The 71,632-nt window shown below is 37.9% G+C and overlaps 6 protein-coding genes and 1 long non-coding RNA gene across 9 annotated transcripts in view; 5 read left to right on the top strand and 2 right to left on the bottom strand.

Moving 5' to 3' along the window:
* Positions 1-1,356, bottom strand: part of LOC133746273 (putative transferase At1g60990, chloroplastic) — a 4,603-nt gene extending 3,247 nt beyond the window's left edge. The window contains exons 1-5 of the mRNA XM_062174449.1: positions 994-1,356; positions 815-848; positions 515-588; positions 359-424; positions 174-235 (exon numbers count right to left, since the gene is read on the bottom strand). Coding sequence (XP_062030433.1) covers positions 174-235; positions 359-424; positions 515-588; positions 815-848; positions 994-1,302 — 545 coding nt within the window. The 5' untranslated portion in view covers positions 1,303-1,356. The remainder of the gene's footprint in view (positions 1-173; positions 236-358; positions 425-514; positions 589-814; positions 849-993) is intronic.
* A 1,347-nt stretch (positions 1,357-2,703) lies between these two features.
* Positions 2,704-7,568, top strand: LOC133707379 (putative pentatricopeptide repeat-containing protein At1g77010, mitochondrial). 3 transcript variants are annotated; one of them, XM_062132944.1, is made up of 3 exons: positions 2,704-5,337; positions 6,176-6,382; positions 6,501-7,568. In XM_062132944.1, exon 1 carries the CDS (start codon positions 2,890-2,892, stop codon positions 4,942-4,944), a length of 2,055 nt encoding a protein of 684 aa, XP_061988928.1. In that variant the 5' UTR covers positions 2,704-2,889; the 3' UTR covers positions 4,945-5,337; positions 6,176-6,382; positions 6,501-7,568. The 3 variants fall into 3 exon arrangements, with proteins under 3 accessions (XP_061988928.1, XP_061988929.1, XP_061988930.1); XM_062132945.1 differs by having other exon boundaries at positions 6,176-6,388; XM_062132946.1 differs by lacking the exon at positions 6,176-6,382.
* An 865-nt stretch (positions 7,569-8,433) lies between these two features.
* LOC133743438 (uncharacterized) lies at positions 8,434-10,252 on the top strand. Its single transcript, XM_062171379.1, has one exon. The coding sequence runs from the start codon at positions 8,701-8,703 to the stop codon at positions 9,790-9,792; it is 1,092 nt and encodes a 363-aa protein (XP_062027363.1). The 5' UTR covers positions 8,434-8,700; the 3' UTR covers positions 9,793-10,252.
* A 27,033-nt stretch (positions 10,253-37,285) lies between these two features.
* On the bottom strand, positions 37,286-37,812 carry LOC133742219 (uncharacterized). Its single transcript, XR_009862432.1, has 2 exons — positions 37,722-37,812; positions 37,286-37,641 (listed from the first exon to the last, which is right to left on the bottom strand). It is a non-coding gene; the product is annotated as an uncharacterized LOC133742219 (long non-coding RNA).
* An 8,128-nt stretch (positions 37,813-45,940) lies between these two features.
* Positions 45,941-46,754, top strand: LOC133744521 (L10-interacting MYB domain-containing protein-like). The gene is made up of 2 exons (XM_062172617.1): positions 45,941-46,102; positions 46,194-46,754. The coding sequence occupies exons 1-2, from the start codon at positions 45,941-45,943 to the stop codon at positions 46,752-46,754; spliced, it is 723 nt and encodes a 240-aa protein (XP_062028601.1).
* Positions 46,755-53,091: 6,337 nt separating this feature from the next.
* LOC133744520 (uncharacterized mitochondrial protein AtMg00310-like) lies at positions 53,092-53,445 on the top strand. The gene has a single exon (XM_062172616.1). The coding sequence runs from the start codon at positions 53,092-53,094 to the stop codon at positions 53,443-53,445; it is 354 nt and encodes a 117-aa protein (XP_062028600.1).
* Positions 53,446-55,060: 1,615 nt separating this feature from the next.
* Positions 55,061-63,677, top strand: LOC133744008 (uncharacterized). The gene is made up of 21 exons (XM_062172106.1): positions 55,061-55,436; positions 55,604-55,736; positions 56,376-56,512; positions 56,626-56,671; positions 57,330-57,542; positions 57,717-58,220; positions 58,543-58,677; positions 58,783-58,998; positions 59,075-59,164; positions 59,249-59,493; positions 59,600-59,688; positions 60,407-60,447; positions 60,727-60,757; positions 60,839-60,961; positions 61,061-61,278; positions 61,376-61,471; positions 61,575-61,687; positions 61,890-62,025; positions 62,121-62,225; positions 62,552-62,944; positions 63,244-63,677. Exons 1-20 carry the CDS (start codon positions 55,162-55,164, stop codon positions 62,750-62,752), a joined length of 3,147 nt encoding a protein of 1,048 aa, XP_062028090.1. The 5' UTR covers positions 55,061-55,161; the 3' UTR covers positions 62,753-62,944; positions 63,244-63,677.
* The last annotated feature ends 7,955 nt before the right edge of the window (positions 63,678-71,632 follow it).

The following is a 71,632-nucleotide window of genomic DNA, read 5'->3' as shown; positions in this document are numbered from 1 at the left end:
ATCCTCAAAGCTTTTCCTTTTCTGTTTTTCTCTTTATGCGGTTTGTGTCCTTCTTTGATCCTTTTTCCAAATCTCAGTTACATTAGACTCAGATGGTGCTGTGGTACACCACAAGATACAATCATTCAAGATTACCTAAAATAAAACTAACCATGTATATAAGATGCACCTACTTTTTCAGCATTTCAGAGATACTTCTGGAAACAGGTGAAACCATTAACATTACTGCATTTTTCTGCAGAACAATAAAAAATAAAAAAAGTAAAATAAATAAACTGCTTTGACAACAAAAATATGAAGATCTTTATAATGCAGGGAAACCAACAATTAGATAATAATTATCAAAAAGATAGATTACCATGACCCATGCATGTGCGATATCTATTGTCCGAGCTGTTGGTGTAACAAAAACGGTGTCACATCCCTATGGATTTCAATCAGAAATAATTAAAGAAGAAACTTGTGTTATGCTCACTTATGCAACCAACTGCTGATTACATCCCACCAAATATACCTGTCCTTCATCAAGGCATTCAAAATTGGCCGTGCTTTGGTTGTGAAGAAACTGGATGCGGTCTTCTCCGCTAACTTCCATGTTTAACCACCATATTGATATGCACAAGAGAGAAACACATTAAAAACATCCATCAATACCACCAAATGCTACATACCAGACATCAATTTGATCACATTACCTCAAATAAGTAAATAATAAACATAAAGTCACCAACACTTAGCAAACAATTACGAGCTGAATACAGAAGATAACGAGGTGAAAGCTAAATAAATAAGCAGGCTTCCATAAAATAAATACCTCTTATCCGGCAAAAATGTGAAAGGTCCACAACCTGAACCATGAGATAAGGACCAGTATGGTGTTAAACTCATTGTCATAGATTTGTTACAATTCAATCATATTCAAATACAAATTATTTGATTGAGGAAGTTATAGAGTAGAGCAGTATCCAATGGAAGAAGTAAGAGAATACGCACCGCAACACCATTATCGACAGCATCTAAAGCTTGGTCGTCGTTATCAAAGGTTTCGATAATCCCATCATCTGAGACTTTTGCTCCTGCAGTTGCTGCCACAGTGTCCAAGAGGTCGTGGTCAATCGGAGGAGGGGAGAGGTCGAATGGCAAAGCCCTGGTCCTCGTTTTGGAAGATGAGAAGAGTGTGAGCTTCTGCTGCTTCTTCGTCTGGGTGAGAGTGAGCAAGGGAACCGCAAAGCTTTGGTGGGGATGATAAGAGAATAAACGCCATGGATTAACAAGGAGACAATCACATGTTACTCTTGCCATTTCTTCTCCAATTCCTTCTCTTCTGGTTTTGGCCCCTCCCAACACACATTTTATAATTTTCTTTTTCTATTATTATGTTAAAATTACACTATATGATGTCACCACTGGTTCTGGATTTTTTAATGAGATAAAAACGTCAGATGATATTTAAATTATTGTAAAATGTATTTTTTTTTTTATACTTATAAATCTTTTTTACCTTAAATAGTAGATTAAGTATTACACCGTTATTAAATATAATATTATTTGAACCTATATTTGGCAAGGCGCACGTGACAGATAGGGTAAGCCTTACCCACAAGGCGTAATGAATGACCGCGGCTAATCATCAAAGAGCTTGACTGTCAAGATAAACGTTACCAAAGCTTGGATTAATTAACTTGATGAGCATTAAGGGGTTTTACTGCCAATCATCAGTGACAAGACCTGATTGATTGCTCATGAAAGCATCGATCATTGATAACGTCAAAAATATCAGAAACGTGAATACTGTTTTATTTGTAATTAATGCGGTCTTAGCTGTAAAGGCTGAGATTGCTTCTTTTCCTTCATTTAGTAGTTTAGCTTCACTATAAAAAAAGACCATAGGATTCATTGTTAGTGGTCCTTGACCAAACGCTCTACGCGATTACTCAAATTGTATCTCAATACATTTCAACATTTCAGCAACACTTATCAATCTTTACGTGTTTATCTTATCGCTTTCTTTACCGGTATTTATCTTTCATGCAATTTATCTTTTTGTTGTTTACTTTGTCTGCACTTTATTTCCCGTGGTTTACGTTTTTGTTGTTTATCTTTATTTGCTGCACTGTTACTTTCTTGTTGTTTACTTTGCATTATTTACATTCCTGCACTCATTAAGAAAATCACCAAAAAAAGACATCACCAGAACGTTTGGATCTAGTAAACAAGTTTCATCAACTGATTAGAAATCAGATCGGCGCAAGATCTACAATCTATAACAAAACCTCGCTTGGCTTACTGGCCGCGAGTTGGCACGCCCGCTCACACGTCACCACTCCAGAAGGACACGTGTAAGCCAAAGAAGCCCTCGGCCCAGTGACACGTGGCTGAGACGATTTTTGAGCGAACAAATACTTCCTTTAGTTTTCTTGTTAAAGTCACCAACGTAAAAAGTAAAAACTAATGTTTCTTGTAGGTATTGTGTTGCATCATTACTACTTCCGTTAATTTTCTAATTAAAGTCACAAAACCCTACTAGCAGGCTATTACGGAAGTGATGCAAAAATGTTATTTTTTGTACCTACAAGAAACGGTATCTTAAGTATGTATTTTACTGTTACCAAATATAGTATTTCTGTTATTTTATCGCTAAAGTTTTCACGTAGGCGACTTTAGCCAGAAAACTACCGTTTAAAGTTTTTACCCTCTTAAATGACAATATTTGTCTTCTGAGGAGTTCCGACTCTTCTCAGAAACTTGGTTCACAGAGTGGCCTTGGTTCAGAACCCTTTTTCCTCCCCTTGCAAAAGAAGAGAAAGATAACTCTCTCTTTGTTCTTGTTTCAACTTTCAAGAAGGGATAAAAAATAAAGTGCTGAAGAACAGAGGAGAGTTGAAAGGAATGAATCTTGAACTGCATTCTTTAGTTAGCATACTTCATTCCTGCAACACCCACCTTTCTCTATCCTTAGGAAAACAGCTCCACCTTGTTTTTCTCAAGAAGGGTCTCATCAACTCCACTGTTACATTCGGAAACCGGCTTCTGCAGATGTATGTTAAATGTGGCAGCATGAATGATGCACTCAACTTGTTTGATGAAATGCCCCACAGAAATGGCTTCTCTTGGAACACATTGATCCAAGGTTGTATGAACTCCGGGGACCATGAGAAGTCTTTGAAGTTGTTCGATTCCATGGCTCATAAGGATGATTTCACCTGGAGCTTTCTTGTTTCTGGGTTTGCAAAAGCCGGTAAGCTAGAGCTTGCTCGTGCTTTGTTTGATGACATGCCTAGGAGAAACTGGGTTGCTTGGAATTCTATGATCAATGGCTATGCCAAAAATGGGCGCTCTACAGATGCTTTGAGGCTTTTTAAGGATTTGAGTTTGGACCCATTGGAGGTATCACTATTACATGAAAAGAAATTTATATTCGCTACGGTTGTTGGAGCTTGTGCTGATTTGGTTGCTCTTGGTTGTGGCAAGCAAATTCATGCGCGTATTGTGACTGATCAAGTGGAATTTGACTCCGTTTTGGCTTGTTCGTTGGTTAATTTTTATGCCAAGTGTGGTGATTTGGATAGTGCAAGTCAAGTTTTGAAGTTGATCAAGGAGCCAGATGACTACTCTCTCTCAGCAATGATTTCAGGTTTTGCAAACTGTGGTAGAATGGACGATGCAAGAAGAGTTTTTGATACTAAAAGCAATCCAGATGTTGTGTTATGGAATTCATTGATATCTGGATATGTCGTCAGTAATGAAACCATTGGAGGAGCATTACTTCTTTTCAAGGAAATGCTGACTAATGGTGTTCGTGGGAATTCTTTTACGCTGGCAAGTGTTTTGGGTGCCATTAGTGTCTCAGGCATCCTTAAACATGCTCAACAAATGCACACATTTGCCTGCAAACTTGGGCTGCTTGGTAATGTTATTGCTGCTAGTGCTATGCTTGATGCATACTCCAAGTGTGGAAGCCCTGATGATGCTTGCAGATTGTTTAGTGAACTCAAAGTCTTTGACACTATATTGCTTAATTCGATGATCACTGTGTATTCCAATTGTGGAAGAGTTGAAGATGCAAAACAGATTTTTATGGCCATGCCAAGTAAAAGCATAATATCATGGAATTCGATGATGGTTGGCCTTAGTCAAAACGGTTGTCCAATTGAAGCATTAGATCTTTTCAGACAAATCAATGTGCTGGACTTGAGAATGGACAAGTTTAGCCTGGCTAGTGTGCTAAGTTCATGTGCTAGTATTTCCTCACTTGAATATGGTGAACAGGTTTTTGCCAGAGCTACCATCATTGGGCTTGATGACGATGAAATTGTCTCCAACTCACTTGTTGATTTCTATTGCAAGTGTGGTCTTGTTAAAAATGCACGAAAGCTGTTTGACAGGATGGTGAAGTCTAATGAAGTGGCTTGGAATTCTATGCTAATTGGATATGCAACAAACGGTCATGGAAGTGAAGCACTGGCTCTTTTCGATGAAATGAGGCTTGCTGATGTGAAACCCAATGAAATTACATTTACAGGGGTTTTGTCTGCCTGTGATCATTGTGGGTTGGTCGAAGAGGGAAGAAAATGGTTTTCTAAGATGAAACAGGACTATGGTATTGATCCACGTATTGAACACTATGCTTGCACGATTGATCTTTTTTCCCGAGCTGGTTGCCTTGAGGAAGCAATTAGTCTAGTCGAAGCAATGCCCTTTAAATTAGATGCCAGCATATTGTCATCAGTCTTGAGGGGTTGTGTGTCTCATGGACACAAGGATCTTGCGAAGAAAATGGCGGAGCGAATCATTGAGCTTGATCCTGAGAATTCAGGTGCTTATGTACAGCTTTCTAATGCACTTGCAGGTGTCAATGAGTGGGAAGGATCTGCACAGATTAGACAAATTATGAGAGATAAGAGCATACCAAAAAATCCTGCTTTCAGCTGGTTTGATCGTTGAACAATACTCTTATGGAGACAAAGTTCTATATGCACCTGATAGAGGTGGACATGAAAAGCAAATCAACAGTTGTGGGTTGGAATGGGAGATCTGATTTGAGTGCCAGTGATTGCACGCGCACTGGATTTGTTAAGATGTACATTGGACAGAATTTTTTTGTTTCTAATATATGCTTTCTAATATCAAACATACCGGCAAGAGCTCAAACCATCAATGGGACCGTTCATTACACATGATTAGGGGCTGAACAAATATAGAATTAGACTAGTGTCCTCCTCAGAAATCGCTCTTCTATACCGTGCTGAGTCAAGGGGAAACATAACATCCTCTTACTTTAGCACTTGCAAGCCACTTTCCTATTCCCCGTTTTACTTGCTTCAACTCTTCTTTCAGGTTAGTTCTCTCTCCTCTCTTGTGATCCCTCTTTTTGTCTAACCATTGTTATATTTTGTGTGGAATAACTATCAGTTTTATTCAAGTTTATGGGTTAATTATGGCTCTTTTGTTCTTGTTTGATAGCTTCATCTGCTAAGAGTAATGATCTTCAATGCTGATATGAAACTATTTTTGGTAAATTTCTGTGGAATACTGCCTTTTCAGATCTTTTTCTTTCTTCTTGGAATAGGTTGTATATGTTATTTTGATAGCTTGGTCAGCTGTTGTAGTCATTTGAGGCTCTTGCCATTGATCAAATCTAGGAATTTAATTGGGGCAATCAATGAAGTTTAGCAAACATTTTTTTTCTTAAAAAAAAAAAGATTTCTAGAATTTCTTGTATTGATCTTTGTTGTTAATCCTCATTTGTTTAAGTTGCATTGCTAATCGTCATTTGTTTAGCAAACTTGCATCATCTGTTCTCAGATTATACAAGTTATAAGCTTCCCAGTTTGTTTTGAGCGGTTTACTAGATGTAAAAAGAAAGACAATACAGAAGTACGACCACTGCTATGTTAGATTATGGATGGTTTGCATATTGGTATGTATCTGTTCCGGTGGTTGTTATATTACTGAATGGAGAAAGGAATACAAGTGGATAGACACTTGGTGAGTTTTGATTTGCAACATGATGTTCTGGATTGATTTTGGATGGTTTCATATGTTTAGCAAACAAGTAGCCATTGGATGGTATCATGATTTTTGGCTTTTGGCGAAAATGGTCTCATGACTCTCATTAACATGCTTTCCAGTTGGTCGTGACTTGTTTGAGAATCATGTGTGATTTTAACTGCAGAGTACAGACGGTTCATCAAGCAGATTTTTCTTTCTCATGCTTTAGAAAGGAAGGCAGATGAATGTATTAAGTAGCAGAAGTAAGGCTACACCCTACAGAGGCATGGCAGGTTGTAACATCTAACCTATTAACGACCATAACAAAATAGTAGCAGAGTGAGATGCCAGCATGACAGAAGTTTGCCGGCCGCAACGTTTTGCAGTCAGTGTAAGAGTAATTTATCATATTTGTTGTGATCTTGTAACACATTTCTCCTTATAAATAAAACAATGTAAATTCCAGTCAATAATCAATATGCAGCTAATCAGCTTGTTTTTTTGGTCAGGAAAATACATTAGATAAGTCAGAAGCAAGAAGGAAACAAAATACCGAGGAGAAACCAAAGCAAAAGGAAATCAACAGGGAAAGAAAAATGACAAAGGAAACAAGGCCACCAAGGGCTATTACAATAAATTGATTCCAGACAGGGACCCTGTCCATCATTTATCACAACTGATAAGATCGAGAGATGTTGGATTGAAGATTTACCCACTCTTTTGACTATAACCTCTAGTTTGCAAGCTTGGCTGCAGTAGCGGTTAGCTTCAGGAGAGATCCAAGACTTCTATTTTGCAATCACGTACACTTAAATCTAAACATGGGGCATATTAAGTTTGGATTTGATTCCAGAATTGAAGTTGTTGTAAAGGCTTGCCCCTCCCCTTGCCCCTGCCCGGGAAGCACCAGTGCCATCTTTAGCGAATTGTTTCTTCGTTGAATCTTCTGTTATAATATTGATGTTAAACCAATACACTGGTATCTCATAATTGTGAATACAATGCCTTATTCATACTTCGAAGCAGCAGCTAGTGTTTAGGACACGATTTGAAAAAAGAATATAGGCAGGCTTTTGACCCTTCCTAGAATGTCAACTGGGGAAAGGACGAAAGGTACATTGGCTTTGCAACAAATGGAATTACAAAGCCAACAATAGTTTTATTGGGTTGCTTTTGACGTTTTCATTGTATCAGGAAGAGGCATATGATACAGGCAGGCGCACTTGTGTGCCAACTGTGGAATGCCTCGACCTGCTCTTCTGGTTGGCATCTCCATTTTGTGAGGACTAAGGACAACAATAGTTCAGCACTGCTCTCTGAATTCTCTTCAGCAAGGCATTGTCGATTATCATACAGGCGGAGAAACATTATCCTAGACATATAAACAGGAAGATAAAGAAGGCAGGCATGAAACATCCTCCTAGCTTTATGTGTAGCACGGTCTTGATAAAATGAAAATGCTCACTGCCGGCAGCCGCCTCAATCAGTTCTTACTTCTTAGTGCTCTAAAAATCACCAATTTATGCATCCATGTTCATAGTTGTCATTTTATTTTAGATTCCTATTGATTAATTTCTGATATTGGCAGAAAGACAGGCACAATTTAGTACTTCATTTATATCTGATGTAATCAGATTTGTTTGACAGGCAACTATTACTATATAGAGCATTTTTGGGACATTGAGCACTGCTTGTTATGAACAGATTTAAGTCCTATATAGGAAACCAGAGGCTATGAAACAATACCAGACTCGCTGGTGTCACTAGGGCTAAAGTAAGAGCTTAATGGCCCTATAAAGAGGGGTGTTAGATCAAACTTGATTCAGATTAACTGGTATAGTATGGTATTAGATTGACAAATGCAACTATGTACGAAGAGTAATTATTGATTTGCTTACCAAATCGGCAACTACTAATTTATTATTCACAAACACAGTTGGTAATCGCCTCTGGTTATACAAATCAGCAATCTCTTGAGATCTAAACCACCTAGTTGTTTAAGTTGGCAAACAAGATCCCAATTTACCCTAGATTTGGGATCTTGTAGTCCCAATAAGCATCTTTAAGCTCACCATCCAAGCATATCTAGAAACTTTTATATGTAGTCTAATGCATAATAATTTAATCTAAGAAACTCCGAAATTAAATTTTAATTAATTATTATTTTCTATCATTTCAAAATAAAGAAATCTCATAGTGCGTCATAACTCATAAGTGGAATGCGTTACTTGGCTTATGTGGTCATTTGTCAAATCTCAAATCTATCATCAATCGGCACTAAGTATGTCCAATCATATCGACATAGAGACATTAACTTAAATTTTTTCTTCCCTAAAATGCTCTCTCTCCATCAAGTCCAAAACGTCACCGTCTCATAACGTCAGGTAGTAAAGCTGTCAGGTCCAGATGAGCCACATATAAAATGGTCTGCAAGTTAAACACACACACACAAACAGAGGCAGACCTCCAAAACGCCGTCGTCTCCCTCCGAACAGCAGCAGCTCCGCCCTCTGAATTGTGGGTCCCAGCTTTCCAGGTACACTCGCCCGGATCTGATTCTCTTGGCATTTGTAATTGTACACTAGCGCGGTTCATGTAGCTAGCTAGCTCTATCAGATCAGATCAGATCAGATCCTTTTCATTCGTTTATGGATATTAGGGTCATACTTGCTTGATTAGATTAAGCAAGCAAAGAAAGAAAGAAAGAAAATGGAAGCGTATAGTGAAAGTTCCCCAAAATTGAGAATAGATCATGCCGCTAAACAAGGATCCGAACAAGAACAAACCCATTTGCCAGGATTGGAGTTAGAACCTGGGCCATCTGGTCACAATCACCATAGGTTCCACTCAATGAATGCCCTAGAAATCTTGAGGGAAACGGTACGGATTCTCCGCTTCAATTCGTGGGGTTTTTTGGCTATTGCTACCTTATTAATCTGCCCGGTGTCTGCCGCCGTGCTTTTGTCGAATATGCTAGTTGATCACTCACTTGTAAAGAGACTAACTGTTAGGATGTTACTAATTGCTAAGTCCAGTGGACTCCCCTTGAGGCCTTTCATCAGCCACTCGTGCCAGAAGTTTGCTGAGACGGCTATCTCCTCCGCTATGTGCTTTCCTTTGTACATCACATTGTCCTTGTTGTCGAAAGCCGCGCTTGTTTACTCTGTGTATTGGAGTTATTCCCTCAAGAAGTTTGATGCGTCCAAGTTTTACTTGATAATGTGCAAAATATGGGGGCGGCTTGTTTCTACGTATGTGTGGATGTGTATGGTGGTTATTGGTTGCCTCGCCTTGTTTTTGATTGTTCTTCTTGCAGTGTGCAACACATGTTCTATATTTGGGCTGTCGCCTCAGCTTCTCATATATGCCGCAATGGTGGTTGGGCTTATCTTCTCGGTTGTTTTTGCTAATGCTATTATTATTTGCAACATTGCAATTGTGATATGTGTTTTGGAGGATGTCTCGGGACCAGAGGCATTGGTTCAGTCTGGGGCTTTGATCAGGGGCCAGACTCAGGTGGGTCTACTCATATTTCTTGGATCCACATTTGGAATGGCTTTTGTTGAGGGCTTGTTTGAGCATAGAGTGAAGACGTTGAGCTATGGCGATGGGTCTTCTCGCATATGGGAAGGGCCTCTTTTGGTGGTTATGTATTCATTTGTAGTGCTTATCGACTCTATGATGAGTGCTGTTTTCTACTTCAGTTGCAGATCTTTTAGGATGGAAACATCTTTAGAAGGTGAATCTCATTCAATTTTGGAAACGATAACCTTTTCTGCTGAATCAGTCGGTATTCAATGACACTGGATGTGCCATTAGCATACTTCTTTGATTCAATAATGATGAAGACGGTAGCTGCTGGTTGTGGTTACCACGGATTAAGCAGTGCAAACTTGTGCATTGGTACACCTTCCATACAGGGGTTCGGGGGAGGCTGTAACCTCAAGTCCTTCCATCTCGACATATGCTTCATTTGAGTGCAAAAGTTGCATACCGGAGAGATATAGATGGGAGCTTGAAGAATGGACGGTATTTGAAGGTTGAACTGTTGAAGGTTGCACGTTGCAAAAGTTAATGAGATAGTGTCACTTCCTTCAAGAATAAAGTTAATATTCATAGTTAAATAGATAGATATATTTTTTCTGGTATACTCTGCAAGTCTAGCGTCATTGATACACCGATTACTTCAAAATTATCGATCTTTATTTGTAAACTTCTATATAATTTTCCTTAATATTGAGAAATCAGATATGGATGTTCAGGCCAAAGAGATAAGGATAATGATTGATATTCTGCAAGTCGAGTGTCATTGATACACCAATTAGTGCAAACTAAACAATCTTTCTTTATAAAAAAGGTATGTCTGCTTATGCGAGTTGGGTGCAGAGATTGATAAGAAAATGATCTTGGGTGCAGAGATTGATAAGAAAATGATCTTGGGTTTAACTTGATACATCAATAGACAAATGAGTTCATATCTAATGCTCTCCATATAAACATCTTATAAAAGAACCCACGGGAGGGGGGAATCCCTAAACGCCGATGACAATTAAAGCTTAAAATTGAGAGAAATTGATGTCTCCATAGCTAGGGTCAAGGCCAAAACAAAGAGAACGTGTTGATAACACAATTCGACCAGAGCAGAACATGAAGTCAAAGACCCGAGAGCAATGCCTGGGAATGATTGGGGGAAGAAGTAAATAACCTTAGGAGCCACAACTGTGAGGGAACCAAACAAAATCGAAAACCCTAGTTCAATGGTCGGTGTATCAGACTAACAAGTAACAACAAAGAAAAAACAAATGAGAAAAAAGGATTGATTAGGTAATTATGGACCTAACAACGTGCGGCTGTTCCTGGCCTTCTAATTTGACTAGTTAGATGGAGCTTAGCATTTGGAATGTGTGGATATGAATTTGGTAGATTTTGGTGAAAATTTGATATCAATCGGAGATTTCCGAAGTTTAGAGTTTCAGGTGCTGATTTATGGAAATCCGACCGTTGGATTTCCTTCGTTTATGTTGTAGAACACTAGAAATCAATTAAACGATGGTGTTGGTGAAGTTTGGATTGATTCTGAAAAGAATTAGAACTTTTAGGTTTTGGAGGGTTTACGATATCGAGTTTACAGTTTAACTATCGTAAAGTTATTTCGGATCCTCTGTACGGTTTTTTTATGATATACTGCTATGTACAAGACAATAAACTGGGCCACTGCTCGATAAGGAGATCTTGATGCGTGACTACATAAGTCTGTATACTGTGAAAGGACATTTGTTTTTTGTTGATACCTGAAAATGTAAACCTATTCTTTATGGAGAGTTCTAAGGTCGAAGATTGGCCTAGACTCGATCTAAGGCTCATTGTATCGATATTGGGTCAATGAGTGAAGCCTAGAGTAATAGGCATGATTACACCTACTAAACCATGTTGTTCATGCCTAACACGCTGGGCTTCTCGCAAGATTTGTATTTAGAACCTAAGGGAGGCAAGCCATGTCATGCCATGCCTAATAATAAGCAAGGGATGTCACAAATGCCAAGCCCCTCCCTAGGACAAAGTCACACAAAGCCCATTTGAGAGTCAGGCCAAGCCACGCTCAAACATGCCCAAGCTCATGGACACTTCTCCATGACCAGGCACACTCTCTTTTATGGGCACACTGTCTCTCATGAACATCCCTCGGCAACCACATGCTCACTCAAGCCAAGCACATGCTAACACATGTCATGCAAAGTTGCACACACGAATTCTCGGTGACATGCCTTGACTCGCCTATTACAACATGCCACACGGCCGACTAGCATCATGGACCCAAGCCACTAGGCCAAAATGAGCCTTATTAGTGGGTTGTGGTGTGTAAGGTTACATAATTTTGCAAGGCCTATGGAGGCCAAATGTCAAGTGTCTAAGCGTCTTGGGAGCTAAGGACCAAACTTGAATTTGAGTTTCCCGCGCACAAGCTAGTAACGAATATCTCATCTCATCACCCTATTGGCTTAGAAAGCATCTTGAATCACGACCCACCTTAAGCCAAAACCTATGCTTCCCCAGTTTTCTCCTTAGAAGCTTAAGGCAAACCCAAGACCAAAATCGGTTTCAAAACCTTAACTAGGAATAGCTTGATAAGGAGTCGAGATTAGTATTCCCAAGAGAGTCATGACAAAGGGTAAAGGAAATCCTGAATCGTTGCTTGATCTTTATACCCTTTCAGCTTAGCGCTTAAGAGATAGCAGTGACAAAAAGAATGACAAAGGGTAAAGGAAATCCTGAATCGTTGCTTGATCTTTATACCCTTTCAGCTTAGCGCTTAAGAGATAGCAGTGACAAAAAGAAGTCTTGCCTTTACTGAAATAGGGAGTCACGGACTGTTTTGAAACCCTTAACCCTTTACTAAGAACCTTATATAAAGAGGACTACATTGGGCAAGAAGGGACATCAAGCATAACCCCTACATGCAAACCATTACCACTCCCTTCATGCATAACCCATTTTAAGCTTACCACACCTTACTCATTCTTCCCTAAGTACTCATCATGTACTACCAATTGATAACCCCATATCCACCTTAAATCCCTAGTGGAGTCTCCAATTTATGTTAGGGTCAAAACTGAGGATTCAGAGGCTTAATGTTGTTGGGCTTGATGATCCAATCTCCCTCTTGAGTTACGAGACCAGTTTCCATTGGCCAATATGGATATTTTGATAAATTCAACATATGGGCAGGGATTATTGTCTTTCATGGATGGCTTCAGCGACTACAATCAGATTAATTGGCCACGAGAGATGCGGAGAAAACTGTCTTCCGTAATCCTTACAGGAATTTTCATTACACAGTGATGTCATTTAGGTTTAAAAAAAAACGCAAGAGCCACTTACCAAAGGGCGATGACAGTTGTCTTTCATGACATGATGGGAAAAGAAGTTGAGAACTATGTAGATGATTTGATTGTGAAGTTTAAGACCAAGGAGGCACATTGAGAGACCCTTAGGAAGGTGTTGAGAAGATGCAGGCTCCATAATTTGAAAATGAATCCAGATAAATGTGTTTTTGGGGTGACCTTAGGAAAATTCTTGGGCTTTATAGTACACCATAGGAGAATAGATGTGGATCCAGCCAAGACTAGGGCTATAATCTCATCCCCACCACCATCAAGCAAAAAGGAGCTCAAGAATTTCTTGTAAAGCTCTAATGCATTAGATGCTTTGTCCCTGGCCTAGCTACTCTTATTAGAGTCTTCACCCCTCTGTTGAAGCAAAAGGCAAAGTTTGTATGGAGCAATGAATGCAGGGAGGCATATGACAAGGTCAACCAATTAATCACGAGACTCCCAACTATGAGGACACCTACACCAGTCGTTTCTTTGAAGATCTATCTTGCCTCGGTAGGAGAGCTTTGCTTGCTCAAGATGGTAGCTCTGGAGAAGAATAATCGGTGAGCTATGTGAGCCGTCAACTTCAAGGAGCAGAGACTCGATACCCCAGAACAGAAAGAATATGTCTAGCGCTTTTCTATGCAGCTCAAAGGCTCCGGTCACCGATTGGCTTGCATGAGATATGGAAATTCATCTCCTCGTCATGCTCTACACCCCAGCATATTTAGTTTTTCAATTCGATCAAGTTTTGACATTTTTCGTTTTCGGGCTCATCTCGGTTCCGTCGCTGTCTCCGACGCCGGCGACTCTTTCCGGCACTTCTGGGCTTTCTTGCTACATGGAAGACGATCCATTCTTCGTACTCTACACGCTGGTGTACCTAATCCTTGAGCTCGACCAAGTTTTGGAGAAGCAGTGTTTGGGTACACTCGGCCTCCACCGAGGTTTTGTTTCCGTGACCTTTTCTGGTTTGTCTCTCGACTCAGTTTTAGTACTGGAATGTGGATTGAGGCTTAGTTGTATTGAACACAGATTTGGCAAGATTGGGAAATAGTACGTCGAGAGAAGTGGGAAGCTCTAGTTTGCTGTGTTCTTCGTCAGTAGCTTTGCTCCTGCAAATTGTACCACCGAAGGTAAAAATCGAAGTTGCGCTTTGGTACTTTTCGACAGTTTGGATGAGTTGACAATCTGATATTGTGATCTTGAAGTGGATATTTGGTTGGTTGGATGTTGTTATACTTGTTGCGTGTTAAACATTATCGAGACTGTTTTTGTTGTAAGTTTGTTGCTCTGCCCATGTTGGCTGAGGTAGTAGTTGATAAGTGGCAAGGAATAATACCCTGATGAAAGTTATTGGTTGTGCAAATGATTGTGAAAGATTTGAAACAGATCTAGTTATAAATGTGGGTGTCCTTAGTAGTTTGGGCATACCTCATTTGAAAATAAAAAGGTGTTGGGTGTCCATAGTAATTCCGTCGAATTATTATGCTACGATATGTGAGATGGAAGTAAAGTTGAGTGTTGAAGTGATAATAAGTAAAGAAAAGAAGTTGTCTATATATATGTTGGATGGTCTTAGTAATCGGGTGCACTCAATATATGTTCGGTCAATATTGGTCAAACGTGGTCAAAATAGTCAATCCTGGTCAAACCAGTAAAAGTTGGTTTGGACGATATATTAATCGTCGAGATTTCGTATAACTATTCAAAAGATAATAACTATCGAAATGTCGGAATCTAGGACTCCAGTTACCCGAGGAACAGAAGGTTCGCAACTCTCGGAGTTCGTGAGAGAAAGCATCGGAATCCAAGTAGGGATTCAGGACTCTCCCCGGTTGGTGATTTTCTTATATATTTTATTAATATGATGCATGTTATGTGGTATGGTTTGGTTATGTTAAAATGCAATGCATACTAACCAATCCGTGAGAAAATGTGTGATGGCTTGAGAGCGAAGGGTGGCTCTGACTTCCTTGGGTTCGATCCCCAAAACCTCCGGAGGGTTAGTTACGCCGGTCGTCCGGGTGTTCCGATCGTAATGACTAGCCCGGTACATGTGTGTAGCTAGGTAGTGGACGCTCTCGCTACGCTTACCTAGTGATAAAGTAAATTGAGGTAAGGTCGTGTAGTGGGTCTATGGGACCGGCCATCTGGTAAGATTCAGCGCGCGTATTCAATTTAGTATCATGCATCGATTTTCGAGTCAAAAAGCATTCTTATAAAGTTTGTCGTTCTTTTAAATATTTGGTTTAAGCAAGTTTTCATACTGGAGCGCTCCAAATACTTATCTGTTGATTTTCAAACCTAGTCGAGTTAGAGTTCCTGTTGAGCAGCGAGGACGAAAGCTCACCCCTACTATAGTATGGATGCAGGTATTATGCACTGGTGAGGGGACAGTAGTGGACGAAGCTGGGTGTGTAGAACAAGTTCGGTAAACCCTTGTCTGGTGTTTGTTCTAAATTTTCTTTATCGAACTTCGTGTTCGGAGCTTATTGTTATCTAGCCTCGTGTCAAATTTAATTGAATTCTTTTTCATTGAAATTACTACCTTGTGTGAGCCTTTACCCGAGTCCTGAACGAATGAAATAAATTTTAGCAACTCAAGGATTTTCACCTCAAAAATATTTGTAGCTTCCGCTGTGTTTATACGAAAAGTTTTCAAACAAAATGCCTAGCGGTTCTCTAGAATGTAAATCGAGCGTTCGGTTTATGTTTTATAGGCTCGCGGCACTGTGACGTACTTAAGCTGGTGAGGTGCAGCTTGGGGCGTTACAGTGGAGAGCACTAAGGTAGGAGAAAGTTGTACCGGCTACTACTTAACATGGGTTACTTTTGGCCAACCATGCAAGAGGATGAAAAAGCTACAATCAAAAGGTGTCACACATGCCAAGTTCATGGAAATCTCAATCACAAGCCACACACTTTGCTCCAAGACATGCTCACACCATGGCCTTTCCACACTTGGGGGCTAGACCTGATTGGCATGATTCACCCAGGATCCTATGGCTATGTGTAGATTCTTACTGATACAGAATTGTTCACAAAATGGGTAGAGGCAGTCCCTCTCCGAAAAGCCACAGGAGTCGTTGTTGCAAACTCCATCAAATAGCATATCATCTGCAAATTTGAAATTGCATATAAGATAGCCACAGATAACGGAACCCCATTCATCAACAAGCAAGTGTGCAAGGCTCTCAATGGTCATGGAATCAAACACCGTGGCTCAACCTTTTACTACCCTCAAGGGAATGGTCAGGCTGAGGCAACAAATAAGATATTTTTGAGAATTTTGAGTAAGATGGTATATGAATACTCCGGGGGCTAGAGTGATCATCTCTCTAACATCCTTTGGGCCTACCAAATGTCACCCAGAAGTGCTACTAGATTCTCTCCATACTCGCTCATGTATGGGTTTGAGGCCATCTCTCCCATAGAGGTGGCAGTTCCCACTGCTAGAGTTGCTGCTATTAATGACATAGATTAGGATGCTAGCTCATGTGTAGACTGTAGGTGGACAGATTTAGAAGGCGTTGAGGAAAAAAGATAAGAAGCTGAAAAGAAGATTGCACTATACCACAAGAGAGTCACTAAAGCATATAACAAGAAAGTTAAGCCACGACAGTTTGAAAAAGACGACCTTGTCCTCAAGTTGTCGACCATGTGAGGAGGCAAATTTCTGGACCCTCCAAGTTTGCCCCACAATAGGAATGTCCTTTCATTGTGAAAGAAGTTTATCAAAGTGGATACTGCACGCTCGCCTCGCACGATGGTACAACGGTGTGTCCTATAAATGGCAAATGGCTCAAGCTTTATTATTAAGTTATCTACCTTTTATAAAAATTAAAAATATGACTCTTTCTGTACTTTTGTTCAAGCTCCCATACTTTTGTATGCTGGCCGCTATGGTATAGTCAACCAAGAAAGCATATCACTCGAAATGTGTTATGAATTATTTTTCAAAATAAAAGAGTATCCCTTTTGAATCCCATCTTTTCCTCAGTACACAATCTTTAATTCCTTCATAAAAAAATTTTAAAAAATGTGTATATACTCATACACACATATACACTCATATATTGATTATGTAACCCAGTTTTGGTTCACATATTCAAGGGGGCTAATAAAGATAACAGTGATAAAAGCCATAATGATGGGATCCTAAGAAAATTTCATTAAGCAAAATACATGCAACATGTTCCCCCTAATTTTTTTTTTTTAAAAAAGGTGCACATATTCCTATGAAGATCCATTAGGGCCAAAAGAAAGTTACAAATCAAGCAACAAAATAAAGTTACAAGTCTACTATGGGCTACAAGTTTCTTCTCGCAAAATGGAGACATATACATCATTCACAATGCCTACAATCAAGCAACCCAAGTAAAGCAGTTCGTCCCTTACAAGTGAAGCAACAAAGTTAACAAAATAAAGTTGTAAGTCCACCATGAGTTACAAGCTTCTTCTCGCAGAATGGGGTCATGTACATCATTCATCATAAGCGTACCTATCTCTACATATGATACTCAAGGCCTACAATCAAGTAACCCAAGTAAAGTAGTTCGCTCTATGCCAGATGATGACTCAACTATGAACTCAAAATATCTGAAAGGGAATCTGAGTTACGAGACAAATGGTATGTGTAGCCACATAAACCCTTCCCTCAAAAAAAAAAAAATCATTCCCCTTCAAAATGACAAATTTTCCTTCCAAATTCTCACAACTTCCTACCAAATTGCACAAGGTTATCGATTGGGGATAAATAGAAAAAATTTGTGAATTATTTTTCTTATAAAAATAATTCTGATTGTAATAATATAATAAACCTCCAAACAAAAGATATAGTAAACCTCCAGTGCATACAAAATCAATGTCTAATGGCCATAACTTGGACCAATTTAACAAAAAACATAATCAATTTCATTTCATAGCTTGCGTTCAGCCAATGACCATAAAAAAAAATTAAAAAAAAAAAAGCAAACAGATTTTGATATTAAAAATACTAGTGATCTGCATCACTTCCTCAATGGCCTGATAGTAAGCTGTTGTGATTTCTTTCCTGTGTTTGGTTGCTTTGATTTTTGGGACCAGGTTGTGAAGATGATGTTGGGGCAACTGAAGTTCTTAAAATTAGTTTTGCTAGTTCTGAAGATGAATAACCAATTGCTTTAGATGAAGCACCAGCCGTAGATGTTGATATTGGAGATCTCTTGACCTAAAAACACCAATAATTTTCAATATATGTCTTGAATATTACATTAAATCAAGCATGTGAACATCATTGCTATATATCATGTGTTTCATGAAGGCAATGCAGACTTGTAGTAAACCACAGACATAACACAAAAATATATGAAACTAACCTGTTATTTTGGTGCATGCTTTGATGCTTTTGCATTGACATTGACATTCACTTGGTCTGGCCTTTATTTTTCATTACTTTGTCCCTACATATAGAATAAAATAACAAATTTTTATCTTAATGGAAAATATAATTAGCCAAAATATATAATTGAACAATGGTTTAAATAATCTCAGATGCATTCATTGCCTTCTTGACACGCTCAATAAGGCAAGTCCTCTTGTTATGGTCCTCTGAACCACATGTTGTGCATGACGTAGTCACGTATGATCTCCTGGCCATCTTAGTTATGCCAGCCTCAGTAGCCCCAACATTAGGAGCTGGTGGTTGCTCATCTTTCTCCCTCCTTCTAGGCATTTTTGGTCTTCCAGCTTGCCTCGTAAATGGTGGAGGATGAATAGGAGCATGAATCTCAGGCAATAGTTCAACTCCAGGAACATGATTTATAGGATGTGCATATGCATTGAGGTAGACTTCCTTACTATAACAGTCATCCACATAGTCAATGGGTTCATGTCCTTTAAGAAAGATGCAACAAATGGCATGAGGACAAGGAATTCCAGACATCATCCACCCTCTACATGCGCAAATCCTCTTAGCCAAATCAATGGTATGTTTTGATGAAAGAACACTACCACTTCTACCAACAATTTTGAAGGTATAATCCGTTGATCTATATCCATAGTATTCTCTAGCCGTCTTTACAATTAGTGTTTGGATCCTTGGTCCAACATTAACTTTCCACTTCATGCCAGTAAGGCAACAACCCTTCTATTTACTATCCTTATCATCAGATCTCGTCTCAATTTCTCAAGCATCACTAACATATGCTTGTCCCTACATGGAACTATTGCAGCATTATAGGACTCGCAAAGGTTATTAAGCAGCATATCACACTTGTATTCTGTTTTAAAATGTGTCATACTCTAATGATTTAGAGTATCATAATCTCTTAACCAGTCATATGCCTTACTAGATATATAAGCCATTTCTTTAGTATGCATGTTGAACCAAACTATAGTGGAGTCTCTTGGTGCCACCCACAGTAGATTTTTCAAAACTGGTCCAAGGTTTTTCTTTTTGAAGTTGTTGTGTAGATAACGCGCACAATGCCTGTGTTCAGCTCCTAGTACCATATTAGCTATTGCCTCTAGTAATCCTTTTTGCTTATCAGACATGAACATAACATCATTTCCATTCTCGATCTTCAATCAAATCATCCGTTAAAAACTCCAAAAACCAGGTCCATGTCTCTTTATTTTCGAACTCCGCAATTGCATAAGCAATGGGATACATGCCATTGTTTGCATCTATCCCAATAGCTTCGTGATAGTAGCATTTTAATGCGACGTTTTAAATGTTATTTCCTCATATTTACTTAGTTATTTCCTTAAACTAAGACAAATGGAGCTGAAATGAGCCTAAAGGAGAAAGAAAAGCTAGAGAACGTTGGAGATAGCTGAGACAAGGCACAAGGGCTGCAAAAATGAGCTGAAAAAAAAAAAAATGAAGTTTTTCTGGTCTAGCCAGGAAATCCTGATTTAACCAGGAAATCCTGTTCAAAATAGGAAACTCTGTCAAAGCAAGACTCCTGAGTCAACTAGGAAGCATTATCGAAAAAATGAAGAAAAATGGCGAAAAGTGAGGAGTCCTGATGATAATAGGATACCTGGGTGGACTAGGAGAGCCCAAGAACAAGCTCAAAACGTCCTCTACAAAGGTGATGTGGATTGAGAGTCATTTTTGACAAGAAAAGATGGTTAAAAATCAAATTTGGAGTCCGAATTAGACATATACTGATTTTGGCCGAATTTCAAGAATATATTTAGATAATGACATCTCAATTAAATCCTAAATGCATCTAGACATGATTGTGACCAAAGGGAGACTTCTACAGATAATGAAGGAGAATTTCAAGGGAGTGCAACAAGAAAACGTCCAAAACAAGTCCAGATTCATTGTCCAGGTTCATTCCTATTTCCTTGGCCGTTCCCTATATATAGCACCACTCCCTTGGACATTTTTCACACCATCTCTCCCTCAGAAAAACTCCAACTGTAACGTCCCGTATCTAAATTTACCCGTTTACTAGTCATTTGGACAGTAAACGATAATTTGTTTTACTTTTACTCTTTTTCGACAACTTTAGTGGCCCTAAAAGTTGACTTTTTGTTCGGGTCAAAATTTGGGAAAATGTTCTTCATGGAAGTTGTAGAGGACGTTAAACCGAGCGCGTGCATATGTGGTTCGTAAAAATCGGAGCTCGTATGCGATAGTTATAAGCGAAATAGTAAAGTTACTGTTTACGGTTACTGTTCATGGTAAGTTCTATAAATAGCCAAGTTACTGTGGTAAGTTTCCATTTTTGGAAACTTACCCGGCCTTTTCTCTCTCTTCTCCCCCGACATTTTCTTCCTCTTCGGCCCGATTTCTTCTCCCTCCGGTTTCTTCCTTCTCCGGCCGACCCACGACGGAATCCGGGCACCGGCAGGTTCGCCTCCTCCTCCTTGTCACGCCTGGGGTGGTGTTTGGCGGTGGCTCGACCGGTGGAGCTCGGAATTGAGCTGTGAAGGTTACTGTAGCCGATCGGAACTTTCATCGATTTCCGGCGATTCCGGCCGTTTCCGGCCACGAAATTGGCATCGAAGGTTCGGTTTTCATCACTGATCATTTCCCCTATGGCCTTGTGTCACGATTTGTTGTGTAGAAGTCGAATTGATGAATTGAAATTTTAGGGTTCTTGAGAAATTTCTGGGCTTGTGTTCATCGGCCGAATTGGAGCTCTTTCAGGTAAAATTGGAACTTGTTGTAGTTGAATGAATGGTTGGGTGTGTTGAGTAGATGCTACTGTCCAAAGTTGGTGGCCATCGGAGGTGGTGGCTGCCGGCGCATGGGGCCCACGCGCCGCCACTGTTGGTGGCGCGTGGAGGCGTGTAGGGCAGTGTTTTAATTCCAGTTTTTAGCCCATTAAATTCTATAAATGTTGTAGAGCTTGTATGTGAAGTTTGGTGATTTTTGGAGAAGCTTGGAATTAATTATGAATTTTTGAAGTTTAGGGTTTCGATTATCGAATTACGAGAATCCGACCGTCGGATATCTCTCGGTTCTGCTTTGGAACCTTTAAATTAACGAATTGGTATTAGTGGTATAATTTGGGCTGAATCCGAGGAGAATGGGAGATGTAATTTATGAGGAATTGAGTTTAGGAATTATATTAAATTGTTGAATAATTATTCACGGAATATAATCGTGTACAGGATGTCGTACCGAGCCCTGGCTCGATGAAGGAACTCGTATACGTGATCGTCGGAATAGTACTGTGAGTGGACTTTTGTTTTAAATAATGATGCATGCGTTTATTTTCTTGAATTAATGCTTTATTTAATTAACATATTACTTTTCGAGCATATGAATTGATTTCGGAATTTAATTTTGATTTATCTCGTGGAATTACTTTTATTGACGATTTTCATGAAGTGATTATAAATTATTCCGGTTGTGATTTTCGGATATTAATTTTGTTATGCTCGGATTTGAAATTATGATTTATGTTGTTTTTCAATAAAGTATTTTCCAGGGTATTTTCCAAAATGGAATATTAGTTCATTATTGAACTTCCTTGCTTATTCATTATTGACCCGAGAATATTTTGGCGTGTGGGACACGCCGTTGATTTATTGATCTTTCCTATTTATTTATCGACTTTCGATTTTGGCATTGGGAATGCCTTGATGATGATTTTAGAATTTGTTTTGTTTCGGTTTACGGGGATTACGATTTATTACTATTTCTCGCCTTTTTGCTATTGATTTGGAGATACTTTTGGCGTGTGGGACACGTCGTTGGAAATTCTTTTACGAGAGATGGGGGAAGCCTTATGTATTTTGGATTTACTGGATTTTCGGTTATGTTTCCCTGTGCCATACTGAGGGGTGATTTTATCATGCTAGCATTGATTTTCCGCCTTTGTGGCGCGGTGATGGGATCACCGTAGCCCTTCCGCCTTTGTGGCGCAGGTTACTGTCTCTGTGATAGTAATTCTGTAGCCCAGTATCCTATCGCTACACTTAGTGGCGTAAGGGTATATTACGAGAGTTATGGGAGTTCTTTAGCCTGGGAGGCTATCACCCAACCAAGCCTGCGTGGCTTATTCGTATGGCTATCATCTTCCCCTACTTGTACTATTTTTGACTAGCGGGGACTAGTCTGAGTTTTCTTAACCAGCGGGGCTGGACTTTTATTTTCGAGTATTGAAATTTCAATCTTTTACTCTGTCGTTGTGACTAGCGAGGCTAGTCGGTTTTCTGGAGTTCAACGTTTTTCGGATTATTTTCGTAAGTGTTTTATAAATGTTGCATGCATCCGGATTTTATATATATCGAAAAATGTGGGAAAGTATGAAGTTTTATTTTGTTTTATTCATATTAAATTATTTATTTTTGTCCACTCACGCTAACGTTTTTATGTACTTTCCCCTGGGCCCTTCGGTTTCAAATGCCCAGTGTGCAGGAGAAATTAGTTGAGGTCGGGCGTACATGGAGTCGAGGCATAGTCAACAGTATGGCTTCCGCAATTGCCTTGAATTAGGTTTTCCTCATTTACCTTTCTATTAGAATTGCTCTGATTACCTGCGGAATTAAGGTTATTAAGTTGAGATTTGTGTGTTGTGAATTTGGTTGATGTTGTTTGGGGGAGCAGGGTGGCTCCAAGAGATTAAGGATGGGTGATTTAGAAGTGTAAATTCTCTTTCTACAGGTTTTGGGTTGTCCACTTTAGGGGAAGTTCTGCCTAATTTTCGGTAGAATTTCTTCTAAGGTGGGCCCCGCAGGTCCACTTCGGATTTCAGGGTGAAATTCGGGGCGGGTCCTGTCACCAACGTCCAAAAGCTCTCTCTCCATTCTCTAGTTTCAAGTCTCTGCGTTTTCAAGCAAGGAGAGGAAGAAGAAGAAGAAGCCGTGAAGCCTCCTAGCCGCCCTCATCCACCTTGAAGCCTTGAAGCTTTGAAGCTTGCTACCAAGATTCAAGAGTCCAACATCTCAAGCTCTCCATCACCATCTTCATTCACGGTGTAATTCAATCTTTTTCCTTGTAACCTCTTTTGGTTTCTTTGTTTGAACTCGTATGAACTTGATTCTAGTTAACCTAACGTTTAGGGCAAAGTTTAAGCCCAATTCTATGTTTGAATAAAAATTTTGATTCCTATAATTGTGATTCTAAGTTGCTTTTGTGAGTTTGTTCGATTGATTTTGCTTGATTGATATCTCTTATATGTTTATCTTATGTGGTTCGAAACATTTATTAGGATTTACATGTAATTGGTGCTAGATTTAGGTTAACAATTCACCTAATAGTTTTGTAACCCTAAATCAAAAGTAGTAAAGGCTTTGGACAAAAGTCGAAATCAATTGAAGAGGATTGCAAATAGATGAACTTATTCATACTAGGTTGTGCACTGAAGTTGATAACCTTTCTTTATGCTTATTGCATTGAACATGTCTTGATTAGCTAGCTTTCTAGACTTTGATTGCATATTTAATAGGATTGATCTAGGTGCTTTCATTTAGATTAATTAGTTCAGGAAAGTAAAATATGGAAAATCATTTGCTTTGAATGTTTCACATGATCAACTTCTCTCTCATGACTTAGATGATCAACTATAGGATTTTAATTGAATTCAATCATATGAATTTGGTTTTGATCTTTGTTCCTTGCGTTCCACCCTTGTATATATGTTTTTGTAATTTCTTTCTTTTATTTATTTTAATTTTCGAAACCCTAATCCTACCCCCTTTGTTTCGTTACTTTGTATATATTCTTCGTTTTATTTTTAAATAATACTTTATACTTATATTAATTCTTTATTTGTTTTACAATGACAAGTGTACCCTCAATCCCTGGCTTGAACGATCCCTATTTACTATATACTAACGATGACATTTTTCAGGGTTAAATTGCGCGCTTGCTTTTAGGCGTGTCACTTCGAGCAATTGTCATGGATAGTTACCTTTTATATGACAAGCATCTACTCCGACAACTGGCCTACAACCTTCTTTCCACCCCCTTTTGCATGCATCAAAATAAACATAAAATCTCTTGAACTTTCTAACATTTCCCTTCATTTCAGTCATCATCTTCACAATAGAATTATGATTGGTCTTCCTTAATAGTTAATATTGCAGCATATGACTCCAACATGTTGCACTGGTCTGCCTCACTTCCTTCATTTAGTTCTGTAGCCTCTCTTCTAGCCCTTATGACTTGTATATGAGTGAGATTTTGGACCATAGTCAACTCTAACCCTTTCCTCCAAATGTAAGGATCAGCATTAAAAACGTGCATATTCTTTACTAATGAGGGTGGATATTAGGGCTGGGCACGGGCAGGGACGAGCCGAAATCTTGCTAATCTCGATCCCGGGCCCGGAATTATTAGTCGGGACGGGCTGGGACGGTTAAGGCTATTTTGAGAAGTGATCTCGACAGGCCCGAACCCGATCGGTACCGGGTCGGGACCGGGCCCAATCCGGGACAAACCCGAAAGAGAGAGAAAAAAAAAAAAAAAGAGAAGAAGAAGACAGGTTCCTGAAATTTCCCAGTTTGCATTTCTTCTTTTCCATTACTTCAACTCTGCAATCAAATGACCATTTCAAAGAGAACAAGCAAGAGTGCAATCCCCCAACTGATCTTATTCAATAAATCAAGCACATTATGAACTATGAAGTATGAACAACATTAAAATCTAAAAGCCTAAAACTGAAGAAGAAAAAAGACCAAACGCCCATGAACTTGCCGAGCGGCGAGTAGTAGATCTTGTCGAGGGCCACCATGAGGAGCAGGAATTGGATGGCCTGGATCGGCAGGGTCAGGTCGAAGCCGTAGAGCGCCGCCTTCTTGGTCTCAGTGGCAAGGGACGACCAGGCGACGGAGAGGGAGGTGGTAGCAATTAAGGAGAGGGATTTGAGGGATTGGAGGAGGTGGGTTTTGGTGAGCTTGGGGATGGAGATTTGGACGCAGCGAGGAGGCCATTATCATGTTGGCCATGGCGAGATGAGAGCTTGAGCAGCTTCTTCTTCTTCTTCAATGGGGGATTAGATTTGGCTTAGTTTTTGTTTTGATATTTTGGATTTTTTTGAGGGTCTGTGTAATTTGTGTGAGTGGAAATATTGGAGAAGGGGTTATGGTTTCTAACTTTCTAGGGAGAAATAGAGAACTGGGGATTATGGTTTCTATGGAGAGAACCAGAAAATGGCTGAATGAGAGAGAATAGGGAGATCGGGTTTAGGTGTGTAGAATGGGCTAAAACAAATTGTGATCAAGTGTGGTGGAGTACATGTTAAACCTTAGACTTGACTACATGGACCAATTACACTCAGCCACATTGAATAAATAATGAAAGATTTTATTTATTTAATAATTCGGTACGGGACGGGATCTAACGGGATTTATTGGGCTAGTCCCGATCCCGGACCCGTTTCTCTCAGGACGGTACGGGACGGGCCCAAACAGTAAAATTTAAATTTTAATCCCGGCCCGTCCCGGCACTTTTCGGGCCGGTTTCGGTACGGTATCGGGCTTTCGGTTTTAGGTGCCCAGCCCTAGTGGATATGCATAATTTAATTCTATCAACAACTGGACAGTTCTTGTGTTCCAAATGCAATGACTTAATTGACACCGCATGTGATTTCTTAGAGATAAATACTGCATATATCCAAAATGGGCAAGGTTTTCTTTCCTCTTCCCTTTCTTTGTCCCATATATGACTTCAAGTTTCTTAGTTGTGTTCTTTTGAAAGGTTAACTTGTAACCATTCTTCAAAGCAAATTTTCTAACTGCATCCTTAAATTGAGTAGAATCAACAAACACTAGACCTAATTCAAAGTGTGGCTCCGTTAGATCTCTTTTTGGTACCCAAGTCCTCCTTTAACTTTCTTTTTATTTTTCTTTTTCTTCTTGTTACTATTTTTTTTTCATATAGATTTCATACGGGTTAGGTTTTGTCTTGCGTCTCCTTCAGATGTTGTTTGACGCCATATACAAAAACCGCAATGAGATCATTGTTGATAAGGAGAAGAAGGTTCTGGAACCAAAGCAAGTGACAAACGCTGTGATTCTGAGCACTATTGCAACATCCGAAATATATTCGGTGGATGCTAAGCCATGATATGGCAATGACGTCGAAGATGGTAAAGATGGAAGTAAGGACGATGATGGTGATGGACATTAGTGTGTGGAGTTGGTGGTGGATGTGGATGCTTCGAGTGACCTCCAACTGAAATCTGATGAACCATGTGCAGTGTGAGGTTCAAGTGTAACTGGGACCACACGTCAGACTTGATCTATATAAATAATAGATCTTTTGTTCCAAAATAATTACAACATATATATGACATTGTAATTTTTGCATGGTTCCAAAATTTCATAATCACTATCAATAAATCCATCTTCATCAACCACTTTGACATACTCATCTTTAGCAACACTTCCACCACCTCTATCAACCACTTCTACAAGTTCAAGTCCACTTAAATGCACATCTTTCCAACTGTGACATGTCAAGCTCTACATAGCCTACAACATATAGTGGTCTACCCTTTACCTTTAGCTTGAACTCTATATGTGCCTATGTGGTATAATTTCCTCAAAGTTTTCAAAACATCATTATTGTTAGAAAGCTCACATGCCTCGGGGGTACAATTCAGTAAGTTTTGGATTTATGCTTGTAATTTTTAATTGATGGGGTTTTGGTTTTAGTTTTATGTCTCCCACGTTGTATGTTTTGAATGATAAAAATAAAAGTGTGGGGATGAGCCTCCCACTAGGTTCCAAACCTAAAATATATATATATAGAAGTTCGGAAATTTATAAGTACTTATCAGCCCACCCATTTTCATATCCTGATTCTGCCACTGTATGTCATGTCCTTATATCCAAATCCTAAATTTATAAATTGTAAGTTTACCGTTACAGTCATTTTCCATCTCACTGCTTCCTTATATCAACTTCCTATATTCTTAAAAATTGCATATTTACTCCCTACAATCATATTCCCATCTCACTTGATCTATTTTTCTAAATTGCACATCATGCCCTTGTAACCATTTCCTATATTTCTTTAAATTGCACGCCAACCTATATACACTTAACGATTCTTTCTATGCCTTATGAGCACACATCCCAATATATATATATATATATATATATATATATATAGGGAGCAAGCCTAGCACGATTATACGAAATTGCATGATATACCCTTATCATGCATGTCTTAATCGCAAAGAAATTTCATGGCACTTCCCCTAAGATAAGCCACATTTTTAACAAGTCAAGGCATGAGCATCAGGCCATAACTCTAGCATGCATGCCACATTTATAGAAAATTACATGATGCAACCTTATTATGAATGTCATAAATGGAACATGCTCTTAAAGGCAAGCCACAGCCTCGACAAACAAAGCTACAAGCAAGCATGCCAAATTATTTTAAGCACTAAAAGCAATAGTTCTTTGGTGAACACTCTCCAAACTAATGAGTGACATTTGACCAAGTACTGTAATAGAGGAAATTCGTTGTATTATGAAGGAAGTACAATTTGTCTCACATGGTGAAGATTCTTCAAATTTTTGTTGATTATGTCACTCGCTACATGCAACCCACATAATCAAGGGGGCTAATGTTGATATATGAAATGTAAACCTAATTTTTGTGGAGAGTTCTAAGGTCGAAGATTGGGTCTAGACTCGATCTAAGGCCAATTGTATCAATATTGGGTCAATAAGTGAAGCCTAGAGTAATAAGCTTGATTATTCACTTACTATGCTATCTTGTTCATGCCTAAGAAGCTGGGCTTATCACAAGATTTGTATTTAGAGCCTATAGGAGGCAAGTCATGCCATGCCTAATAATAAGCAAGGGACATCACAAAGGCCAAGCCCCTCCCTAGGACAAAATCACACAAAGCTCATTTGAGAGTTAGGCCAAGCCACGCTCAGACATGCCCAATCTCACATAGACAGTCCTCCATTACCAGGAACACTCTCTTTTATGGGCACACTGTCTCTCATGAATGTCCCTTGATAACCACATGCTTACTCAAGACAAGCACATGCTAACATATGTTATGCAAAGTTCTACACGTGAATTCTCGATGACATGCCTTGACTCCCTTATTACAACATGCCACACGACCGACTAGCATCGTGGACCTAGGCCACTAGGCCAAAATAGGGCTTATTAATTAGTGGGTTGTGGTGTAGAAAGTCACAGGATTTTGCAAGGCCAAATGTCAAGTGTCCAACGAGTCTTGGGAGTTGAGGACCAAACTTGAATTTGGGTTTGCCGCATACAAGCTAGTAACAGATACCTCATCTCATCACCCTATTGGCTTAGAAAGCATCTTAAATCACAACCCACCTTAAGCCAAAACCTATGCTTCCCCAATTTTCACATTATAAGCTTAAGACAAACCCAAGACCAAAATCTGTTTCAAACCTTTAACCAGGAATAGCTTGATAAGAAATTGAGATTAGTATTCCCAAGAGAGTAATGACAAAGGGTAAATGAAATCCTGAATCGCTGCTTGATTTTTACACCCTTTCAGCTTAGGGCTTAAAAACAAAGAATTAATACAAGTATAAAGTATTATTTACAAAAATAAAACAAAGAGTAAAAATATATACAAGTAAACACAAATAAGGGGGTTTTAGAATTATAAAATCAAAAGTTAAAATAAATAAAATAAAGAAAACGTAAAAACATATATACAAGGGTCGAACGCAAGGAACAAAGATCAAAACCACATTCATATGCAAGAAATCCAATTACAATTCCTGTAGTTGATTATTTATGTCATGAGAAAGAAGTTGACCATGTGAAACGTTAGTAAGCAAACGATTTCCCATTTTTTACTTTTCTTGAATAATTGATCTAAGTGAAAGCACCTAAATCAATCATATTGAACATGCAATCATAGTCTAGAAAGCTAACTACTCAAGAACACATTCAACGCATGACAAACAAAGAAAGGATGTCAACCAAAGTGCACAACCTAGTATGAAAAAGTTCATCTATTTGTAATCATCCTTAATTGATTTCGACTTTTGTCCAAAGCCTTTACTACTTATGAAATAGGTTCACAAAACTATTAGGTGAATTGTTTACCTAAATCTAGCTCCAATTACATGCATATATCCTAAGTTGGCCACCAAAGAACATAAACATGCAAAAGTTTTCTGTAATCCAAAATCAATCAAGCAATCTCACAAAAGCAACATAGAATCAACATATAGAAATCACAACTTTATTTCAAAACATATAAATGGGCTTTAAACTTTGCCCTAAACGTTTATGTTAACTAGATATCAAGTTCATACGAATTCAAAACAAAGAAAACCTAAAAAGTTACAAGGAATAGGATGGAATTACATTGTGAATGGAGATGCTGATGGAGAGCTTGAGACGTTGGACTTGGATCTTGAAAGCAAGGCTCCAAAGTTTCACGACACAAGGTGGATGATGGTGGCTAGGAGGCTTCATAGCTTCTTCTTCTCCTCTTCTCTTTGCTTGAAGACGCAGAGACTTGAGAACTAGAGAATGGAGAGAGAGCTTTTGGACGTTTGGAATTTTTCTGAGGGGAGAGGTGTGTGGTGTGGTATGGTGTAGTGATGCTCCTATTTATAGGAGGATGACAACTTGGTCTCCAAGTCTTCATGAATCTTCTATTAATTTCCTAGGAATTATCTGCTCATGCCACACAGCTTCAACCAATCAAATAATGTCACGTCAGCTATGCTATGTCATCCAACCAATCAGAAGTCTTCAAATTATCACCTTGATTGTAGGGAGATTATTTTTCCATTAATTACATGATTATTTTCTGATTTATCTCCTTAATTTCGGCCAAGGATGGAGTGTGGAGCTCAAGAAATGTATCTGGACCTGTTCTCAACCTTTTTGTTTGTTGTAATCCCTTGAATTTCTCCAAGATAAGTTCAAAACGCCACTTTCCAGAATCTTCTTTTATTTTCATGACAAATCATGTATTTATCCCCCAAAATTACTCATTTTACCTCCAAGACCCCTATAATATCTAGGGTTTTGCCGAAAATTCCCAAGTATTCTAGAAGAATCTTCAGTTTTGAGTCATTGTGAAGCTACATGGTCTCCTAGTGCCCTCAGGTTTCCTAGCCTCATCAGGATTCCTACTTTGACTAGTATTCCTAGTCGGACCAGGAATACTCCATTTCTTCATTTCAGCTCATTTTTGCATCCTTTCTGCCTTGCCTTTGTCATCTCCAACATCTCACATCCTTCTCATGTGTCTTTAATTAAGCTCATTTCCTTGTCATTTTCTTTGATGTACCTAGAAAGTAGAAACTAAATTAAAAATGATTAAGTAAATGAAATAACTAAGCAAAATATGGGGAGTTAAATATTAAAACGTCACATAAAAATGCTCCTATCATTGGTATGGTTACATAATCAAAAAACAAAATTATGTATTTTAATAGCATATCTTAGCATGTATGACCATTTTGATAATTATACCTAGCGAAAGCACTTTTGCCTTGCAACTTACCAAACACTCAGAAATTATTTTTCGTTATCACAACACTTTTAAAAACAGTTTACCAAACACTCAGCTGCTTCTTCTCACAGCAAGTTCGGAAGTGCTTCATCTCACAGCAAGTTCAGAAGTGCTTCTTCTCACAACACAACAATCCCAAACTAAGCCTAAGTCCTTTTTTTTTTTTTCGATACCGCATACTTGGAGCCTCGCCTTTACATGCAACAAGGTCTATCTTAAGAAAGACTTTGAGCTTAGTCTCATAACTTATGGGGGAGATTGGATCATCAAGCCCAACAACAACAAGCCTCTGAGTCCTTAATTTCGACCCCAACAATTTTCAAATTAAATATGCATGTAGTATTATATATTTGATTATTAAATTGTCATATTGATTTGAATTGATAGTGTTTGAGACTTAATATTAATTTTACGATTTACTTAAGATTTATCGGAAGTATGTTTTCGATGACTTGGTTGAGATTTGAGTATTAATTTGATAATGGTCGAGATTTGATATCGATCTTACGATTTTACTTATGATTTATCGGAAATTATGCTTTTGATAAAATTGAGATTTAAATATTACGAGTTGATGAGTTAAATATAAAACTAGAAAATAATGAGTTTGAGTTCACAGTTATGTAATTGAGGAGGTAAATTACGAAAGATGATGATGTTAGTGCATGCATGAATTACCTGATCGGCAGTACCCTCTAGACAATATTTTGGCCGACATTATCCTCCAATGCGTCATCTGGTCGGCGGTGCTCTCCAAATGGCATGAGATGGTTAGTTAGCGGTATTCTCTAGCCATCGCTCTATAATATATTGATCGGCAGTACCCTCCAATGCGTCATCTGGTCGGTTGTACCCTCCAGATGACATGAGATGGTTAGTCGGCAGTACCTTCTAGCCATCGTCTCCTCATATTTCGGTTGGCAATACCATCCAATGAGATGATTGGTCAGCAGTACCCTATAGTCATCACCTATTTTATGATCAGCGTATTTTAAATGAGATTTCGGAAATTTTGGAAATGATTTTGAGATATTCTATCATGTAAGGATTTAAAATGATTTTTGAGATGATTTACAACATGATTTGAGATTTCAATACCGGAGAATAATTAAGAGTATTTTCACGAGATTTGAAATAGTTTTAGATGCTCGTTTCAGTTAACATTTAAAAGTATTTTTCTTGAACTTATACTACATGCTTGATTTTTATACGAGAGTAAAATTGGAAGAACATTAAACTTCTTGTTTTTACTTTACTTGTAATTATTTATTTTTTGTCCACTCACTCTAACGGTTTTCCTAAATTCTTTTTCCTGGGCTTTTTGGTATTTTGTGCCCAGTCTGTAGATTAGTTTAGGCTAGGTCTGCATAAGAGTTGAAGCATAGTGTTCGCCACTCCCGTTATTGCTGTAGGTTATATGTTTAACTTACTTGTTTCTAATTTCAGTTCATTGTTTAGTTTGCTTTGATAACCAACTTTCAGTGTTATTAATAATAATTTGAGACTTGAAATTTGATTTATCTTTGTGGTTATTAGGAGTGCTTCTTTTATTTCTACAGATTTGGGTAGTCCATTTTAGGAGTAATTCTGCTAAATTTTTGAAAGAATTCTCCTAAGGTGGGCCCCGCAGGCCACTTCGGATTACACCCTGAAATCCGAGGCTGGTCTTGTCAAAGCTGGTAACCTCCATCCATATAAATATAAGCTAAGAACACTGAATAATGAAAGAAAAAACACTAAATCATGTACGCATACTGTGAACTCACGAAGAAACTATATACAACTTCCTGAAAAACTGGTTGGGAGAAAATGATCACTGGAACACCTTATGCATCCAAATTTCTAACCATCATCCAATCTCTCTCATCACACCCCTAGTTCGTTCTCTCTCGTCTCTAACAACTTTCTCTTCCCCTATTCATTCTCAAAGAGCATTCATAGCGACCATGGATCCTTTTTTAGAATCACGAATCGATGGACAACGCAACAAATGGAGATCCAATGGATGCAACTGGATCGATGGAGAATCAGCAATCAAAGGACATATATGCTACAAGAGCCGACGAAATGATAGACGATGTCCTAAACTACAACAAGTTAAAATTGAAGATGTGAATGCCATGACCGTCAAAATGATAGCACATGCAGAGAGATTTAATGTTACCTATTTCTTGGCACTAAACTTTGGATATAGGAGGGATACTGAGGGAGATGTTTAAGGTGTGACCAAGAAGAGAGAATGGCTTTGTAACAAGTAAGCGAGTCAAGCTAAAAAATGGTTCATAATAGAGGGAAGAGTTCTTACTTCTCAGAAAATGACAAGGATAGATTGTAAGGCTATCATTTACAATGAGCATGTAGGAGCTCACATTGTAAAGGCATTCGTTGCCGAACATTCTCACTAGTTATAAACTGAAAACCATATTGCATTCCTGTGCTCACATCGAATTGTCGGCAAACAAGACCCATATTTCTATTGTAGGTTCAACGTAGACAAAGAAGACATGTTAATTAGCAAATATATTTTGGCGAAATGGGCATTCATTAATTGATTATATGTGTTTTGGAAATGTGTTGATATTTGATAACTTAAACAAAAAGCTACTGATCACAGACGCCGCATCAATCTCTCTCCTTCTGACGCCGCCTCACCTGCCTCGCATCAATCTCTCTCCCTCTAATGCTGCCTCACTTGCCTCTCATCACGATTTCAGGTTAGAAATCGAAGCCTCAATCAAGCAAGGCTACTTGGCAGTTTGGATATTCAGGTTAGTTGGGAGATCTAGAAGGAGGAGCATGTCAGTCTCTCTCCCTCTGCTTCGTTCTTATCTTTAATCAAATTGTTGTTATATTGTTTTGATTTTTGTAGTTATGGTAATGATTATCAAAATGGTTAAGTGAATTTGTATGGGCTGTGATGAACTTGATGCACTTTCAATTGGCCCGTTTGAGGTTAATTGAATACACAGAAGAAAATTTGAGAATATTTATGGCTGAAGGAGTAGTATCATACTTGACGTGTTTTCACAAGAATGGATTTTGGTTGGTTTCTAGCTTTGAACTTTTATCAAAATGAAGGCCCTTGTTCGGGTCAATATTAACAAAAAAAAAAAAAATTGGCTTGATTCCATGTTCTGTTAGTTAGATCAACAGTATTAGACATTCTCCTAGGGTGTGAGTTCAGTCTTTCTATGTTTTAGCCATTACTGAGTGGTGTTACAAGTTTTCCTTGTTGAACATAATCAGCATTGTTCTTGAACTAGTAATAGAATAGAAATTACTGGATGCATCAAGTTTTGAAATCATTTTTCACTGGATTCTGTACTTTTGCAGTTCATAATTCTCTCTTTGACTGGATGGGGTCTGCTAATTTTTAGTGGATAGAAGTTTTTACCGGAGGCAAAGGCAAGAAGGAAGAGGTATTTCGAGTTCTTTTAAACCTTGAGCATTATGTTTTTTATTTCTTGGTTACAGTTTGGCCTAGGCGTCAGATATACAAAGCAAGATTTCATTTCAGAGTTGTTTGGATTTGTATTATTGTTAATATGAAATAATGTGTGCAGTGGCTATAAGTCAGTCAAGCACACATGATATGCCTCCTAGTATATAATTGTTTTCCTGAATACCCAATTACCTAGGATGCCGGAAGCATAACTAGAGCGGTCACATTGAATTTCCTTCTTCATATCTCCCTTGTAGTTATTCTCAGCCTTTTCTTTCTCTCTTTTTTCAAATTTTGTCCCCATCCAGGCCTTATGTCTGTGAAATAAGTTGCTGCAAATAGTGCTTTTTTGATGATTTGTAACGATATATAGGAATAAAAAATAAGAAAAGAATGTAAAAGAAGAAGAATAAAATTCTGGCTCAACATCAACTCATTAAGGAATTGTTTCTTTTGGTCCATTTGCTCTCCCCCAAGTGAATGCTTTTGTTGTTATCAGTAGAGTATGGCCTAGGATCACTACATTTTGATAACTATGTAGTAAAAGTTATATCCTGATCAAAGAGATTGAGAAAGTGTAATTTCACTTTTTGGTACAAAGAAGAGGAATTCTTTTAGTAGGATTAGCATGAGGATTTTGGTTGTTGAAGAAATTGGAACAAGAGATAGGTATGTTAATAAAAGGGAAATTTTCAAGAACAGTACATGAACTTAAGGCCACTCCGAATTAAGGTGGCCAACTTTTATATAACCCAACATAAGTACATGAACTATGAAACCCGACACACTTTGTGTACATGCCGTCACTAACACTGTTAACCCTTATGCCATTATTTATTTTTTTTAAGGGGTAATTTAGTACTTTCATATCTCTCTCTCCCTCTCTCTCTCTCTCTCTTTCTGATGCCAACACCTACCAAAACCCATCTTCAAAATTGGATTGAACCAAAAACCCATCTACCTCTTTGAACCAAAAACCCATCAACCTCCTGACGAGATCAAGACGAGTTGGGTGTCTTAGCGATATGGTGTCCATGACGGCAATGCATGGCTAAGTTCCAGTAGGTTTCAGGGCACGTCACCGGCATCAATTGAAGGCGGAGGATATGCACCAGTGAGGTCAGCTATGCAAATATTCGAGAGGACGCCGGAGAAATTTCTTTTCCAGGCTCAAAGGCCAATTGGGATTGTATTTTTAGTCCAATTGGTTAGTGATGGTTTGGTATTTTGATTAGAAAATATGGGTTGGGGGTTGATGTCAGTTTTGTGTATTGGGTTGGAGTGACTGAATGAGTGAGATTGTTGGAATGGTTTATGCGGATTGAAGGATAGATGGAGTTGTTGCGGTTCAAAAATAACAGCAGGATTGGTTGAGGGTATATTTCGGCAATTTGATATTGGAGTGGAGAAGTGTGGAGTTTCTGTTTCCCATTGGTTCGACAACAAAAATTGGTAAGAGATGGTGGTTGTTACTTGTTAGGGTGGGTTTGGGGTGAGGAGTGGACAAGAACGGTGACGAGTTGGGTTTGGATACGGATCTGAAATTGGGGTAAATCTCACGCTTTTGGTGTTTCGACGCCGTGCTTAACGGGTTTTAACGGGGATTGGCGGTTGCGGTGTTCAATTGAGGCCATCGGTAACCAAATCCTCAGTTGGGTTTGATTTGGTTTTGTGGGAAAGCTTGTGAGGCTGAGTCGGAAGCCACTTCCACCACCAAACCCGAAGCCACCGCCACCGCCAAACCTAAAGCCACCCCAATTCTTGATTTTGTGCTGGGATGTACTGAAGGAAGATGGTAAGGAGAGAGAGAATTGGGTGTACAGAGAAGTCTTGGGTGTCCATAGCAATTGCTAGTGTTACATACCAGTTTTTTTTTCAATCAAACTTGAAGAGCGGATTGACCTTGTAAATATGACAGGTGGCACTCTCCATAACAGAGGAGATAACGGCATGTATGGAAGGTAGGTCGGGTTTCAAAGCCCATGTACTTATGTTGGGTTATATAAAAGTTGGTCACCTTAATTCGGAGTGGCCTTAAGTTCATGTACCGTTCTTAAAAATTTCCCTTAATAAAAAGTGAAGATTAACTGTGGCACAAGGCTAAAGCTTTGTTGTGGTATGTTATTTTAGAACTTTGGCAGTTCTGATTACCTTCCTAGTCCCCATTTCCAATGTATTAGAAACTATTTGTTGAATTATTGGAATTGTAGGGAAGGTGGGGCTTGATAGTTGTCTTGTGGTCTTCGTTATTTCGCCTTTTCACTACACCAATTTTTCAATCAGACGACAGTTTTTCACTGTCGTCTGATTATACAGTTTGCTGTTGTCTATCTCAATGCCGTCTGATACATAATCAGACAATACGAAAAAACTGTCGTCTGATAAAGTTTACTACGACAACGACTACACAATTGTCTGTTGTCTGAATACCACGAAGAACAACAGCAATAATACCAAAAACTGTCGTCTGATAAAGTTTACTACGACAGCGACTACACAATTTTCTGTTGTCTGAATACCACGAAGAACAACAGCAATTGGCAACTTAACTCTTGTGCAAAGTAATTTCAGTTGACAGACCCTAGAAGAATATGGACGTGTAATGAAAATTTAGAGAACATTGATTTGTAAAAAACTGTTGTCTGAAGGAAGCTTGTACATCTGCAAAGTAATTGAATGCTATTGACTGACTTTAAACAAGACAAGAGCAAAACTATTAAAGCCATTGTGTATCATTGCTTCATACTTTTGCATCCTAAAATAAACTGTTGTCTGAGATTTTCTTGAACTACAGCTTTCTTGCTTCATGGATCCTTAAAGTCTCTTTTCAACCATATGGCCTCCCAAGATGCTGTAGTAGTTTATCAATTCATACAATTGTAGCTTTTCAATTCTCTGTGGTCTTCGTTTTCATCAGACAACAGATTTTTCTTTCTTTTTTCATCATGTTCATTTGTTAGACAATGGTTTGCTGTTGGTTTTGAATTGTCTGAGATATAAGAGAAGACATACATTCTGTACAATTGAACACATCCTTGATTCCAAAAGCCATTTCATTCATCAGCAATATTCATCCCAACATTTACATAAGAATTAACATTGCCTAAGTGGCTATAACTGCATAAAGCCGGAAAACATAAACGCGTCCACATTGCATTAACCATGCCTATAACTAAAGCAAAAACTAAAACTAGCTAGCAGGAGGCTCATCAAAATACCAAAACAAATGGTAACATAAAGCTAGGATATCCGGTATGTACACCACTTGACATTAAGAAACAGAAAAAATAATGACAAAGGAGTAAATACATCGGCTCGGAGTTCACAGAGTGCTTTTAACATTAGTAAACGCTCTGTCGGATCAAGTCCTTTATAACGTGCTATCTCCTCTCTACAGGGAAAAGAGATTGCCTTTAGTTGATATCACTTTTTGAATCATATTATATATAGTAAATCTAGCTTGTTCAGTACCCTTTAGCTACCACGAGTGGAATCTACCCCTCAGCAACCTGCAGTAATGTAATCACATACCAGTTTTAATCATGAATTACCACTCTGACATATATTGCTGGAACATAAATCTCTTCCTTTGTACAAATAGAACTTCCTTCATAGCTCATATATTGCTGGAACATATTGAGAAGAGATACAATTGAAAGACTGTGACCAAGCCTGCTCAAGCAAATTAACATTTAGTAGTATATCCTAGCTTTATGTCTTAGAACACCACTTGACACCATTTAACAATTTCAATTTGGTAGTGAAGGGAGATATAAGTTAGAGCAAATTTGGTGGAAAACTAAAATAACTTGTTGCAAGTTATAAAACCACATGAGTTCCAAAAGTTCATGTTTTGTTCGTGTACACTGCAGAAAGTAAAGAGAAATTAGTTTATGGTGAATCATGACAATTAAAGGACGTAAATCATTGGATTACTTGAGCATCACAGAAAGCAATTCATTTAGTACCTGTGCAACTCAAATGGAGTTTTGAGTAGCACCTGCAACAATGAAAAGTTTCATTCTTAGTCATCATAAATAGCAACTTAAGATATCCACAATAACAACATTGAAATCCAAAACCAAGTGTAATCCATGTTTTACCTCCAGCAATGTACTCCATGTTAGGGTTAGAAGCAAGTTCCTCATACCTGAGATATACATCCATGTTTGCGGGTTAAGATTTCATTGCATATCATCAACAAAAGAAAATGTTCATACACAAAAGAGTGGTGTAGATAATATAATTAATGTTATCTGCAGCTACAAAAGTTTCCAGCAGTACCATATAATTGACGCACCTATAAATGTTTCCAGCGTTCACCCTTTTAGCTAACTAAACTCCTCTGTGCTTATTCCATGATATATCTAGTTTGACCCAATTTGCCTCTCCCTCTCTTCCTTAGTTTTCTACTCAAATTAGAGCCAAGACAAACACAGTAAGAGCAAACACTAGGTGCTTCAATTACAAATACAAAACCACACATAGACATAGCAAACTGAACTTAAGTAATTCTCAAATGCACAAAACAGCATGACAATTTGTCAAAGCTAACACCTTTGGATAGTGTAGTGTTTTTACTTCACAAAAGAAAAAAAGAAGAAGAGAAGATAGTATGAAATAATCAACATCCACTGGATACTTACTGTTCTCTCCACCATTCCAACCTTATGTATGGTACTAAGAAGCTCTCCTTTTTCAAATGGGATCAAGGCTTCCACCCATACCATAGAGTCCTGTTAAACAAAAGACATTCTTATCTTTTAACTTATAGGAGCACAAACATGACTCAGAGTATGAAAACGTGGCAGAGAAACAATTAGTACCTTCAATTTTTCCTGGATTGCACTGCAGAAATCATTCAAGCCCTGGCTACTCAGAGCAGATATGCAAACAACATCATCTCTCTTTTCTGCTTCTGTTCTGATGCTGTCAGGATCGCTCACCTTATCAACCTGCAAATATATAGTTGTCTATCATCAATCTTATGTATAGATTGCATATACCATTACTATAGTGAGTATAATTAAGATAACACTTAACATGCAAAGCATTTGTCCAGTAGGCTAAATGGAATCAACAGAATCACTTCCCATCTAATTTAACGATCATCTGACTTAAAAAAAAAAACCCTATTCCACGATCAGCAGATAACATGATAGAGTTGCAATATATTGTTTAGTTACTGAATCACCAAAAAGCAGATTTACTGTACCTTGTTCCACACCATCAACCTTGGTATCGAAGACACATCTAGTTCTGACAAAACTCTGTCCACAGCTTTTATCTGTTGCTCAGCCAGTGGATGACTGAAGTTGATAGCAATATAATAAGAGTTGCCTCGCAATCCACTATAAAGTCCAATTCCAACCAAGAGAATCAGAAATATAGAGGACTTTTAACAAATACAGTAAAGTAGCTACAAAACAAAGGACTGTAAATAATCTACTGAATCTACTGCAAGCATACTCTCAATGTTTCCTTCTCCAGTTAAATCATTCAAGTCCTGAACTAGTTTGTTTCTCTTGTTAGGATCTTCATCACCTGTTCAATTCACGAAGTATTAAACCCTGACTTAACCATTCCAATCACTGTAGAAAAACCTGTTTTGCCAAAAAAATCAAAACCAAAGTAAACAGCATCACCCATATTAGAATCAAAACCAAATTCAATTGAAGAGCAGACCTTTTTGGAGTGGTGGATGATATGAGATGTGTAAGACATATTTAGAGCCAAATCAATTAATCAACTAACCAAAACCCAAAAAAAACTTGTAATAATTATTACCATAAATTCGATTTGGTGATGGCGGTGGATGATACGGGCGAAGAATGGTGTTTCGGGTTCTGGAGCTCTTCAATGGCATCACGAAGGCGTCAAAGGTAGGCGGCGAGGTCGGAGGATTGGGGAGAGACAATGACGACAACATTGCGAAGAGGATGAGAGGGTTTAGGCCTGGCATCTGCGGAAGAGTAGATGAAAACAAAATTAAAACTCTAAGATCTCATCCACATAATTAAGGAATATAAATCGAGCCACTGACATACCATCTAATTCTGATTTGGATGAGAAGAAAGCCACCGCCAGTTAACGCTCTTAGATCGGATCCTCGTTTGAGACCACGGAGAAAGCTCGTAGATCCTGGTGAAAGCAAACCAACGGGGAATCATGAAGAAAACGATTGTTACCCACAGAAAACCAACGGGGAATCTGGAAAGAAGAAAACCCTATAGACAGATCGAGAAGGAGAGAGAATACCCATCCGTAGTGATTGAATTCAACGAAGAAGAGATACAGAGAGAGAGAGCGGTGAGGTTCGGGGCGAGAGAGAGAGCGGTGAGGTTAGGGACTGAGATAGGTTTTGACGAGAGAGACAGAGAGAGAGAGCGGTGAGGTTCGGGGCGAGAGAGACAGAGAGAGAGCGCGCGGGGATGTTTGGGACTTTGGGAAAAAGAGGGAAAAAATTAGGGTTGTTTTGTTAGTAGGAAATTTGGACAAAAGAAAATCAAAAACAAAAAAGAGGGAAATTTTTTTGGGCTAGTGCGAAGATTACGGTTGACCAATTCGATCGGATTCGCCAATATCGTGAAATTTGCTAAATTTTTTACCACACTCATAATTTATTGTAATAATCTCATCCAACGGTCAGTTTTCTAATTTTCTTTGAATTGATAGAGGTTACCCTTTGGAGTGTATGATATATAAATATATATTTATAAAAGTAACTAAGTTTGACATAGTTGATCGAATTCGAAACGAGAACCAAGTTGGCTGGATTTTTTACAACCACCATAAAACATTACAATTTCTCCATCGAGCGGTTGGTTTCTCCAAATTCATTTTTCACTTCATGGTTGCTTTAGAATGAACCTCAACAATTTAAATGCAATGTATAAGTCATACAAATTTAGGAGGCAAATTGGTATAAGCTAACATATTTGTAATTAAAATTGAAATTTTTATCTTATGTCCAGGCAAGAGGTAAAACCGTCGCAATTGAGCACAAAATTACTACGGCAAAGATTTTCCGTCGCAAATGATAAGGGTTAATCGCGACGGAACATTTTCTGTAGCAATAGGGTGTCAATTGCGACGGCAACTGTTGCCGAAGTAAAAAGGCGAAGCAATTGCAATTGTTTTTAGTAGTGCTAGTCAAAGTCAACAATTAGGCCGATCTGCCATGAATAAGGCGCCCAACGTAGTGGTCAACGCTTTGCACAAGCAAACTTCCCTAAGGGGAGCGGCACCATGCGCGGACAAACGTTGTGGAATTTTGACATCCGTAAGTAGACCCCCTACCCATGAGAGTGTGGGAGCTGAAAGATAAAAAAAAGTGAATTGCCAAGGACCGGTTAAGAGCATATTTGTTTTATGTTCTATTTAGGGTATTGAGTTGACGGGGTAGATCGAGGTCCAACCGAATGCGGAAATTATTGAAATTTCTACCACTAACATATATTCATATGCAAACAACATCCAGCGGTTCATTTTAAAAAATTCCATTTCGTCCCCCATTTTGCTCATGGAGGGTAACAAGCCTAATAAACTAGTTATACATTACAAGACATAAGAATTATGTGCGATCCAAAAAATTTGAAATGAAAATCGATCAATCGGAAAATTCTTATATGTTTATACAATAGTGATAGGTATTGTGTAAAGAAATTAGGCCGATCCGCCGTGAATAAGGCACCTAACGGAGCGGTCAACGCTTTGCACAAGCAAACTTCCCTAAGGGGAGCGGCACCATGCGCGGACAAACGTTGCAGAATTTTGACATCCGTAAGTAGACCCCCTACCCATGAGAGTGTGGGAGCTGAAAGATAAAAAAAAGTGAATTGCCAAGGACCGGTTAAGAACATATTTGTTTTATGTTCTATTTAGGGTATTGAGTTGACCGGGTAGATCGAGATCCAAAAGGAGGAGGAAATTGCTGAAATTTCTACCACTAACATATATTCATATACAAACAACATCCAGCGGTTCATTTTAAAAAATTCCATTTCGTCCCCCATTTTGCTCATGGAGGGTAACAAGCCTAATAAACTAGTTATACATTACAAGACATATAAGAATTATGTGCGATCCAAAAAATTTGAAATGAAAATCGATCAATCGGAAAATTCTTATATGTTTATACAATAGTGATAGGTATTGTGTAAAGAAATTAGGCCGATCCGCCGTGAATAAGGCACCTAACGGAGCGGTCAACGCTTTGCACAAGCAAACTTCCCTAAGGGGCTCCGGCACCATGCGCGGACAAACGTTGCGGAATTTTGACATCCGTAAGTAGACCCCCTACCCATGAGAGTGTGGGAGCTGAAAGAAAAAAAAAGTGAATTTCCAAGGACCGGTTAAGAACATATTTGTTTTATGTTCTATTTAGGGTATTGAGTTGCCGGGTAGATCGAGGTCCAAAAGGAGGAAATTGCTGAAATTTCTACCACTAACATATATTCATATACAAACAACATCCAACGGTTCGTTTTAAAAAATTCCATTTCGTCCCCCATTTTGCTCATGGAGGGTAACAAGCCTAACAAACTAGTTATACATTACAAGACATATAAGAATTATGTGCGATCCAAAAAATTTGAAATGAAAATCGATCAATCGGAAAATTCTTATATGTTTATACAATAGTGATAGGTATTGTGTAAAGAAATTAGGCCGATCCGCCGTGAATAAGGCGCCTAACGGAGCGGTCAACGCTTTGCACAAGCAAACTTCCCTAAGGGGAGCGGCACCATGCGCGGACAAACGTTGCGGAATTTTGACATCCGTAAGTAGACCCCCTACCCATGAGAGTGTGGGAGCTGAAAGATAAAAAAAAGTGAATTGCCAAGGACCGGTTAAGAGCATATTTGTTTTATGTTCTATTTAGGGTATTGAGTTGACCGGGTAGATCAAGGTCCAACCGAATGCGGAAATTATTTAAATTTCTACCACTAACATATATTCATATGCAAACAACATCCAACGGTTCATTTTAAAAAATTCCATTTCATCCCCCATTTTGCTCATGGAGGGTAACAAGCCTAATAAACTAGTTATACATTACAAGACATAAGAATTATGTGCGATCCAAAAATTTTGAAATGAAAATCGATCAATCGGAAAATTCTTATATGTTTATACAATAGTGATAGGTATTGTGTAAAGAAATTAGGTCGATCCGCCGTGAATAAGGCACCTAACGGAGCGGTCAACGCTTTGCACAAACAAACTTCCCTAAGAGGAGCGGCACCATGCGCGGACAAACGTTGCGGAATTTTGACATCCATAAGTAGACCCCCTACCCATGAGAGTGTGGGAGCTGAAATATCGAAAAAAGTGAATTGCCAAGGACCGGTTAAGAGCATATTTGTTTTATGTTCTATTTAGGGTATTGAGTTGACCGGGTAGATCGAGGTCCAAAAGAAGGAGGAAATTGCTGAAATTTCTACCACTAACATATATTCATATGAAAATAACATCCAGCGGTGCATTTTAAAAAATTCCATTTCGTCCCCCATTTTGCTCATTAAGAAGTTAACATTACATTGGTAAAAAGGTTTCAACTCGACCAATTGATTATTTTTAGTTATGTTGATTACTTGATTTATTTCAAAATTGGTATTACATGAATATATTGTCCAATTTGAAATAATAGCTTTGTAATTATTACAGTTAATTAGTTAACAGTAATTATTGGTAAATATTAAAATACCCATAAGATTATATTAAAATGGCGGCGTTTTTGCCGAATTAACGGTTAATTCTTTAAAAAAAATTATTTTCTTCTTCTCAAAATATGGCTCAATTTTAAAAGACTCATTTCCTAATATGGCAGATTGAAATAATTTTCTACACTTCCATAGTTTTATACATATAACACATGTAATAGAAAATAACAAAAATAAAATATAAATTTTAGGGCCGGGTTAGGGCCGGGCCGGGCCTAGCCCTTACAGGCTCAATCGGGCGGGGCCGTAGGGTAGGGCCGGGCTTTATTTGTGTGACCCATACCCTACCCTAAACGGGCCGGGCAGGCTTAGGGCCCAAGGGCCATATGATGAGGCCTAGGGGAATCTAACTTCAGACAACAGCATTTAGGGTGCATTGTCTGAAGATAATGTGACAACAGATGAATAAAAACAGTTGTGTGAAACCAAATCAGACAATATCTTTTAGCAAGTATTGACTTAAAAGTTATTGCACAACAGACAATGAATAACAGTTGTGTGATTGAACAATCAGACAACATCAAAAATCAACCATTGTCTGAATAAACCTTGGACAACATTGAAATAATAACTGTTGTCTGAATTGATCCATTCAGACAACATCAAAAATCAACCATTGTCTGAATAAACCTTGGACAACATTGAAATAATAACTGTTGTCTGAATTGATCCATTCAGACAACAGCAAAAATAAACCATTGTATGAATGAACCTTGGACAACATCACATAATAACTGTTGTCTGAATTGATTCATTCAGACAACATAAAAAAAATGAACCATTGTCTGAAATGATTTTGCACGACAGCCAAGAAAAAACTATTGTTGGATTCGAAAACTTAGACGACAGAATATTTCTTGCTGTCGTCTGAGTATTTCAGACGATAGTTAAAATGTTTGCTGTCGTCTGATATGTGTTGTCTGATTCCGAAATTGGTGTAGTGTTTGTTTTTCTTCACTATAGCTATTTTATATCTTTTGCTGTATTGTTAAAGTCATTCCCAGCATTTACCATACCAAATACATGTCTATAGTGCTTTAATTCAACTAGGCATTACGCACACAGATAAATAAACCAGATCATAAGGCTACACTAAAAATAAGATGTATATAAGTCTGAAAAACAGAAGTTAGTTTCCATTTTACAAAGAAATATGTATACAAAAATATCAAAGGAAATAATGCACGATAATAGCAGTCACTACAAGTTCCTCTTTTTCTGATTCCTGTTTGGTTCTTTTTCAAAGACTGCAAAGTTCTGCACCTTTGAAAATTAATCATAGAAGTTAAACACCTCAAGATACAGCTAGCATGTTATATATATTCTAATCCGTATTTTTTATTTGATTTTGTTTGGAGTATAATGGCAAAAGAATAATGGACTATTGATTAATTATTTCAGGAGCTCAATCCGGCCAAGTACTAATAGAGCATCGAACCTGTGAGCTGTAAGTTCTATTACTTTTTCTAGAAACTACATATGTAATGTCTTCTCTCTCTCTCTCCACCTTTCTCTTTTGCTTTATTTTGCTCTTGTAAGAATTTGAGGTACTTACTCACTATAACTGCTTTAGAGTAACGCTGATCAGTATCCACTTTCGATCATGAAAACATTATCTGACCTAATGCAAGTTTAAGTTATTCATATTGGGTTTCATACATTTCTGGTTTAAATGTTAATGTTCAATTCTTGTCTGCATAGTCTGTATGGGGCAGAAATGCACCATACACATCCATATCACTGCCTTAGTTTCTTGTTATTGCATCTAAAGCTTATATTCATATCATTGATTATGCATTGGAGTTGGTATTAAAGATTGGGCTGTAAATTTTTGGCTTTTTATCTATGCTAGATGGGAAAAGAGTCGGCTGTTTGGAATGAGGGTTTAGTAGATGTATTTTGTGACTTATGTATCAAGGAGGTGGATAACAATAATCGTCCACATACTCATTTTAATCTGACGGGATGGGAGAATATACTAGAAAACAACTGAAAAATAAATGGGATTCCCTCAAAGATCATTGGAAATTATTGAAAGAATTGATGGGGAAAGAGACCGGTCTTGGGTGGGATCACAGGCGTCAAACTATAGATGCATCCGATGAGTGGTGGCATATCAAGATTGAGGTATGTAAATCAATTTCATTATTTTGGTTAACAATTTTACTTCATTTGAGATACACTGAACATCGTATGATTTATTTATTTTTTTGTCCAGAAAAACAAGGAATATGGAAAGTTAAAGAAAAAGGGAATTGCACCCAATTTTGAAGACAAGTTGGATAAGATGTTCATGGGTATTTCAGCCACTGGTGAGCATGCATATGCAATACCTATCCCTAGAAGTTCACAGCAAGGTGACAATGAGGTGAACCTTGAAGGTAGTGGTGACTTTGAGGACAATGATGATTTGGCCCCCACTTTGCCTAAAAGAAAAAGAAATGAGAAAGTTGAGAAAGGTAAAGGAGTAGTACCAAAAAAAGAAAAGGTGGGAGGTGCTGCTCATTTGGCTAAACAAATTAATCGAATGTGTGAGGCAATTGAGAGTAGAATCACATCAACTTCCATGATCAATAAAAGTGTAGAAGAAGGTGGAGGCACCAGTATTAAGGAAGTGATGAAGGATGTCACCTCATTGCCTAGAGCCGAGCAGAGTACTAGGTTGTGGTTTTTTGCCACTCGACTGTTTTTAAGTCCAGAGAAGAGAGAGATGTATTGCACTATGGAAGAGCCTAACTTGAAGTTGGAGTGGCTGAAATTTGAGATGAACGAAAAATAAGCTTATGTTATGTTTGAAGTTTTATAACGTTGTTTGTTTCAGCATGTTTTTAAATTTTAATTATGAGAATTGAATTTGATTACATGTTTTTCATCATGTGGATATTCATTGGTGGGTTTGAGAGAGTCTACATTACTATACTGCATGTGGATTATAAAAATGTACTTTAGAAATTTTGTTCATTACTGCTTGTTAATGATTTAGTTTATATTTATCATATTTATAAATTCAGTCATTTAAATTTGCAGGTTTTTGGATTGAAATATGAACAATTCGGAAGTAGATGAAGTTGAGGAGGAGATATTCTTACGAAGTGACGGAAGTGTACAGCTTAATGCTCTGCTCATTCAACATTATTACATGAACTATGTTCATAAAATTCCTTGCATGATATCTTCTCAAACAGGTAATAAGTGGATGATGGAAGTATTACAAGGGAATGATAATCGGTGTTACAATGCCTTTAGAATGCAAAATGAAGTATTTTATCGTTTATGTAGTGATTTGGAAGTTAAATTTGGGGTGTTGGGTTTAAACAGAACAAGTCATATTGAAGTTATGAGAATGCTATTGTGCAGAGCCGGCCCTGGGATTTCGGGGGCTCTAGGCGAAAAAAAAAATTGGGGCTCCCTCAGTCTCATTCTCATTCACATTCTCAGTCTCATTCTCATGTACTTGTTCAATTCAAACTTACTGCCATACAAATGATACAATACTATTATCCTAATATTAAACCCAAATGATGGTCAACAAAGTAGAACAATTTTCAATTGATACAACCATACAAGACCATTATCCTAATATTAAACCCACTTTCAATTGATAGTCAGCAAAGCAAAACAATTTTCAATTGATAGTGAACTAGTCAAGTTGATTGTTGATTAGTTCATTGTTTTGTAGTCTCAGTAGCACGGTAGCACAAACAATCAATTTGAGATTAAAGAATAAAGGAGAACCAGAGACTTGTGTTCTTCCTCTCCTATAGTCCTACCGAGTACTCGAGTACCGACCTACCGTCCTACCCAAACACAAATTAAAGAACTCATCTCCCTCTCCCAGTGACCCACAGACCCAGATACGAAAATTAAAGAAGAACTGAAGAACAAGATTAAGTCTTAACATAAAATTATCATCACCCAGAATCCCAGATACAGAAGATAAAATAAGACTGCAATAATGGATGAAGAACAACAGGCCTTCGACCTTTCATTTCTACCCAATTCAAGAAGAACTCGTTTCCTTCTTCCTCCTCGACAAGAGGAAGAGTCGAAGAGGCATGAAATTTGAGCAAGAGAGAATTACCTGGACAAGTTTCGTCTGAAAAGTGAGAAGGAGAGAAATCTGGAGACTGCAGTTCGGCGCAAGACATGCGTCGTTGTTAAGGTGAGAAGAACTGAAGAACAGAAGTCGTTTAGAGGCGATCAAACAATCAAATAAGTTTCAGATAATTTTTTTTTTTTTTTACATATATATAAAAGGAGCTATTTTTTTGTTGGGGCCCATGAAACTGGGGGCCCTAGGCCTGTGCCTATTGGGCCTGTGCCCAGGGCCGGCTCTGCTATTGTGGTGGCTAGGACAGGGATGTGGAAATAGGTCAGTAGGAGAACGATTTCAACACTCCGGTGAAACCGTCTGTAGATATTTCGGACAAGCACTAGATCATTTGTGTAAACTAAGTAAAGATATAATCAAGCCTTTGGAGAATGAATTTAATGGTGTTGCACCGGAGATAATGAGGGATAACATATACATGCCTCATTTTAAGGTATTTGTCATGCGTTACTAGTAAATTATTTCACAATTTAATTACTTATATTAATTGACAAATAACATCATTATTTACAGGATTGCATCGGGGCTATCGACGGAGTGCATATTCCCGCTTCAATAGCTCCTCAAAAACAAATATCGTTCATTGGTAGAAAAGGAATATTACCAACACAAAATGTTATGGCGGTATGTAATTTCGATATGCAATTTATATTTGCATGTGCGGGATGGGAAGGGTCTGCTCATGATACAAGAGTGTTTCTATCGGTACTTCGAGATCCCGAAATGAATTTTCCTAAACCTCCACCAGGTAACTATATTTATTTATAGTTATTTTTAGATCAAATTTTATGATGCTTTGAATGAAGTTTTGTTAAAATTTGATATTTCTTTATTTGACAGGAAAATATTATGTTGTAGATTCGGGATACCCTCAAATGAATGGGTTTTTGGGACCTTACAAAGATCCGAGACAACATTTTCAAGAATACCGTAGGCAAGAACTAAAAAATGAAAAAGAGGTATTTAACCAAACACACTCTTCTCTTAGAAGCGTTATAGAACGCACATTTGGAGTTTGGAAAAAAAGTGGAAGATTTTAAGGGACATGCATGATTATTCATTTAATAAGCAAGTGAAGATTGTCATTGCCACCATGACACTTCATAATTATATACGGAGACATGCACATGGTGATAGATATTTTGTCCGCAGTGAAGAAAGAGAAGGTGGTGGGTTAAGTGGTGGGATAGAAATGGATGATGATGTAGAAGAAGAATATCATGGTCATGGTGCACAAGAAATGGAAACAATAAGAAATAGCATTACTCAAAGTTTGATGAATACGCGTAATAACATGAACATTTAAATATGTTATTTTTTGTGGTTACTTAATGCGAACCAGAAACCAATTGTTATTAATGTTACTAATATATTTGTATAAGTCACATGGTTACCTGGTTACCTTTTATTCTTGATGCGATTGTGCATCTAATTATGTTTTATTGTTTTTTCTTCATTACAGATGCGTTTGTGCATTTCGTTATGTTTATTGTGTTCTTTCGATGTTTTGTGCATCGCTCCATGTACTCCTCAGTTTTCACTTAATATAGTTTGTCGTATTCCTTTCAAAAAAAAAAAAAATATATATATATATATATATATATATATATATATATATTTGTATAAGTTATTTGTAAAATTGTCTAATATTAATCATATGGTTACCATGATTTATAAAATAGTTTTTCTATTGGAACCTCCAAATTTACTCACTTGACCTCTATGCTTTTTACACCTCTTATCAAATTTTCAAATATTAAATTTACTCATTAAACCTCACTAAAGTTCTTCAAATAACCTCACTCATATAATTTTCAAACAAACTAAGATCTTTATAATAAAAAAAACTTTGTCATTTCAATGATTTAATTACTCAATAAATCTTAATTACATCTCCATTCCTTAATCAGACAACATAAATCTCTTATCCAATAAAAAAAAAAATCAAACACAAGGTATTGAGTTTTAAAAATTAATGAAAATAAAATAACATGAACTATTATGTGATTTTTTTTTATTTACTTTTTCTTTTTTAGCTGTGCAAAAAAAAATAAAGATTAATCATTTTTTCTTAATGTTTCTCTATTTTCTGTACCTCATGATTAATTATTTAAATATTTTTTTTTTTTTTGCTAGCTCTGTTTTTTTTCTTCTTCTTTTTGCAAATATAATGGATAGATTTAGATTTAGGTCATAATACAATTTATTTTGTTCTCCCTGACTAATATGCGTTCAATATGCATATCATACATTTTTATCTTAATCATAGTTTTATTTCTTATTAAATATATATGAATGCTTTAATGAGTATGTAGTGAAATTGGAAAATGAAAATAGATAGGAAAAATAATAAAGAATGCAATCTAATATTATTGAATTGGAAAGTGTAGAGAAAATAAATATAACAATTTTTTGGTATAATTATTGTCCTTAATAGTCATTTTATAGTAGGTTATATATGTCATTTAATAATTCATAATAGAGTGAGGTCAAGTGAGCAGATTTGGAGGTCCCAATAGAAACTGTCTTTATAAAAATTGAAAGTTGACAACAATTAATAAGGACATAATAAAGATTTAAAATAATAATAAAAGCATTCAAGCAGCATTATATTACCAAACAATCAAGGCAAAATAATCTCTCATGTCCAATTTGGTCATTCCACAAACAAAAAGCACAAGCCAGTTTGAGTTTACCAAACACTTTGCCACTGACAGCTCTTATAAAAAGCCAGTTTACCAAACACTCAGCTGCTTTGCTTTTCAACCACTTATTTTCATAAATAAGCAGAACCTAGCTTTTCTGAAAAGCCCAGCCATACCAAACATAGCCTTAGTTAGATCAAACAATCATCGAAAAAGTATTATGTTTGGCGCTACTCTTATTATCGACGAAACTGTGGAGACACACACTTGGGTGTTGCGGGCATTTTTGCATTCAATAAATGGAAAAATGCCAAAAGCATTACTAATGGACGAAGATGAAGCTATGTGTAGTGTAGTTGATAAAGTGATGTCGCAAGCGAAGCAGTCTCTGTTGTTGGAGTGTACAAAGTCTACAAGAAACCATAACATAGAGTGGTACATCTTATTTCTATCAATCTTCAACAAAACATCAAATCTCATTTTTCAATAGGTTGCCTTTGTCAGATCAGTTTATTATGAAACCAAAGCTTTGAAGTGTATGGAGAGCATGAGGTATCAATGCAAACTTACTCCAACAAATCTTCATCAGAACCTTCTTCCTTAGTATACCGATAAGTCTCTTCAATTTCACTACTTACAAGTAATTTAAAAAGTCCATGGAATGTTCGGGAGCTTTTTTTCTTGAGCATGATGGGCTTCTTTGGATTCTCAACCTCTATGGACTTGTTTAGATTCTCCACCTTTTTGACTTTGTTGGATGAGGTAGATGACTAGACCTTTAATGGTGTCTACTCTTTTGAAGCAAACGACTAGTTTGAAGAAGGTTTAGCTGTCGGATCCACCGGTTCAAACACAATCTTTTGTACTTCCTCCCTTTTCTCTTTCAACAGCGCTGCGGTGGTCTTAGAAATAGAAGAATTCTTGTTGGAAACCTCAAAGTCCATCGTGGTTTCCTACGCTTTAGAGATCGCGATTTTGGTACATGTTAGGGTACCTCCATTAAAGATGCTGGAGCTTGGTTTCGCCCTTTTGGATGGCAGCTTCTTCGGCGCCATTCTTGATTTGGAGGACTGTTGCGGTTTAATAGATGAAGAAAGAGAGAGAGGAAAAGGGAGAGAGACAAAGGTAGTTGAGAAGAAAATAGTAGAAAGAAGACGAAGAATAAAATGAAGTAAGCACGGCAATCAAAACAACCATATCTATTTAAAATTCAAATGCATCCATCCAAGGCCCCGGGGCCAGATGGATTCTCACTTATCTTTTACCAACAGTTCTGGGACATTGTTGGCATGGATGTTGTGGAGGCGGTAAAATGTTTTTTGAACTTTGAAGAAAGAATGAAGGAGATAAATTGCACTTGGGTCACGCTCATTCCTAAGGTTAAAAAACCTGAGTATGTCCATCAGCTAAGGCCAATTAGCCTATGCAATGTCATCTATAAGATTGGCTCAAAGGTGCTTGCAAATAGGCTGAAACCGCTACTTGATAACATCATCTCTCCTTACCAAAGCGCATTTGTCCCTGGCAGGTTAATCTCTGATAACTCTCTGTTGGCTTTTGAAATTTCACATTGCTTAAAGAAGCGAAGAAGAGGACATGTGGGCTATAGTGCGTTGAAACTTGACATGAGCAAAGCATATGACAGGGTAGAATGGAGCTTTTTGGAGGCCATGATGTCCAAGCTTGGGTTCTATAGTGAGTCGATAGTTTGGATAATGCGATGTGTTTAGACAGTTCAGTATTCATTCATCATTAATGGGGAGCCTGTGGGATCCTTAATACCAACTAGAAGCTTTAGACAGGGAGATGCTATCTCTCCCTATCTATTCCTTCCATGTGCCGAGCTTCTATCCAGGCTTTTGATACATGTAGAGTTGAGGGACGATTTGCATGGGGTGAAAGTGTGTTCAACAGCGCCATCTATCAGCCATTTATTTTTTGCTGATGATTCTTTTATTTTCTTTAAAGCTGACGAAGGTGAATGTGGGGTTGTAAGAGGCATGTTGCAACTATATGAAAGATTGTCGGGGCAACAGATTAATTTTGACAAGAGTAGTATCTCTTTTAGCAAGAATGTACCTAGGGCAAAACAATTTGATCTTGCAGGGGTGTTAGGTGTTAGCAGAGTTGATAAACATGACAAGTACCTCGGCCTACCTACTGAGTTGAGCTATTCGAAGGAGGAAGCTTTCAGCTATCTCATTGAAAGGGTTAGAAAACGTACTCAAGGTTGGCGAGATAAGACTCTTAGTGCTTCAGGGAAGGAAGTCCTCATCAAGGCGGTTGTTCAATCCATTCCCACATACGTCATGAGCTGCTTTGAGCTGCCAAAGCACTTGTGCACAGAGATGCATTGATTAATGGCCAATTTCTGGTGGAGGGATAAAGGTGAGGACAGGAAGATTCATTGGTCTACATGGGAGAAGTTGTGTGTTCCAAAGTCTGAAGGCGGGTTAGGGTTCCGAGATATGATCATATTTAACCAAGCTTTATTGGCGAAACAAGGTTGGAGGTTGTTGCGTAGGCCTGAGTCTTTGCTTGCACGGGTCTTGAAGGCTCGATATTTCCCTCACACGGACCTACTGCATGCGGAGGCTAAGAAGGGATCTTCTTATACATGGCGTAGCATTTTAAAGGGTAGAGAGCTCTTACTCAAAGGGTTGAGGTTTCAAGTTGGGAGTGGTGCAATGATCTCGATCTGGAACGACCCATGACTTCCTTTGCCATATAGTTTCAAACCTTTTTCACTTCCTATGTAGGGTTCTGAGGAGATGATGGTATATGACCTTATATATTCATCATGAGAGTGGTGATTGGGAGATGTGGATTCTGCAAGAGTTATTTACTGACATGGAGGTAAGTTATATTGCTAATATCCCATTAAGTCTGAATGGTGGTGAGGATGTGTTGATCTGGCATTTCGACAACAAGGGGGTATATACGGTTAAGAATGGCTATCATGTGGCACGAACGGTTGGGCAGATGGAACAAAGAGCATCTTCATCTAGCTCACATCCTGTTGCCGGTCACTATTGGAAGAAATTATGGAAGATCAATATCCCCCCTAAGGTACGAATGTTTTTATGGCGTCTGGTCAAAGGTATATTACCTACTCGAGCTGCCTTATGCAAGAAGGTGTTGCTCCCAGATGTGTCGTGCCCTTATTGTGCCAGTGATAGAGAGGATGCATTGCATATTTTTAAGAATTGTGGAGCTGTTAACATGTTTTGGCAGTTGGGTCATTTGAAGTTGAATCCTGTTGTGAATACGGCTGGGACGACTGGTGATTGGATTAATGACATGTTCGATCAGTTTCAGGGGGAGCAGCTTGAGCTGTTTGTTATGTCCTTATGGGTTGTGTGGTGTGAAAGAAATAATATAATATGGAAGGGAGGTTGTTTTGTACCTGAGAACATGACAAAGTGGGTTGGTGCTTTCTTGGAAGAGTATAAGAAGTATCATGCACGTACATACAGAAAGGCTAAACGTCCCATTACAAAATGGATATCTCCACCGAGTGGTAGACTGAAGGTGAACATAGATGGCAGCTTTAGAGCTGAGAGTGGTAGTGGTGGCATTGGTGTTATTGTCCGAGATGAGCATGGAGATTGTATGGCTGCATTGGCTCGGTATTTTCCTTTCATTCAAAATGCCCTCCAGGCTGAGGTAGAATCCCTATGTGCAGGTCTGTTAGTGGCTATCCACCAAGGGTGGGAGGAAGTTGAGGTTGAATCGGATTGTGCAGCACTTGTCAATGCCCTCGCAAGGGATGAAGAGGACTTGTTTGAGATAGGCCGAATGGTTAAAGACTGTAAGAGGTATGCTAGCTCTTTTAGTTTTTTTTTTCAATTACGACATATTTACCGTGAAGCAAACGGTGTGGCTAATAGGTTAGCGCATCTTGCTAGTTGGAGTCGTATGGATGAGTTATGGTTAGCGGAGACGCCTGCTATCATTCGGGATGTTCTCTACGAGGATCATTGTAATCTTGCTAGGGGATCAGGCTTGTTGTCCCCCCAAATGTATTCTATTCCTATTAATAATAATGAGGCACCCACCTAGGGTAGTACCTCTGTCATTATCAAAAAAAAAAAAAAAAATCAAATTTCAAACCAAATGACCGGTGTGATTGCTTACATTTAGTGATAACCGCAAGACTTTTACCGTTGTTGTTTTTACGAGAAGTAGTTATTTTTTGTTTTGGGGTGAAATTCTGAGCCATCGGATTTTCTACGCAGAAAATTTCCAAGCATGGGTCCATGTCTGTCTGTCGAGTGTCCCCACAGCGTATAAAAACCCTTAAGTCCGAAGCAAAGCCCTGCCAGTGCCCAAAACCCTCTCAACACAAAACACACTAGCAGTCTAGAGAGGGTGAGGAAGGAAAGCTGAAAAGCAAGGGAGGAAGTGGAACCCTAGAGAGACGAGACGACATGTCGCAGTCGCTGGAGCTATTGCTGATACAATTCCTGATGCCGGACAACGACGCCCGGCGGCAAGCGGAGGACCAGATTAAGCGGCTGGCCAAAGACCCTCAGGTGGTCCCCGCTCTCGTTCAACACCTCCGCACCGCCAAGACTCCCAACGTTCGCCAACTCGCCGCCGTTCTTCTCCGCAAGAAGATCACCGGCCACTGGGCCAAGCTCTCTCCTCAGCTCAAGAACCTCGTCAAGCAGTCCCTCATTGAGAGCATCACCATGGAGCACAGGTCTCTTTTACTTTTCCTTTTCCGATCAATCGCTTCTCTTTTCGATAAGTTGTGGTGATTCTACTTAATCTACTGCTAAGTTGTGGTGAAGTTTGCTAGGCATTCGAATTGAATTGCTTTCTTCGATGAAATAAGAGCTTGTTTTGTTTTGCATGGTGTTAATGTAGTCCGCCGGTGAGGCGAGCCAGTGCTAATGTAGTTAGTGTCGTTGCAAAATATGCTGTCCCGGCTGGAGAATGGCCGGACTTGTTGCCCTTTCTGTTTCAATGCAGTCAGAGTGCGCAGGAGGAGCATAGAGAGGTAACTTGCATTTGATTCATATGTGTCATTTCTTTTTCATTAGATAAGACAGGAGCTTTACCGTTAACTGCACTATGCCCTGCCACCCCATACAACAAATGAAATGGTGACCAATGTACCATTGCTGTATACATATTATGCATGAATGTGATATCAATTATTAATGCAATCCAATTCAAACGGGGAGGATGTGTCCATTACGTGTAGATTTTATAGTGGTTGGGCTCTGGCTCTGTCCCTGTTAACAAAGATGCTTTCCGAGGATTATACCTTCCTTCAAAGAATCAGGTCTTTCTGTTATTGGACTTGACTATCCAAAACATGTATAAATCTTCCCATGGGCCAGCCAACAACTGAACAAAATCCTGCACTTCTGTAGGTCTACCAACATTCGATAGAATTAACAAGGTCAACTGGATTTTCTATTAGAGTAAGGAAAGTATTTCTAAGGAAAAATTATTGTGATATAAAGTGACCAAACTCTGTTGTAGTTGAAGTTGATTGAATAAAATTTCATGGACAGAAGATTTCAAAATCTGATTTCTCCACATCATGCATTAGTTCATATAAACTGTTATTACTCTGCTCCCAGTTACTAGGTTGAATACACTGATTTTTATGGTTTTTTTCTTTATCAAGGTGGCATTGATCCTTTTCAGCTCTTTGACTGAAACAATTGGGAATACGTTTCGACCACATTTCGCAGATTTGCAAGCTCTTCTTCTGAAATGCTTGCAGGATGAGACAAGCAACCGTGTCAGAGTTGCTGCACTCAAGTAATGTTAATCCTTGTATCCCATTTATTTATAGTTTTGATGTGTTGCTGCTACTTCTGCTCAGAAGTGATTAATTTGTATTACTTATTAGAGGCTTTTACATATAATTCCAGGGCAGTGGGGTCTTTTCTAGAATTCACTCATGATGGGACCGAAGTGGTAAGCCTGTATTCATGTTGTCACTTCATATTAAAAAGCAAGCATCATATATAAATGCTTGTATTGTGCATATACAATAATGCTTCTCCTCTTTTGTAAACTCAATGCTCTTTTAGTGCATAAATTGGTATCCAGGGAAAGTCACAATGCCCATCTGCTCTAACTGCCCATTTGTTATGCCATATATAGCAAATAAATGTATAGTATATCAAATTGAGATTCTTAGGACAGCAGTGATGTAATATGCCAAATTGAAAAGAGATCAAGATTCCTCTTGAGATGATGATTAAGAATCCCTTGAAAATTACCCTCTCCAATAGGTGTGTGGTATTCAATGGTAATTGTAAGATTGAAGTTAAATTATATTTTCCATCTTCTATTTGAAGTTTGAACCAACTAATAACCACAATATAATCAGATTCCTTGCAATTTATACCCAAGATCGGGTTTGACCAAATATAGTAATCTCATTCCTTTGGCATTTGATTTCAAGAATCTTCTTATTTCTACATGTCATGTCAAGTGTACCAAACACGCATTATAGGTTTTATCTTTTTCAATCTCTTCTGCTGTTGTTTGGATTGCTTTCATTGCATGTCTTATCAGCATTATTTTTTCTTTTTCTTTGCTGGCATAAATCTTTTTCATAATAATGCAGGTCAAGTTTCGAGAATTCATTCCCAGCATTTTAAATGTATCAAGACAATGCCTTGCTGCTGGCGAAGAGGATGTTGCTGTAATTGCTTTTGAGATTTTTGACGAGTTGATTGAATCTCCTGCACCTCTTCTTGGGGAGTCTATTAAATCCATTGTGCAGTTCTCTCTTGAAGTTTGCTCAAGTCAAACTTTGGAGTCTAACACTCGTCATCAGGTTAGTTTGAAGGGTAAATGTTTTCTTGAAATTTTTAAAATGCTCTTAATCCTAGATTATGATTCTGAGTAGTCGAACAGCTGTTTAACGTAGCTCGTCTTCTTAGAACTAAATATCTCTCTCTCTCTCTCTCTTCTTATATTTGTTTGTCTGGTTTTCTTTGTTATCTTGCAGGCAATCCAAATAATCTCATGGCTAGCAAAGTATAAATCCAAATCCCTTAAAAAGTATAAGCTCATCATTCCTATTCTGCAAATTATGTGCCCATTGCTTGCCGAATCAACTAATGGAGATGAAGATGATGATCTTGCTCCGGATCGAGCTGCTGCAGAAGTTATTGACACTATGGCTTTGAATATACCGAAGCAAGTCTTCAGTCCTGTTCTCGAATTTGCTTCTTTAAGCAGTCAGAATGCAAATCCCAAGTATAGGGAAGCTTCTGTTACTGCTTTAGGTGTCATTTCAGAGGGTTGTTTGGATTTGATGAAGGATAAGATGGAACCAGTTCTTCATGTTGTTTTAGGTGCTTTGAGAGATCCTGAGGAAATGGTCAGGGGAGCTGCTTCCTTTGCCTTGGGTCAGTTTGCTGAGCATTTACAGCCTGAAATTGTATCTCACTATGAAAGTGTACTACCCTGCATTTTGAATGCCCTTGAGGATGCATCTGACGAAGTGAAGGTATGTTTGGTGGGATGAAGGAATTAAAAGATTGTCTTAGGTTGATTTGACTAACTGGGAGGTTCTCAGGTATCTATTAGTTCTGGGTTAGAGTTTGGTTTTGAGTGTGGGGATTTTATTTTCTTTGTTTGGTGGCTTTTGCCTTTTCTTGTTTCTGGTATTTTGTTGGGTGTAGGCTCTGTAGTTTCTCTTTCTTCTGGACTGCTGTCCTATTTTTTCTTTTATATATTTTTCATTATAATCTTTGTCTTCCTATTAAAAGGAATAAAATACAAGATTCTTATTGATGTGCTGAATGATTAAAAACATAATCTATGTGCAGGAAAAGTCATATTATGCTTTGGCTGCATTTTGTGAGAACATGGGTGAGGAAATACTTCCATTCCTTGATCCCTTGATGGGGAAACTACTAGGGGCTCTCCATAGTAGCCCTCGTAATTTGCAGGAGACATGCATGGTATGGGGTCTTGTCCCTAATATTTCAAATGATTTCTGTAAACCTTCCCTATTCTGGATAGATAATTTAGTTCTTTTAATTTTCTTTCGGGTACCACATTTGCAGTCTGCAATTGGTTCAGTTGCTTCTGCTGCAGAACAAGCCTTTGTTCCATATGCCGAAAGGGTTTTGGAGTTGATGAAGAGTTTCTTGGTGCTTACTAATGATGAGGATCTCTGTTCACGAGCAAGAGCTACTGAATTAGTTGGAATAGTTGCGATGTCTGTGGGGAGAACTGGGATGGAACCAATTTTGCCCCCTTATATAGAAGCTGCAATTTCTGTAATAACATTCTCTCCCTTTGACTATGATTTCTGCGTCTTTTATGTAATTACCCCTAATGTCTAGTATTTTACAGGGTTTTGGATTGGAATTTAGTGAGCTTCGAGAATATACTCATGGATTCTTCAGTAATGTTGCAGAAATTTTGGATGAAGGTTTTATACAGGTCTGGAATGGTTTGGTTGGCTTAAGCTTAGTGCAGTTATTCAGTTACTATCCATATTCATGTTATTCCATTTTTTGCACACAGTATCTTCCTCATGTTGTCCCCCTGGCATTTTCCTCCTGCAATCTTGATGATGGCTCTGCAGTGGACATCGATGAGTCTGATGACGAAAATATTAATGGATTTGGTGGAGTTTCATCTGATGACGAAGCTCATGATGAACCAAGAGTACGAAATATCAGTGTAAGAACAGGAGTTTTGGATGAAAAGGCTGCTGCGACTCAAGCTCTTGGCTTATTTGCGCAGCATACAAAGACTTCATATGGACCGTATCCTGTAAACATCTAATTTATTTTATTATTTTTTATTGTATATTATTATTAAAAATTTAATTATACATCAAATACTATATCGGGTTCTTTGACTTCTTTTAAGCTATTTGGAGGAGTCATTGAAGATTCTAATTAGACACTCAGGTTATTTTCATGAAGATGTTCGGCTTCAGGCAATCATTGCCTTGAAACGTGAGTAGCAACATTCTCTCTCTGTGCCTGCACATGCTAGGAAAGTAGCAATTACCTATTTATTGCACAACCCTTTGTTTCTACTGCGTGTCGATTAGCTTTTTCAACTCTGTTGAGGTCATGGGTTTCATGCATGGTAAAGTCAAGCAATGAATATCTAATATTCTTCTAGTTGGTTCGTGCAAGGATGCATTCTTCAGTATGTCAAGAAATATAGTTTAGAGTGTTCTACATCTTCAGAGAATAATATTATTCTATCATTAAGGGACAGAAGCTTGAGTGTTGGCATGTGTGCATAATACCAAAAATGTCATCTTAACCAGAAGATTTACAAATAAGTACATGTGTGTGTGTATTATATTTATAATATTAACAACATAAGTGTTTTCATTTGAAGTACTGGAAAGGTCAGTCTAAGTCATGCTAATGAAAAATGAAATGCTTTCCGAGTCCTTTTTTCTGTTCCAACCTTAATGGTGGCGTGACTAGCTCTTTTCTCAATAACAGAAAAAGGAAGAATTATTTGGAACATCTCTATTATTTGACAACACACTACTATATTTTAGTTCTTTTGCGGCTAACACTTGGGACATTTTGATGATATTAGGACTAGGGATTAATGTTTGCATTCTGTAGTGTTCTTGCTTTTATGTGGATAATAAGTTGGATATCACCATTCCAGTAACTTCCCGTGTTTTTCGTTTGATTTCAAATGCAGATATTTTAACAGCAGCACATGCGATATACCAGAATCATAATGTTAGTCTCTCTCACTCTCACCTTATAAAAATTATTGCATTCATCCTGTAACTTGTAATTAATAACTATGCCTTCAACTGGTGATCTTCAGTTTCATTTATTGAAAAAGGACTTATTTAAAACATGTTTGCATTTTAAATATTCTAGTACTATTGATCTGTTAAACATGTTTTCTAGCCTGCTATTTGGTTAAGCAACTTTGGTTTATTTCGAGTTCATGATAGTTTCTCTGAAGTTTATTGGTGTCATGCTACTAATATTATACTGCCTGTTTTGCAGGAAGGAGAAGCAAAGGCTAAAGAAGTACTAGGTAAAACCGTTATTTGGTAATATTTGTGCCTTTGGATGTTTTTCCCTGTTTTAATACAATAATACTCTTCATAATCTGCAGATACTGTCATGAATATTTATATCAAGACTATGACTGAAGATGATGACAAGGAAGTGGTTGCTCAAGCTTGTATGAGTCTTGCTGACATCATCAAAGATTTTGGATATATGGCGATTGAACCCTGTAAGTATGATTTATAGTTGGGATCATTTTATTCTATTTTTATAAGATGCAAGGCATTATTTATTGGTTGATGCTGATGAAGTGCGGTCATCTAAACAGATATGTCTCGGCTGGTCGATGCTACTTTGGTACTGCTTCAGGAGAAATCAGCTTGTCAGCAGATAGCATCTGATGATGAAATTGATGATGGTGATGTTGAACATGATGAAGAGCTCATGGATGCAGTCTCTGACCTGCTCCCTGCCTTTGCCAAGTCAATGGGTCCTCATTTTGCATCTAATTTTGCAAAACTTTTCGGCCCTTTAATGGAATTTGCGGTGGGTTGCGATAAGATTCATAGCATATTTCGTTCCAATGCCTTGCTAACATTTCCTTATGGTAGCATGCTACTAATTTGACTATTGGCATATGCAGAGAGCTTCACGCCCATTGCAAGATCGGACCATGGTTGTTGCCTGCCTTGCTGAAGTTGCTCAGAACATGGGTGCTCCAATTGCAGCATATGTTGATGTAGTTTCATCATATATTATTGTTTTAGTTGAAAATTAAGTACATGTCAAATGAATTCTGGAATACAATAATTTAGTTTCTGAAAGTCTGTGTCTGGTTTCAGAATGTGATGCCCTTGGTACTCAAGGAACTATCATCCTCAGACTCAACCAATAGGAGGAATGCTGCATTTTGTGTTGGAGAGTTGTGCAGAAATGGGGGTGAGGGGACATTCAAGTATCCTTGCTTATGGTTTTATTTTTTTCATTCCCTCGCTCTTGTTTTTGTATTTTCTTGTTGTTATCTCATTTGTGTTGTGGCTGTTGCATTTGTTGAATCATTTTTAAATTATCTGGTTTTTAGCAACAAATTGGCACTGAAGCCTAAACTATTAAAACTTGAATTTACCTTCCAGTAGAATTCCTTAATTAGATTCTAGATACTATGGAGATATATTACGTCGGCTTTCCCCACTATTTGGGGAATCTGAGCCAGATAATGCTGTCAGGGATAATGCAGCTGGTGCAGTTGCAAGAATGATAATGGTGCACCCTGAGCTTATCCCATTGAATGAGGTAATCTTGTCGATAGCATTTTCTGACTTACTATGTTTTTTCCCTTTGGGTGATTATTGATGAGCTTAAGTAATTTGTCCTGGTTAATTGTTCAGGTACTTCCTGTTTTTTTGAAAGTTCTTCCATTAAAAGAAGATCATGAGGAGTCCATGGCAGTGTACACTTGCATCTCTACTCTTGTTTTATCATCTAATGCTGAGGTCAGTGTGTTGTTCCCCCTCTTCAACCCGAAACTTGATTTAGATCAAGATGATGAAATCTCTCGTGTGTGTGTGTGTGTGTTCATGATTCAAACCCCCTTACAAAAGCCAGATAAGAAATTGTTCGAGTCCTTATTTCGGTCACAATTAGATAGCTAAATGTAATTTTCGATTACAGGTAGATGATTAAATGGTTGTTGATTTGGCGGAGTTTCTGTAAAGAACTAAAGATGATTCTTGATTGTGGGTCCCAAAATGGATGGTCTGAATTGTTGGACTGGGTTGGTCCTTAGTTTTCTTACCAACTTCTTTTCTGTTTAAAGCAGATTCTTTCTCTGGTCCCTGAGTTGGTCAATGTATTTGCTCAAGTTGTGGCATCACCACTTGAAACTACCGAGGTCAAAGCACATGCAGGCAGAGCTTTTTCTCACCTGATTTCAATCTATGGTCATCAAATGCAGCCCCTTCTGAACAATCTCTCCCCTCAACATGCCAATGCCCTTGCTGCATTTGCCCCCAAAAGCTGAGAGTCAGTTACTTGCTTTCTATTTGCATTTATCTAAGAAGCTGTTTGAGAGAGGCCGCGAATTGTGGTTCTTCCCCAATATTTTGACGTGTTTTTTTGTTGCTGAGATTCTTTTCCAAAGACCGTCGTATGTGCTTCCCATATTTTATAGCTGGGATGGATTAATCGTGGAAGGAGGACATCATCTTGTAAGGTATGCATATGACCTGCTGCAAGAAAGTACCAAATGGGTAACATACAGTGCACTGCTGATAACAGTGGCTTTACTGAACAGTTGAACTTTTGGTAAAGAATGCAGACCAAAATGTTGATTGGGATAATTGTTTGATTCATTTAGTGTTTGATTTACTTGAAACTTGGATCTAAGTATACATAGGTTTTTTTTTTAATGTTCCAAGGCCTAGTTTAAAAATATTCATCTACCAGTTTATCAGTATTATTTTCATGCATCTCACACAAGCCCAACTTACATATTCTTGCTTCTTCTTACAGGTCTCAATCCTCCTTCCAGTACCACCTCCATTTTTCAAGGCTGGAGATACTGTTTATTTATTTATTTATTTTCTTCTTTTTCATTTGTTTCTTAGCTATTCATTTTCCCCCAAATTTTGTATCCCCTTTCAGCAACTTTGTGCAATATTTCAATGTGGAGTACTTGCATTCACTAAGAGTGTGCCCTCGAGTATATTTTTGAAGTACTAAGATTGTAGTCTTGTTGGTCTGTTATAGTTTTGGAACCTCAGCCTCATAGAATCGGATAGTGTGATGATGAATAACAGTTTTCACCTCAGTGTTTGATTTTTTACTACCAGTGGTTATACTCATAGGTATTTGTGTTATACTAACTTTTAAGTGCGTTTCTGTACTGTATGTTGAATGAAGTGGTTATACCTATTATACAAATAGTAATTGGTGTTGTTTGGGCATTTTTATATGAGGTGTTAGAAATGGAATGAAAATTTTCCTACTTTATTTTGGATCCGAGAAAATATGTTTTATTTTTTTTTATATTTTTTGTTATCTTTTGGGTAAATCAATAATTGAATTAAGAACTACCAAAGCTGCAAACCCATACCAGTTCTTGTGTATTCTAAATGTAATTTTTTTTTTTTAAAATCCAATTGAAGGACAGAGAACAATGGAAAAAGTAATCTCCAACAGTATCTAGCTCGAAGCTATTTTAGAGAGCTAAAGTAGGAGTTGCATCTTTTCTAAGGTTTTAGTAGGGATTTGATTTTTAGCACAATTTTTTGATCTTTCGTAGCTTACATCTTTTTTTGCAATCTCCACTCTACCCATTCTTCATGTTAGTGACATTTGAATCCTTGACTTCTATAGTGTTTGTTAGGTCAGCTGACCTAAATCTTGCTTTTGCGTTGGTTAATTCTATTGTATTAGATCTTGTGATTTTCTGGCAATTTGTTTTAAATGCCATTTAAGCTTATCTATCTTCTCATTTCCTTTCTCGCCAATTTGTGTCATTGAACTCTAATTGGAATCGTGGGATGTGGGTTCCAAAGGTGGCATCAAAATTCGAGAGGCGTTAGAGAGAGTTCTTGCTCATTTACTTCGGAGATTGTTGTGACGAGATTTTGAAGGAGGCCCTTGGCGTTTTGATAATGTAGTGGTTCTCATCATTCATTTTGGATGGTTTATTGAGCCTGGCTTTGGTTTCTCTGCAAATTCTCAAGGTTCAGGTCCAATTAATCTGTGTATCGACATGCATTTGCACCAATATCAATGGATGGTTGGATAACATTAATTACATTTTTTTGTTATTAAAAAAAAAAATTTGCCTATAAATATCAATAGTTGAGATTTGCTAGTTCATGTGCACCGCTGGAAAAATTTTCCCAGTTAAAGAATCTATCTCTAACAAGTTACGGAGGGTTATCAGTGTTATGGACCGAGTGTATGCAATATATTAACTATTTTCAGCGACCTCACATCGATTTGGTAAGAGAGGATTAAAAATAATGTATAATTTTGATTAGGTAGAAACAACTTTTGATCCAAAGTGGCGTCTCATATGTGTAGTGGTAAAAGGTGTAGACTAAAAATGAAAAAAAAAGTAACATGAGATGACACAAACAAGCATAGTTCCCAATTCTAAATGCGACCATCCCACAAGGACTCGAGCCGAACCTTGCGAGTCTGGTACAATTTACTTTGTGATTGTTCATTACGTTGGTTGGTATTGATTGGTGTTAATTTTTTTAAGAATCTTATTGGATTTGGCTCATTTGTGATTGAGAATTATGTGATGACCCTCATGCAGTGTATCCCAGCGTAGCCGGACTAATCACTGCACCGTAGACACACGAACCTTGGTGTTTAATCAACCTAGGTCCCTCAAATCTGCTGGCCACGGGGTGGAGCTGGGATTCGAATGCTAGACCTGGGGATTCCAGACTAAGCCGCTCGACCAACACACCACACCACGTGGTTAACCTAAATATATCTTAGTATCAAGAAAACCTAACTCATAAAGGGGAGTCATTTGCAATTCTGACTAATCATAGCCTGGTAGTCGAAGATGTCTAAAACCAAAATAGTTTATTTTGAACGTTAAGTTAGGCCTGGCATTTAAACCCGTAACCCGCAAACCCGCACGCTAAAAACCCGCACAAACCCGCCCGTTTATTAATCCGGGTTAAAAAAAGTCTGCACGCAAAAAACCCGCAAATTAACGGGCTTTGCGTGCTAAATCTGTTGGAACCCGTTAACTCAAAACCCTTCCCAAAAACCCATTTCTAGCAAACTTTTAGGATTTTTTAATTTTTTTAAATCACAAATGATCGTTCAATGCAATTCGGTCAAGCACCTAATCACATACAGTCTCAACTTAACATACAATTCACAAATCACAATTATACGACGATCCAACGGTCGGATCCTCACGGATCACCTAGAGAATAACTTTACATTTGTGAGACAACATGAATCTGTTAAAGATATCAAAGCTTGTATTGGTATAAAACAGTGGCAACCTCATAAGAGCCCTAACTGCATCTCCATCTTAAACCAAACGGTGCGTTTTTGCAGCACTGAACGTCGTCTTCTTCGCGCGTGCCGCTGAAGTTTCTGGTTTTTGATGCACAGAACCTGTTCGATAAAATTCCCCAAAGGCTTTGCGTTTCTTGTAAGGGCAGAGGGTTGGGTGACGTCGGAGCCCAAAGACGCCTTGGGCATTGCTTGTAGAAACCCTTCATATTCTCTCTCTCTCTGTTTCTGTGGAATAGAGTGTGTTTCAAATTTTGAATTCCTTTCCAAAGTTTTGAAATAGAGGGGACTGCGCAGACACAACAACCCAGACATCATCATCATCATCGGGATGGATTCTCAGATCAAGCTATTTCTTCCACATATCAAATCACACAACAACTAGCCCTTAGTGAGAGATGTACCACTGCAGCCGAAGATTGCAAGCAACGTTTTGGAGCACACAAACCTGGGTCCGATTCCAGAAGCAACCATTTTGCTCCAAACCCCCCCATGGTCTGACTTCATTCGGCGTTTTATTGTTATTATTTTTCGCATTGAAAGTCGACACATAATTACCTTTGTACATTCTCAATCATTCCCCGTGTGTTCTGGCTTATTTGCCAAAGAATCATTATTAGCATTGTGAATATTTGCTACATCCCTCTCACTTTCTGAGACCTGTCCTTTTCCTTCTCAGGCTTGATTTCCATCTGGTACAACTATTCTTTGCTTGTATGCCGTCCTTGGGTATGAAAGTCAATGTCCTTGATATTTCATATTTTGGTTTCAAGTTACTATCCGAAGACTTATTTTCCTGTAACAGCTGTATATCTGGTAGCTCAATATGCTCGCTATGATATGAGAAAAATGGAAGCAGTAAGTAAACATTTATGCTTTGCGCTGAATCCCTGATGTCGTATTGTGTAATAGTGCATATACATTAGTCCCTCTTTCAAGGGATTGGATGCCATGTGGTGTTTCTTCCTTCATAGATCATTATCTGTCCTCTTATTTTCTCTCACTCTTAGCTATTTGCACTGAGACCATTGCTTGAATTTAGTAAACAACCTTAAGAAAGACGCTACAATGGATCTATTACTGATTTTTCCACCTGACTGTTTAGCATGCATGCATGCATATGTGTTTATGTAAAACTAACTGTTCAAATGTGAATGTGAGCATACATATTTGAATAATACTTTCACTACCTTTTTTGTCTTTTCCAGATTTTGATTTCCGGTCTCCACAGGATTGTTTTATAAATTAGACTGGAGCATCTCCAAGCAGACATAGGTTTTAGATGTTTACTTGCAGGTTTGGGGTAGATGAAAGAAATTAAATAGTACTGGGCGTTAAACACCTCAGGTTAGCGCTTGGACACTTGCCAAGTTTCAAATGCAAACTCTTTTGCTCTGAATCGGCCTCTACTATTATATTTATATATCGTACAATTATAGTAGAAGCTTGTGGTGATTTTTTGGGAAGATGAAGCATTGAATTAGCTGACATGCATCACTGCTACCTAATTTTGGTATTAGCACAAGCTTACCACCCCATTAATTTTGTAACTTGATTTTTTCTACCTTATGCTGACCCCTATTTCTAGGAAAATTATGTTGTTCCTTCAATAATCAATACTCATGTATCATGAAACCTTCCACTCAGTGATTGACTTCAAAGGCTGAGAGGTGTTTTTAAAGGCACAATATGATAACGTTTTGTTTGATAAGAGCATATATGTACCAATATATGTGGATATCAGTAAAATTCCTAGACTTCTCTAAAAGATAGCTACTCCTTTGCTTGACCTGTGTTTGCTAGAAGACAATTGGGAGGTTGGACAATTAATTCATTTAAGAAAAAAGTAGCACAGAAGCTCAACTAGCTTTGAGAAACAATTATCTCATAGCTTTCTAACCTTTTCTTTTAGATATTTCATTAATTTTAAGTAGCATCTAGAGATATTCAGAATTGACGAAAACCAATGTGGATCTACATATATGTATATATACGTGACTGATCTCGGGGTCGATATTGATTTGCAAACTTCAACTGAAATGCAGAGCTGTGTGAATGGTGTGTTTACTCTTTTCTTGTTGTGGGAACTTTGCGACTCCCCGAAGTCCATTCCAGAATCATTATGTACATATATACATGAATTATATATACTACAGGCAACTATTTTGTAAACTTTGTATATTGTTGTAAAAGCATCTTAATGTATAAGTTTGTACAGCGTAACTATTAAGCAAGATGAGCTTTCCCATATCAATGCCATGCTTGTTATATGGTTTCCAACGGTTTCTTGGTTGCCGTGGTTAAGCATACATTATCAACTTAAAGATGAAGGTTTGATCACCCAAGCATGGGTTATTTTGTTTTTTTTTTTTTTTTTTTTTTGGCTAACACGAGTTTTGTTGTTTAAATTTTTTGTTGTTACGTTCGTGGGACCCACTTCTTCTATCATAGAATTTCATGCAAGCAGCAATGGTCCACCACAACCACGTCAGCACCTGAGTACATTTCATGTTAACAAAAATTGGGTCTCATCCCAAGTTAGTTAATTTACGAATTAACAAATTTTTCAAAAAAAAAAAACACCCTTTTTCCGAATCATTTTCAAAGATTAGGAAAAATTCGCCTTCTTTTTTAAGTCATCCGCGAATACGTATTATTCCTGAATTTTTCGATTGAAAAAAAAAAAAGCCAAACATTAAAAAAAAAAAAAATTATTTAATTTTTTTAACTAAAAAAGTCAAGTTTAAAATTTACACTTTTTATTTATTAAATAACTTAGATGTGTTGAAGTTTTGTATATTCAAATGGTAACATTTGATAATAGCTATGATTCACCTTGATTTTTCTTCAAAATATATGTTTTACAAGTCATATATGTCACGCCCCGATTTTTAAAACAATTAGAAATCAAGATAATCTTACAATTATACCGGACGTGAATGGTTCAGTCATCAATACAAAATACCTGAAAAACTTTTTCCTTTTTAACCAAGTACAAACTGATGTCCTGAACACACAATATCAATACAGACTCACTTTGTAGATCATATATTACATTAAACAAGTTACAAATTAAGTTGCATAACAAAATAATAAGTAAATGCTCCTCAGAGCTCGCTACACAACGGAAGTCTTAACAACAGTAAGACCACAAAATTAGCTTCCTACCCATACAACTGCTACTAGAACTCAGCTTCACCCGTGATTACCCTAACCTGCAAGATTAACCCATACACCATTGAATAATGCATCGGGATCGAATAATGCACCAGGTTGTCATACAACAAACCCAGTAAGCTTTTGAAAGCCTGTATGAGTAACTCAAATACAAAAACCACACAACTCACACGAAAATCGAGGCAAACCTTTCAACTTGGAGAAAATAACTCACACCAAAATCATGAGAAATCCACTGATTCCATTTAAGAAAGAAACTCATACATATATATCCTGAGGAAAACCTTTCAACTCAAGGAAAAGAAACACACAAAACCAAGATTCCTTAAAACCCAATATTCTTTTCCCCAAAGAAGCAATACAGGTCACACCGTGACAAAATCATATAAAGTGTTAACCTAACAAATCAATATGAAAATCCTGTCCAACCTGGACAAAAAAAGTCAACTCAGTGCCAAAATCATATAAATCGTTAACCAAACAATTCAATATGAAACTCCGGTCCAACCTGGACAATAAAAGAAAGTAAGCATCCGAAACTCTCTTTTAAAAACATATATCCAAAACTGCCATAACACAAAGTTATGCCCCGTGACAGTACAACGGTAGACAAATTAGAGCTCTAACTGAATCATAACCTGTCACCCTGTCAAAGGCATGGTATCCGATATTCCTTCACTAAGGTTACAACCTGCAACCCCGGATCCTTAGGCCAACCTGACCCTTAGATCAAAACATTTAAACGAGTCGTGCTGGATCCAAAATGTTACACACATCTTAAAAAGGAGAAATCACAACCTGTGACTCCCAAATCTTCCGACACTTTTCCAAACAATAGAAAACACCATTTCCCACAACATTGTTGCCCGAAAAGCCATACCCCAAAACAATATAATGAACACACTCGTAAATATTGTTTGTATCACAACAAAATCACCAATACATATATATTTCACGTAAATATATGTATACGTAGTCATTTACTCGGGAATGCCACTAATACCAACTATAGTCCACAATCGAAAAACTCGAGAAAATCATTTTCATAATAAAACCTCATTTAATTTACCCATGAACCATAGATGATCAAGTTCATATAATTTAAAACAAATATTTATTTTCAGAAAACAATTTCACAATTAAACAAATAATTCCGAATAATAAAGTAACTCCGTGAGATTTAGGCTTAGTTTGTGATTGTTGTGCTGTGAGAAGAATCACTTCCGAACTTGCTGTGAGAGGAAGCACTTCCAAACTTGCTGTGAGAAGAAGCAGCTGAGTGTTTGGTAAACTGTTTTTAAAAGTGCTGTGAGAACGAAAAGCAATTTCTAAGTGTTTGGTAAGTTGCAACGTAAAAGTGCTTTGACTGGGTATACTCACCTCTGAATCCAGCTGCGTCTTCTCTCACATCTGAGATAAAGTACAGGACTCTCTCAGTCAAGCACCCAAGTAAAATAAGGTCTCAACTTAGTACACGATTTAAAACGAAAGCGGTTACGGCTCGAACCGAGCACTTGAACCAAAAACTGAAGATTTCGTCAATCGAGACAAAGCTTCCTTTGAGACCTCCCAAGGTCTCCGGAACACTTCTAGGATCGATTTAACGAAAATATACAACAATCCAACAGTCGGATCCTCACGGATTGCAAACTGAGAAAATCGAAACTATGAAAACCTAGCATGCTTCAAATTAGGCCTCATCATGGGCCGGGTTAGGGCTGGCCCTACCCTAAATTTTAGGGCTTAGGGTAGGGCCGGGCTGGGCTTTGACCAAGTCAACAAATTTAGGGGCAGGCCGGGTCGGGCAGAGGCTTCAATACTTAAGCCCTTACGGCCCATTCCTCAAGGGCCGAAAGGGCCGGGCCGGGCTAGCCCTTTTCGAATAGGGCCGGGCCGGGCCTTTGTTTAACTCACATAAAACACAATTTTGCTAACTACATAAACTCAAACTGAAAAAAAAAAATTATATATATATACATATATATATATATATATATATATATATATATATATATATATATATATATATATATGAATGAAACTACTTGAGATTTGCGAACCTGATTTAATTACAAATATCTACAAACCAACTCACATTCGTACTGATCAAGTAATAGATTTGAAATTGAAATGAAACTGCACAGAGGCAGTAAGCCACTGAGGCTACAAAAAATGAAGCAATGTTCGACACTTTGATACAAAAACTGATCAAGCCTTCATCAATTCACAAGTGGTAATCTTTCATGGCAACCAAACAAAGAACCTGCAAAGAAAAACCATATAATTGGAGGATGGCAACTTGGTCTCCAAGCCTTCAAAATTCTTCTTTTTATTTTCTAGGATTTATCTGATTAATCCACACAGCATTAGCCAATCAGATAATTTCACATCATCCTTCCTGTGTCATCCAACCAATAAGAAGCCTTCAAATTAGCACCTTGATTCTAGGGAGATTATTTTTGCATTAATTACATGATTATTTTCTGATTTATCTCCTTAATTTTGGCTACGGATGGAGTGTGGAACTCAAGGAATGTATCTGGACTTGTTTTCAACCTTTTTGTTTGTTGTAATCCCTTGAATTTCTCCAAGATAAGTTCAAAACGTTACTTTCTAGAATCCTTGTTTATCTCACGGAAAAAACACTTATTTCACTTAGAATTCCTTCCTTTTGCGTCCAAGAAACCCTAGTATACTAAGG

The sequence above is a fragment of the Rosa rugosa genome, chromosome 4 (genome assembly GCF_958449725.1).
Source record: "Rosa rugosa chromosome 4, drRosRugo1.1, whole genome shotgun sequence".
Taxonomy (NCBI): domain Eukaryota; kingdom Viridiplantae; phylum Streptophyta; class Magnoliopsida; order Rosales; family Rosaceae; genus Rosa; species Rosa rugosa.
The sequence above is the reverse complement of the archived record's forward strand: the minus strand, read 5'-3'. Positions and strand labels throughout refer to the sequence as shown.

What these genes read in the sequence shown, in the direction of transcription:
- LOC133744520 (XM_062172616.1), top strand. Translation starts at nt 53,092, where the DNA reads ATGGCCAATTTCTGGTGGAGGGATAAAGGTGAGGACAGGAAGATTCAT.
- LOC133707379 (XM_062132946.1), top strand. Translation starts at nt 2,890, where the DNA reads ATGAATCTTGAACTGCATTCTTTAGTTAGCATACTTCATTCCTGCAAC.
- LOC133743438 (XM_062171379.1), top strand. Translation starts at nt 8,701, where the DNA reads ATGGAAGCGTATAGTGAAAGTTCCCCAAAATTGAGAATAGATCATGCC.
- LOC133744008 (XM_062172106.1), top strand. Translation starts at nt 55,162, where the DNA reads ATGTCGCAGTCGCTGGAGCTATTGCTGATACAATTCCTGATGCCGGAC. An exon ending in CGCAGGAGGAGCATAGAGAG is followed by an intron (nt 55,737 to 56,375) that starts GTAACTTGCATT and finishes TTCTTTATCAAG; the next exon opens with GTGGCATTGATCCTTTTCAG. An exon ending in ATGCATCTGACGAAGTGAAG is followed by an intron (nt 58,221 to 58,542) that starts GTATGTTTGGTG and finishes ATCTATGTGCAG; the next exon opens with GAAAAGTCATATTATGCTTT.
- LOC133744521 (XM_062172617.1), top strand. Translation starts at nt 45,941, where the DNA reads ATGGGAGAATATACTAGAAAACAACTGAAAAATAAATGGGATTCCCTC. An exon ending in GGTGGCATATCAAGATTGAG is followed by an intron (nt 46,103 to 46,193) that starts GTATGTAAATCA and finishes TTTTTTGTCCAG; the next exon opens with AAAAACAAGGAATATGGAAA.